General features: G+C 46.8%; 1 protein-coding gene across 1 annotated transcript; it reads right to left on the bottom strand.

Moving 5' to 3' along the window:
- Nucleotides 1-20013: 20013 nt before the first annotated feature.
- Nucleotides 20014-60493, bottom strand: Kl (klotho). The gene is made up of 5 exons (XM_032886628.1): nt 59657-60493; nt 29856-30366; nt 28328-28596; nt 23648-24749; nt 20014-22147 (listed from the first exon to the last, which is right to left on the bottom strand). Exons 1-5 carry the CDS (start codon nt 60479-60481, stop codon nt 21810-21812), a joined length of 3045 nt encoding a protein of 1014 aa, XP_032742519.1. The 5' UTR covers nt 60482-60493; the 3' UTR covers nt 20014-21809.
- Nucleotides 60494-72089: the final 11596 nt, after the last annotated feature.

The raw sequence follows: 72089 nt of genomic DNA, 5'->3' as shown, positions 1-72089 counted from the left end.
TGACAGAGGATTCAAGGGAGGACAGATTTATTCTGGCTCCTGGTTTCAGAGGTTTTTTTTGCCCAAAACTGTGCTAGCTACTTTTATTTCAACATGACACAGGCTATAGTCACACAAGAGAAGGGGAAGAGGGACCTCAATAAAGAAAATACTTCCACAAGATCAGGCTGGAGGCAGACAAACCTGTAGGACATTTTCTTAATTCATGATGCTGGTATGGGTGGGGCCTCCCCAGGCTGGCGGTCCTGGGTTCTATAAGAGAGCAAGGTGAGCGAGCCACAAAGAGCAAGCCAGTCAGCAGCACCCTCCATGGCCTCTGCGCCAGCCTCCTCCCTCCAGGTTCCTGCCCTGTTTGAGTTCCTGTCCTGACTTCCCTCAATGGTCTGTGACTTGGGATCTGTAAACCAAATAAACTTTCTTCCCCAAATTATATCGGTCATGATGTTTCACCGCAGCAATAGAAACCCCCAACAGGACACTCACTGTGAGTACTGAAGTCTGGTAAAGACCATGACAGCGGGAGAATATGGTGGAGACTGTGCACGGGACAGCACTTGAACAAGCAGTGAGTGAAGCCAGAGCCAGGTGACCTACTCAGCCAGCTACATCCCACCTCAGTTCCACAGCCTCTTAACAGGGCACCAGCCAGGGGACGAGCATTCGAAACACAAACCTCTGAGAGACATTTCAGATTCACCTTCCACACCTCCTTTCTCTATCTTCTCTGTCCCTTCTTTCCTTCCAACATCTCATTCTTGCTATACTGTTCTAAAACACCTGCAATCTATCTCATATCATAAACAAATACACTTTAACAAATATATATTAGGCCTATTTTATGTGTATGAGTGTTCCGTCTGCATATATGCCTGTTTACCTACCACCTTCAGGTCTGGTGTCTGCAGAATCCCCTAGAACTGGAGTCATAGATGGTTGTGAAAGAGCATGAGGGCGCTGGGAATTGAATCTCAGTTCCCTGCAAAAGCAACAAGTCCTTTGAACTGCTGATCCATGTCTCCAGTCCCCAGTTTTTAACTTACTTACTTCATTTACTTATTTATTTTGTGGGGGTGGCACTCACGCCACGGTATGTGTGTGGAGGTCAGAGGACAACCTGTGGGAGTCAATTGTCTCCTTTTTAACCCGTGGGTCCTGGGCACTGAACTGAGGTCATCAGATTTGGTGGCAAAAAACAGAAACAAAAACAAAAACAAAACCCTTACACATCTCAGCAGCACACATATGTATAAAACCATGGATATGTAGACATACTCCATGACTTATTAGCACTGTTTAGATAGAGGCAATTGGAGATTTGCTGAACTGTCATCAGCCAGGGTAATGCACTTACCAGGCAGTCCTTGAAAACAGGAGGATGTCTGCGGAGTTATGGTGGAAAACTCTCTTTACACTGCAAGTCGTTCTTGGCCAAGCATCATGGTCTCCTATTTATCTTCTGGGAAGAAGTTCAGTGAGTAACACATAAAAACCCGCTCTTTTGTTCACTAAGAAAAAAGGGAACCCTGCAGACTGGTATCTTATACCCCGTGTATTCTGCAATCAGAGCTGTAGAGCTGTGATATGGCTGCGAATGAAGACCCCGTGTATTCTGTAACCAGAGCTGTAGAGCTGTAATATGGCTGCGAATGAAGTCTGCGCTCCGCTTCCCCCACGAGCCGAGTCCGTCGCTGTTCTTCGTTTTGGCGCCGTGGTCCACCCAACCCTGATTTCACGTGCAGTAGTAGCATCTCCACAGCTAGGCTCTCGCTCAGCGATGCTCCGAACGATTCCTGACTGATTGGCTTGGCTGTGATTAATTTTTTTAATGGCTGAAGGATCTATGTGACGAAAATGGACTAAGTTATTTCCCTATGGGGACTCGCTTCAGAATTTCAGCTCTGAACAATGCTGATATGAATATCACACATATTCTTATGACATTATATTGCTACGTGTTTCTAATTTTTTTCGTTTTTTTAAGGAATGGGGGAGAAGGCTGAGACAGAGTCTCTTGTAGACCAGGCTAGCCCTGAACTCACTTTAACAACTGAGGGTGACCTTGAACTCCTGACCCTCAGCCTCTACTTCCCGACTGCTGGGGTTACGTGTGCTGCTGCTGCTCTTCCGTTGCAGATTTCATCTTTTAATCTCAAGTGCCTGGCGCTGTATCTCTGAACCCCATTCATTCCTCTATCCAGAGAGGTGAATGGCGTCTTCAGTGTGTACAGGGGAGCCACACATATAATTACACTTAAGGTGTCGCACATCACACATCCCCTGAGTCTGCTGCTCTCTGTGGCTGTTTCTGTCTGGAAGTTTGTCATGTTTTCTTTTTATTCTTTTTTTAAAAATATTTATTTAATTCATGTGCGTTGGTGTTTTGCCTGCATGTATGTCTGAGTGTGAGGGCATCAAATCTTGGAGTTACAGATGGTTGTGGGCTGCCATGTGGTTGCTGGGACTTGAACTCAGGACCTCTGGAAGAGCAGTCGGTGCTCTTAACCGCTGAGCCATCTCTCCAGCCCTTCTTTTTATTCTTAAGGTTTACAAAGTTTCCCCCAAAGAGCACCGGTGACTGTACAATGAGTCTCATTCTTTCTGCTTGGAACTTAATGAACTATTCGACTTTGCACATTGAGATTGTCCTTAACGTTGGAGACGTCCTCTTACTCCTTTGGTTCAACAGTCACTTCTTCATAATTCCCCTTTCCCTGGATTCTCTTTCATATATGTTAGCTTATTCAAAATGTAGCCTCGGGAAGGATCAAACCTGTTACCCTCTCTCTGGTAATCTTGGCTTTCTTCTCTCTCTTGAGCTAACTCCTAGGCTGTTAATACCAGTTTCAGAGAAGACCGACTTCAATCCATTCACTAGCATTTTTTTTTCTTGTTTTACTTTTGAGATAGACGGGCTCAGTATGCAGCCCAGAACTCTTTATATAGACTGTATTGGTGAATTAGTTAAACCACTTTGGCTCCCAGCAGTTATACACGTGCACCCACCCAAAAACTCTCTAGGTTCACAAATGAAAAACACACATACGCCAGCTAATTTTGATATGCCTTGATTAGCTCAGTGACTGGGGATTTCTAATCTCCAGCCCCCTCCCCCAACCCCGACGGCTAGCACACATTCTCCCCGCTGACTTCCCTGAGTCAACTTGCTAAGTCAATATTTCATCTCCGCTACCCAAGACCCAATCCGGAGAGTGGCTGTTAGGGGCATGTACAAGGCTGGTTGATTTCCTGCCTGCAGCTCCTACATCGGATCCTTTTCCCTCCGAGTCTCTGTCTCTGTCTCTGTCTCTCTCCTCTCTCCCTGACCCCACCCACACAATCTAAAAGTCCCGCCTCCATCTTTCTGCCCAGCCATTGGCTGTATGGCAATTCTTTACTGTCAATCAAAGCCAAGTGGGAACAAGGGCCCTCAGCTCTGGAAACATGGCTTTTGGGGAGCCAAAATAAGACAAAAACATTACCACCGATCCCAACAGTAGGCCAGGGTGGCCTCCAACCCACAGAGATCTGCCCGCCTCTGTCTCTGAAGAGCTGGAAGTAAAGGCGTGTGCCGCCAAGTCTGGCGGAACTGATGTGCGCCAACACTCAGTGTGAGAGCTGTGACTGGGGAAGAGGAGAGAAAACACACCCCAGCTTTAGCGTCTCCCAACCTCAAGTGCAGCTTTGGCAAGTACCAAAAAGCAGAGGCCTGAGGGGTTGCCAACGTAGTCTGCTGTGTAATCCCTTTGGTCTGTGATATGCTTTAAGGCCAGCCCTAAGAAGACTGTTTGCCCACCGTCTTCTGCAGCTCTCATTTGGACAAGAAGACTCATGGGCACTTGGGGAAGAGGGGGGGGTGCATCTCTATTTCTTCTAGTAGTGAAATTTTCTCCTGGGAAGGGAATTGGGCTTATAACCTGAAGGACCTAACAAAAAGGAAAACAAAGTCCTCTTTAGTATTATTATTTTATTCTTTGATAGTTTTCATAATTGTACATAATAAATTTTATTCATTTTTTTTCCTTTTTCTTTTTTTCGGAGCTGGGGACCGAACCCAGGGCCCTGCACTTGCTAGGCAAGTGCTCTACCACTGAGCTAAAACCCCAACCCCTCAATTTTATTCATTTTTAAAGACACACACATTTGTGCACATACCTGTGACCTTTTCTTATTCCCTTCTGTGCTGAATGAAGCCTTCTTAACAACTTCCCTCTTTTCCATGGTGTGTGTGTGTGTGTGTGTGTGTGTATGTGTGTGTGTGTGTGTGCATTTGTTTGCCTGTCCACGTGTATGTACTTCTGTGTATATGTTCTTCTCTGTGTGTATGAGCTTGTTTGTGTGTGTATATGTATGTGTGTGCCGGTCTGTGTATAAATTTGTTTCTGTCTCTCTCTCTCTCTCTCTCTCTCTCTCTCTGTGTGTGTGTGTGTGTGTGTGTGTGTGTGTGTGTGTCTGTGTGTGTGTGTGTGTCCCTGCCCTCCCACTGAGGGGGGGATGAAAATCAGGGTCACTTGCATAAATACAGGCTATTGACAGGAGCCTGGGCAACACATCAACAGTTAGAACACTGAAGACAGTGATACTCCTTCCCCTGGTCACCATTAACTGTCAACACCCACACGAAGGCGGGCCTCACAATCCCTCCCTCTTCCATGATGAAATATTGAGACGTCCAATCTTGTAAGGGTGACCACAGAAATGAGTTTAAAGTTCTTCCTTTAAGAAACAGGAAATGCGGGTTGGGGATTTAGCTCAGTGGTAGAGCGCTTGCCCAGCAAGCACAAGGCCCTGGGTTCGGTCCCCAGCTCCGAAAAAAAAAAAGAAAAGAAAAAAAAAACAAACAGGAAATGCGATGTTTTTTGTGGTAGGAAATGAACCCGTGTCCCCGGGAAGAGTAGTATCCGGTCTTCAACACTGAGCCATCTCTCCAAGAACTTGAAATGCAAACAGGGCACATGTGCTTTCACAAAATGTTTTACTATTGTTGCCTCTGACCTTTTCTTGTGATTTCTGTGCCTGCTGCTGAAATCGCCACCCAGGCCCTGGCCTGTCTTCCACCCAAGGAAGCATTGGCCTGCCTCAAGGCAAGCTTGTGAGACCTGGGTCAGTCCCCATGCACGATGGCTGCTGCTGACTCACAGCCATTCACGTGACACTGCCGCTGGTGTAAGGAAGGCTCTGTTGTACTGGCCCACCAGGCGTCATCACAAATCACAAGTCCAAAGAGAAAATCGCTGGGAGAACCTCAAGGCAGCTAGAGAGGAACATTCATGTAGCCAATGGATGCTAACACGCACGCATTGCCAGGCACCTCCGTACCTCGAAGCCTCCGTGCCTGGGAGTAAAGAGGCGTGTGCATTGTAAGATTTGCTTTCCCATCTTCTTGTGGTGAAGTGTTTCATGTTTTGTTTGTTTGCTTGTTACCAGGCTGGTACTTTCTTTGCCTTGTAAATCTGCTGCTTACAACCACTCTTAGAAATGGTTGAGGTTTTGTGTAGCTCTCAAAGCCCGAGGCTGTACCTCCTCTCCTTGTAAATCAGTTGGCCGTCTTCCCTAGACCATCCTCCTTTGAGCAATCGCTATTGAATCAAGGAGGTTGCTGGGCCGCAAAGGTAGCCCACAGCAAGAGTGCAGGAGCAGCCCTCCTCAGTGCCCATCTCCTTAGCTTCCTGTACTGAACCTTCCATATGTTCCTAACATGTAAAAGACCCCATTTTCTCATAGGAAAAATGGAAATAGGACACCCCCAAGAAGAGGATGTGACGAACACGTGTTACTACTCAGTTCCCGGCACCCACGTGCAGTCTCCTGGCTCAGAGCACTCACGATGCCCTGCGAAGACAAAAATCCAGCACTGTATAAATTTTTAGGAAGCCTGCTCCGTTAGTTATTTTTCTGTAGCTGTGATAAAACACAGTGACCAAACGTGAGCCTAAGGGAGAGAGGGTTTATTGCAGTTTATGGTTCCAAAGTGTTAGAGTCGAAAACTGTTGCAGAAGGCATGGTAGCAACGACAGGAAGCTAACTGATCAAATTTTATCCATACACAGGAAGCAGGCAGATCAAACAGGAGCTGGGGGGAAGCCATACTCCCGAGAAGCCTGTCCCAGGCTCTAGCAAGACTCCGCACCCTAAAGGTTCTGTAACCTCCCCACAGAGAGCTACCTACTGGGGACCAAGTGTTCAAACATGTGACATGCCGGTGGGAGACACTCTCACTCAAACCACCATACTCATCCACAGCAGTGAACAGAGGCGTCGTGAAAAAGATGATTCCGGTGTCCACGAACAAGAGACGAAGTTTTATAATTGCGCCTTAAACTTTCCACATAAACTTGTACTTTGCCACAATTTTCGAAAAATTAAGATATTTTTTTAAAAAATAGGCACTTTAACTTTTCTTCCTCTTTCTGAAGGGGCTCACCCAGGAGTGGGAAATTATTCCAGAAGGGCACTGAGAATATGAACCTGAGGAGAAGCTGCCTCAGCATTAGCTGAGGGTAAATGTGTGTGTTGCAAGCACACACACACACACACACACACACACTCACACACACACATGCACACACGTGCACACATACACTCACACATACAGACACATACACGTGCACATACACTCACACACACACACACACACACACACACACTCACACATACAGACACATACACACACACATGTGCACACATACACTCACACATACAGACACATACACACACACATGTGCACACATACACTCACACATACAGACACATACACGTGCACATACTCACACACATACACACACACATGCACACATGTGCACACATACACTCACACACATACACACATACAAAGAAGCCTCTGGGCCTGTGTCTGATGGAGCCTGTTCTTACTTGAAAGAAGCCAATAGGGTCACTGTATACAAAAGACACATACACATGGCCTCCGTTGGATGGCTGCTATTGTTCCATGTTTATGCGGCAGCTTAGTATAAAATAGAATGTCCTCCTATGCATGGGAAGCAGAACACAGGCATGTCTTGAAATGTCCTGCTTTGTTTGTGAGATGAGGCTCTTCAAACCTTTGTTATCATTATCTCTCATCCTGAATCTGAGGCTTAAGCCAACACTGGAGTTCTGCAAAATGGAATTTAGAATAGAATAGAAATGGAGATTTCATGTCTAGGTTAGATTAACTTCATTAGGAGATACTAAAAAACTAACGGGGATTCATGAATCAACCCTGTATGATAACAGATGGCTGAAAGAACCTAGCTCTAGTCTCAGGATGGTGCGCCCCAGGAAACACCGATCCCGGACGAGCCCCCAGATGAAAGATCCCCGAAGAGAGACCCTTTCTAAAGTCGCGGGAAATCGCGGACCCCAGACACAGAGAGACCATTTTGGATGTAATAAGCAAAGGCGAGGTTTATTATGGAGATCTATTACGGGGATCTCTGGGTCGACACGTATCCTGCGCAGGAGACAGAGGTGTCCCGAAGCTCAAAAGTCAGGGCTTTATATAGGGAAGGCTAGGGGGTTTGGCGCAGTTACACACAATTGGCTAATTTCTGGCACGGCTATAAGTGATTGGCTCATTCAAACATGGCAGTGAGATTACAGCACAGCAGGAGAGTACATATTGACTGGAGCGTACAGGATTTTAGGAGCTAGGGGCTTATCAGGGTTTGAATGACATCTGGTTAAGGTGTGACTATGAGTAAGCTGGGGGAGGTGCCTTTCTGCCAGATGGTTTGGGTCAGTCCTGATAACTCAGGCTGGTTCCTGCATTCCTTTTCTTTATCTTTATGGTCTGTTAGTCCTGGCGGCAGGGCGGGGCTGCCTGGATTTGCTTTTCACAGTATTTAGCCCTGAGTCTGTGAATTTTGAAACTTACTCTTTTAACTTCATATTTTTAAACCTTGAATCTGTATAATTTTCCTTTCATTGGCCATGTTAAATATCTGTTTCTTTTCCGACAGACTTCAAAAATATAAGCGTGACCTACTGAGAGGCGATTAGAACATCAAAGTGATAAAGTCAAGGTTGGGAAACAGAGACTAAAGGAGCTGGTAGACCAGGCAACCAGTGCCCTACAGATCATCCAAGAACTGGATCTGGTTCGTAGATGGTTACTTCACAGGTGGTTTAAAAGTAATTACGCCTAACACACGGTGTTCCCGGTTTACTTTCTAAGCAACTTGCAGAGGAAAGGATTTTCTTGCTTACATGTCCTGGACACACTCCATTACTAAAAGAAGTCAGGGCAAGAACTCACCAGGAACCTGGAGGCCACTGAAGACTGCTGCTTACTGACTTGGTCCCTCTGGCTTCTTCAACTTATGTTCTTAGGCAACCTACTCAGGGCCTACAGTGGCCAGTGACTTGCCTACTGATTTTCTCAGTTGAGGTTCCCATTCCTCAGAAGGCTCTACTCTGTGTCAGGTTGATAAGGAGCTATCCAGCGCAAGAGTGTTTTATTATTCATCTCATTTTATGGGTGTTTTGCCTGTGTATATGTTTGTGTGCCAAGCAGACATCTGGTGCCCCTGAAAACCAGAGGTCATTCATATCCCCCAGAAAGAGGCAGTTAGGGTAGGGTGGTGGGTGTGGTACAGGCAGTAGTGAACCACTGTGTGGGCACTGGGAATTAAAGGCGGTCCTCTGTAACAACAGTCCCAGCGAACCAGCTCTCCAGCCCCACATAGCTTCAGTCTCCTAAAGAACCATATTTTCCTGAATGTCTACTAAGAAGATAACTAAGGATCATCACACTATATGTAAAATTTACAGCAAAATCTAGCACCACTGGTGACCAAAGCTTTTCAGATATATCTAGGATAGGACATTCTGTTTGATAACTCTATTATCTTGCACACAATAAATGTGTGTTAATTATTGTTGAATGAACTAATTAATGGTGCACGCGTGTGTGTGTTATTACAGTGATTTTTATTATATTTTAATTCTTGGAAAATTATAGCCCATGATGGCCTGTTAAAATAAAATGAATAACCCAAAATGATCATCTTCAAATGACTGAGACAGACAATCCAGATTTTTAACAGCCTGGGGGTGTTCTCCATGAACACCATTACCAGCCAAAATGTGCGTGAGAATTCCTCTAGGCCCGAGGTAATTGGGGGGAGCGGAGAAGAAAGCAGCTATCTGAGCTATAATTAAAAGAGCCACATACATGTAATATACTCCTCTGTCCTACTCACTCATCATTCATGTGTGTAAGATATGTCTATTTAGTAATTAGTAAACCTCCTAAGGAATAACGTGGCAAATAAGATTAAAAAAAAAAAAAAAGTCTTGCTTTGGACAACTTTATCTAATGGGGAAAAAGAAGTCAATCACCAAATTCCCAATAGGGTGTTCTGTGAGGTTTCCGGATGAGCAGGAGGCCCAAAGGGACAGAGGACGTTTTGTGTAGTGAGTAAGGTCTGTTCACTGAAGTCATCAAAGACAGAAACAACCTCTGGCACACAGGAAACCAGTCATCGATGATTGTGAACGCCTAACCAAAGAATCCAAAGGGAGAAAGCGCTTCAAGCATGGAATACCACAGTGAGTGCTATCTGTCTGATTCCACACCTAAGCACATCCAGGGGTTGGAGGAGAAAGAGAGAGGTGCTGGTGTGAGGGGTGAGGTCAGGCTGACTCCATGACAGACTTCAAACTGGCAGTTAAGGAGACCGGACCTAGATCTGTGTCCAAGAACTGGGCAAGTCCAAGCAAGTCCAGGCCTCAGAAGCTGCCCCACCAGCTGGCCTGAGGCAAGGACAATGGGTCAGCAGCAGTTTCCAGACTTCCCCAGCAACAGTTTCCAGACCTCCCCAGCTACTTCCTCAGCAGCAGTTTCCAGACCTCCCCAGCAGCAGTTTCCAGACCTCCTCAGCAAGTTCCCAGCCCCCACACCCCAATAATGAACGTTAATCCCAACAGGTTAACACAGAGGTCGTCTATCTTGGAATCCCCTAATGTGCTTTAAATTGGGTCTGTAAGCTCACTTGGGTGTCTCTCTATTCTGGCAATGGGGAGACCCCAGCATGCTGGACTTCTGCAGAATAAAACACTCTTTGTGTTTACATACTATTTGAGTCCAGGGTGTCATTCTTCAGCAAATCATGGACCCTTACTTTTGGGGACTCTTGTCAATAATTCACTGAAGACCCCTTGATCCAAATAAGCAGAGTGTTTTTCTAATCAGTAAGTCTGGGCACACGGCTGTCTTTTGTTTTGTCCATCTCTGTGTTTCTGTTCTGGGTTTAATCTGGAGAGGGACAAAGCTGACATGTATTTGCCACCCAACCAGGGGCAACAGAGGGCACTCCCGACTCCCTACCAGAAGCTGGAGAACCGGCTGGTTCTCATCTGGATTCTGAACTGCGTGTGGGTCTATGGGCCTCCCATGTGCAGGGAGGAGGACCGGTCTGAGACAGCCATCTGGTTTTGGTTTTGTTTTCCCAGGAATGTCCTTCTGTGTCTGTCTCTCTCTGTGTATTCTGTTTGTGCTTTTTGTCCTCTCATACAAATTTTTCTTTGATTCCTAGGATGGGACAGGCACAAAACAAACAGCCCAGTGGTCCTGGTCCTGTCCCACAACCTAAGTATCTTTTGCAGAAATGAATGGCCCACCTCAAAAGTAGGATGGCCTGAGGAGGGGACTTTCCATCTCCCATCATTTACAGGGTCAAGGTTTAGTTTATGAGGCCCAGGGCCACCCTTCTTTCTCTAAAGGCAGGTCAGCTTGGGCTCCCCCTTTCTGCTCCTGGAGGAGGATCTCTGTCCCCTCCTTATATTCCTGCTCTTCCCACCGCACAGGCAGAAGGAGGAGCAGCCCTTGACTCCCGACTCCACTCTGGCCTTACCCCTCCAGGCTCTGGGACCTGGAAACGCTCAGCAGAGACAGTTCATGACATATGTGTCATTTGACAGTAATAGAACTTCCCGTTTCTAGAAAGACCATCAGCGCACAGGTTGATCGTGCTGACTCACCAGTCCACCTGAAGTGACTCAGCCACTGCTCCAGGAGAGAGAGGGGATTGTGCGAGCCACCCGGAAATTGGGCTGCCCACTCAATCCCAGGCTGACATGGATGCAGCGTTTCCTATGACTCAACCCGACTGGGATTTTAACACTTCGTTAAAGGTAAGTCAAAACGTAAGTCCAGGCTCCAGGTCTACCGACAGATACTGAGGGGTGGGGGGTGTTCAAGAGGCCACCAGACTGCCCACCAATTTATCTAAGGTGAGCCAGGTGATGCAGGGAAAGAATGAGAGCCCCAGGGAACATCTAGAAGACTTTTTGAAGCCTATAGGACCCACACTGCTTTTGACTCAGAAGCCAGAGAGCACCAGTCAGCTGTGAACATGGCTTCTGTTAACCAAGCTGCCCCTGACATCCATTGGAAGCCTCCGTCACTGAATGGCTTTGTGGCCTGCCTCTGGCACCCAAAAGTCAGCCCCTATTTGCCTTTGAGTGGCAAGACTTGGAGAGAGGCTTCAGGGAACTCGGACATGCCCAACTCAAGGATTCAATAACTCACCCACCATCTTTGAATAGCCACTGCATGAGGACTTGGGTGTGTACTGGTGGGCCCACCCCCAAATAACTGTGCTCCTGTATGTATTGCAGCCCCCCGACTTGGAGACATGCCAGGAGGCCGCATGAGACCAGTTACAGGAGCCGAGTCAACTTGGCTACTGAGTGTCTCCTAAGAAGGCCCAGTTTTGTCAACTTGAGGTCACCTATCTGGGCTACATATTCTAAGGGGGAGTGGCCAACGCATGCTGTCAGATACCCCAGAGGCAAACCATCCCAGTTCATCAACCCAAAGGCAAGTATGGGAATTTCTGGGTTTTGTTCACTGAGGTAGCCAAACCATTATATGAGGCCACCAGGGCCCAATAAGAGAAAATAGAAGTACCCCTGAGACAAACATGGCTTTAAGACTCTAGGAAGAGCCTTATTGGAGGTGCTGGCTGTGGCCCTCCCCGACATTCACAAACTTTCCTCCTGTATGTGGATCAGAGAGAGAGGAGAGCAAAGGGGGCGCTCACCCAGTCTTTGGAACCTTGGGAAAGACCTGTGGCTTATTTATCTAAGAAGCTGGGCCAGGTGACCCAAAAATGTCCAGATCATAGGTGCTACTGCTCTGCTGGTCAAGGGTGCTGACAAAATAACCATGGGGCAGGAATCTGTTATCCCTATTCCCCACGCTATTGAGGGGACCCTCAGGAATCCACCCAGCCAATGGCTGTCCAACCCCAGACTGGGGTGCATTTTCAGGCTCTGCTTTTGAATTCCTCTCACATAAGATATAACCCATCTTCTGCCCTAAACCCAGCCTCCCTGCTACCTGACCCATCCTCAGATGGCAGCATGACTGCTCTCTATATAGTCCTGGGGCACCCTCAGAGCATCAGGCCAGACTTGGCTGACACACCCTGGCCAGGTGCAGATCGTATCTACTTCACGGATGGGAGCAGCTACCTCCAGAGTGGCGCCAGGTATGCAAGGTCAGTGGTGATGGACTCTGTTATTTGGGTAACTGCTTTGGGGCACGGAACTTCGGCCCAGAAAGCTGAGCTAAAGGCTCAAACCCAGGCTTAAACTGGCAAAAGGAGCCATAGCCAACGTTTACGCCGACAGCAGATGTGATTATTGACTGCTGAGGGAAAAGCCAACAAAAATAAGGAAGGAAAGAATATTTGCTTTATTGGAGGCATTATGGCTTCCACTCAAAGTGGCCATAATTCTTTGCCCCAGGCATCAGAAATCGACATCAGAAATAGCCCGAGGGAACAGACTAGCTGATAAAGCCGAAAGGGAGACCCAGCTTCCAGTGCGGACATCCTGGTAGCTTTACCACCCACTGCACTCCCCGCTGTCCTAGAATTTACTCCTGAAGACAAACAAGATCAGGCGAGATGCCAAGGAGTTTACAGAAGAGACAGACGGCTGCTGGCCTCTGAAGGCTGCACCATCCCACCTGAGGAGTTTGCTAAGCCACTCACCCATCAGATCCATCAAACTTCACCCCAGGTCACTGAAAACGGAAGGAATGGCTGTGAGGGGCAAGGGACAAAATATTTGATTTAGGACACGTGGTTGATCAGGTAATCTCGGACTGTGCCACCTGCCAGGCTGTGAACCCCTCAGGCCCCATCAAGGGCCCCCTACAGAAACCAGAGTGAGGAACAGCCAGGGGCTAATTGGGAAATAGATTATACAGAAGTAAAACCAGGAACGTATGGATATAGGATGAGAAGAAGTCTACCCGACAAAGAAGGAGAGTGCCAACACAGTGACAAACTTCTACAAGACATCATACCCAGGGTGTGGACACTCAAGCACTCATCTCTGTTAACTCAACCTCTAGCACAGGCTGTGGGGACCAATTGGAAATTACATTGTTCATATGGACTCCAGAGTTCAGGGCAAGTAGAGAGAATGAATCAGACCCTGAAGGAGACCTTGCTCAAATTTACCCTGAAACTGGCGGGGACTGGGCATCTCTCCCACCTTATGCCTTATATAGGGGTAGGAATAACCCTTATATTTTAGGTCCCCTCTTTTTTTTAGATCCTATATGGGAGGATCCCACCTGTGCTGCCTAACCTCCAGTCCGATATCTTAGCTGAATATGACCAATGTAAGTTTTTTCTTTTTTTAAATCCTTGGAAGCCCTCCACAGGATCCAGAAGCAACTCTGGCCCACCATCCACCAGGCATATGAGTGTGTTCCTCGAAACCCCCATTGCTTTGAACCAGGTGACTAAGTCTGGTTGGAGAGACAGGGCCAGCAGACTCTGGAACCTTGTTGGAAGGGACCTCACACCGTGACCCTGGCCATGCCTATGGCTGTTAAGGTGGCCAGGATCGGGATGTGGATACATTACTCCCACGTTAAGCCTGCAGGCAGAGACAATCCAGCAGCCAAGGTCCCGGAAGAGGAGACGTCCAGGCGAACTCGACAGGAACGATAGAAGGTCCTTACCCACATCCTGTTGATCCACTGAAACTGCGACTCCAGTGCTCCGAATCCTGCTCGCTTGTTACTTCTGCTTTACTGCACCAGCCAGTAGTAGCCCCTTGTACACCCAGGGTTGATGCAACCTTGACATCAGGTTCACAATGGCGGGCAGGAAGGCCGACTGGACTGCTGGTTTTTGTTTTGTTTTGTTTTGTTTTGTTTTGTTTTCCGGAGCTGGGGACCGAACCCAGGGCCTTGCACTTGCTAGGCAAGTGCTCTACCACTGAGCTAAATCCCCAACTCCCGGACTGCTGGTTCTTAACTCTCCTCGCCCAGATTTAACACAGAACCTTTCGTTACCAGACAGGGACTCTGCATTGGAGATAAGGTACCGCCAACCTCCACCCCACGCCCCACGCCGGTGCCTCCTCCGCCCCTATTCCCACCTCTGCAGCCGCGCTGTAACCCCTACTGTTGCAGGATACATGCTGCCCCTAGAGAATGCTTGGTGGGCTTTTATCTCGGGGCTTACTCCATGCATTTGTGGCCTGGTTGTAAATACGACTGGGATTTTTTTTTTTTTTTTTGGTTCTTTTTTTTCGGAGCTGGGGACCGAACCCAGGGCCTTGCGCTTCCTAGGTAAGCGCTCTACCACTGAGCTAAATCCCCAGCCCCACGACTGGGGATTTTTATGATCTAGTACAGCTTGTACCCAGAGTGACTGATTACTCCGGAGAGAGTGTCTTCAACCGGCTAGCACCTCTAGAGAATTGGGTTATTAAAAGCGTGTTTTACTAGGTTCTCTCCTTGGCACAGGACTGACTGGGGCTGCTACTACAGGGGCCTCAGAGACATCTCAAGGATTCGAGATGGCCCATTACTGAAGGGGAGTGGTGGTGGTGGGGAGAGAGGAGGACGAGCCAGCCTGACTCCACGACAGGCTTCAAACTGGCAGTTAAAGAGACCAGACCTAGATCTCTGTTTCCAAGAACCGGGCAATTCCAGGCAAGTCCAGGCCTCAGAAGCTGCCCTGCCACGTGGCCTGAGGCAAGGTCAGCAACAGTTTCCAGACTCCCCCATCTTGTTTCCAGCCCACACACTCCAGCAATGGAATGTCTGTAGAGATGGACCCCACAGATTAACATAGAGGATTTTCCCAGAATTCCCTAATGTGCTTTACATCGGGCCTGCAAGCTCACTTGGGGGTGTCTATTCTGGTAATGGGAGACCCCAGCACGCTGGACTTCTGCAGAATAAAACACTCTTTGTGTTTGCATACTATTTGAGTCCGGGTGTCATTCTTCGTCGAATCGTGGACCCTGACACTTGAAGGGAACATTCCCATTCAGACACACAGGCCACAGCGAGACAGTCTAGAAGACACTCGCCATGGGTGTTAGATACTTTTTCTGTGGCTGTGATAAAGCACTCTGACCAAAAGCAACCTAGGGAACAGTTTACTTATTCTGGCTTCTGGTTCCTGGAGTAAGACTCTGTCCTGGTTAGGAGGAGAGGCAGCAAGCTGCAGGCATGGCGGCAGGAGGCCAGGAGCAGGGGTCCAAAAACTCACACCCTAACTGTAGGTGTGAAGCAGTTACTGAGAACCGGAAGTGGGGTGAAGCTTTAAACTGTCAACGCCCGCCTCTAGTAACTTACTTCCTCCAGGGGGCCACACCTCCTACATGTCTCAAAGCACCACCACCCACTAGGGATGAAGCCTCAAACGCCCGCGCTGGTGGCGCTCACTGTCATTCAGATGCCCACGCCCGAGTGATCCTATGATTCAAGTTGGTGCTGGGCGTGATGGCTCACACCTGTAACCCCAGCACTTGTGAGGTTGACCCAGATGATCGCCAGGAGTTTTGGGGCAGCCTGGGCTACAGAGTGAGATTCGGAGAAGCCAGGATGAAATTACCGGTTCTCGTTTTAGCTTCCAGGGTAATCCTACCCCACCAGAGAAGCTGCTCTGCTTTTTGGTCTTGGTTTTTGTTTTTTTAAAGCTCCGAGTGACCAGGATGTATTACCAATGCCGGATCCCACTGGTCTTACTGACTCCACCCCCTCAGAGACAAGAACAATCCCTGGTTAAAAGGGTGCAAAATTGCTAGGAGAGCTAGCGTTCCAAGATCCCTATCTGACTTGGGACTGCCTCTACTGAGAGCTTGATCCTTCTAAACCCCAGCCCCTCTATTTCCACGCACAGGAGTCGGCAGATATTTTTATCCCCAAGAATGTTTTGCGGGGGCTGGGTTTGTGGCTCCATCGAAAGTGTGCTTGCTTAAAAGGCAAGAACCCTCAGTCCCCAGCACCACACTAACCAGGTGTAGTGGTTTGTAGCTGTGATCCCAGCTCGTGGGAAATAGAAAGAGGGAGGTCAGAAGTTCAAGACTCTCCTCTGCTATGTAACGTGGTCCAAAACCAACCCCAGATGTGAGAACCTGGCTTGGGAAACAAAAAATGTGTGGTTAGGGATTTAGCTCAGTAAATAGTGGAGCATTTGCTTAACAAGTGACAGGTACAAGACCCCAGGTTCATTCTCCCTCAGGTTCATTCTCCAGAGCTGGGGGTGGAGGGTGGGGAGGGGTGGGAATCAATCTCTCTCTCTCTCTCTCTCTCTCTCTCTCTCTCTCTCTCTCTCTCTCTCTCTCTCACACACACACACACACACACACACACACACACACACACACACAGGTTCTGTGGGTGCTGCTCCACTCAAGGTTCCCCAGAGCAGACCCCTCACCCGCTTTCCCTGTCCCTGTCCTTCTCTGGATGAATCATGGTGACATCATGTGTCTTCAGACCTGCTGGGTTCCTGCAGGTGTGACCAGATGACTAATCTGCACTGTGCTTGTGAAGGTGGGTTGGTAAGAAATGACAGGCAGGGATAAATTAAAGCCATTTTATTATGGCACCAACAACAGTAAAAGCTGCTTTGTTTTTCATGTTGTCCGTGCGTCCATCTTAACTGTCAATCTTTCTCTAATTTTATATCCATTCTCCTCTCTGGCTTAGCACTTCTGCCCCACCCCCACTCCTGTCTGCTGAAACATCCCATCCAGCCTTGGGGCTGTTTACCAGAGATTGAGGATATCCTGTGATTTAAAGGGGAAAGGAGTTCATGTCTTAAATGTAGCATTAAGGCCGTGAATGCTGTACAATTTGCCATCTAATAGCTTAGATATATATTATTAACCAAAGCTTTGATTCACTTGCAGTTGGTGGCCAAAATAATACAAAATGCCTTAGGCGACATTTGTACTTGAAGCCGTAATTAGACAGCAGAAACCACAGCCCACAGAAATGGAAATTTCCAAACTCATCAGTTCTAGTCATTTATTAAGGGGAATGGTTGGTGTTTCTATTGCAAATAATTTATACAAGATAAATAATGTCATTTACTGTTAAATTGTTTTACCATAAAATAAGCATATTCAAAGATGATAGTAAACTAAGAAACCCTACTAAAGGGTTTGGGGATAAATGAAAAATTGGTAAGTCTGCAACTGTTTGCCAAGTAAATAACAAATATGCAAATTCTAATGTTCTGTCTATGTCGTTGGATTATTTCAAAGGAGCAGATGGTACAAGACACAAATATGGATGTATCTTCTGCCAAAGGGTCCTCAGGATTCTATCCGTAAAACTTTTGTACAATTAAACAAAATAACTCAGCAAAATAATTTAGTATCATAAAGTAAATGTAAGAGTTAGGTTTTCTTTTCAGTTTTACTAAAGGAATCTATGTGAACATGTCTATGAAAAGTCACAAAAAATTAACTGTGTCAGGGTAAATAAACCATCGTGATAGTAACAGACTTTGTTTCTACAATATTGAGCTCTGAATATTGAGTTATCAACAAATCTGAAACATGTTAAGAGTAAGTGGAATTAGTCTAGAAAAATGATGTCATACACTTTCATCGCTGTGGTGAAACAAAGCCCCGCCCCCACCCCCAAAAGACAACTTTAAAAGGGAAGCCATCTCCTCAGCCTGAGACTTTGGTCAGTATTGGGACTATTAAAGATAATGGGGTGGGGGTGGGGGTGGGGTTGCTGTCGAGCCAGCTCGGTGGTTAAGTCCACTGAATGCTCTTCCAGAGGATTCGATTCTCAGCACAACATGGTGGCTTGTAGCCATCTGTAGCTCCAGTTCCAGAGGATCTGACGCCCTCTTCTGGCCTCCATGGGCACTACATGCATGTACTACGCAGACATACATGCAGGCAAAACACACATACAATAAAAATAAATAAAACCTGAAACTAGAAAAAGGACAATAGGGGACTTTTGAACTTGAAATGAATGTCTCTTTGTACCATAGGATAGCCATGAATCTATAGTAGCCATGGGTAGAATGTAATGGTTTCAATGGAAATGTCCCCTTTTGGCTTCCTGTGGATGTTTTGAGAGGTCTGGTCGTGTTAGGAGGTTGAAGTGAGTTATTAGGGGAAGTCTTGAGTCTGGATAGCTTGGCCCTATGCTTGTCCTCTCTGTTGCCTAACTGAGGCTGTTGCTGTCACCCTTCATCTGCTGTAATGTATCTCCTTGAATCTTAAACCAGAGTAAACTCATACCCCCAAGCTGTTTCTGGTGAGGTATTTGATCACAACTACGAGAAAAGGAACAATCTGAATATAGACCCTTTAAACATACTTTCCATCAATACTTTAGCCTAGTTGGGAACTAGATGTGAACCTATTTTATAGGCTATAGAGAACTGTAGAAGGGAGAGTGAATTGGTTTATCATTCCCTCCGTGTTGAGTGTCTCCCTGGGAATTTGCATATTAGACTCTTAATCTCCAAAGATACGTTATGATATTTGCTCTTTAGAGATCATTTGAATCAGGTGGGGTTGAGAGGATGGGCTCTCCATGAAGATGGTGGCTTTATAAGAAGGCAAGGGCTAGTGAGCTTGCTCTATCTTGCCATGTGACAATCCCCACTGGGTTGCATGGCAACAGGCCTGTACCAGATGCCGCCATCTTGGCATTGCACTTCCTTTCAGATCTTTGACCAAATAAACTTCCATTCTTTATGAATTGTTGTCCTGGCTGGTTCTGTGTGTCAACCTGACACGAACTGGAGTTATTACAGAGAAAGGAGCTTCAGTTGAGGAAATGCCTCCATGAGACCCAGCTGTAAGGCATTTTCTCAACTAGTAATCAAGGCGGGAGGGCCCAGCCCACTGTGGGTGGTGCCATCCCTATGCTGGTAGTCTTGGGCTCTATAACAAAGCCAACTGAGCAAGCCAGGGGAAGCAAGCCAGTGAGTAACATCCCTCCATGGCCTCTGCATCAGCTCCTGCTTCCTGACCTGCTTGGGTTTCAGTCCTGACTTCCTTTGGTGACAAACAGCAATGTGGAAGTGTAAGCTGAATAAACCCTTTCCTCCTCTACTTGCTTCTTGGTGGTGATGTTTGTGCAGGAATAGAAACCCTGACTGAGACAGTTGTGTAGTTTGATGTGTTCAGTCATTACAGTAGTAAACAAAGGCAACCCCACTAGCCAGAAGCCCCTCCCCTCAGTCCCCTTCTGCCTGCCCCAGTCTCCAAGTCTGACACAAGTAGCCCCAACTCCTCCATCTAGCCGATGGCTGGTGGTCTCTGAAGTTCCCATGATGCCCATTGTGCTGGTAGGCTTTGCTGTGTCTGTTTCTCCTCTTCTAGGCTCTTTGCCACTCTCGTACAGTTCTCTTGGGCTTTTTGTCTGTGTTGGTTTCTCAGGTCTCACCTTCTGTGGCCATCTGAATGTCCCCATGGTTCTGGTCACCTAGACCTGTTTACTTTGTTACTTTAAAAAAAAATGTCTACAGCCCAGGCTGACCTTAACCTCCAGTCATCCTCCTGCCTTGGCTTTCCAAGTAACTAGATTATCAGCACAAGTACAGTGTCTCCTGACAAAGAATGTCGTTTGAAAGAAATTCACTACCAATCCACACACACATAATTACGGTAGAAGACACACAGAGATTGGTTATAATCTTCCTCAAGAAACAATTACTTCTCTTTATATTTTAGGGGTAAAGAAGAGTAAATGATGCAGCAGGAAAATGATTTCTAGATGATATTTATTATTGAACTAATTAGTGGGAAATTGGGCCAACAAGTAAGACAGTTTTGAGCTATTCTGACAACATTCCCCATAACGATTAAAACTTTGCTCTTGAAGAGTAACGACAGAATTATTTCAACATGAGTGAATAAGGAAGGTGTATGCCTACGTATAACACGATCTGACTACACAAAACATGACACACAGGAGCCGTCAAAGGCATCTCTGTGTTATATTATAATTTTTCTTCACATATTGTTTTCATTTCTAAATTTTTTACAATTAGTATATATTACTCTGCAATCAAGAAAAATAGACAAAATAAACTATTGATTCTATAGCATTTGATTTCAATGTTAAGTCCAGATGTATAAAGACTGCCACAGCAGAAGCTGATCATTCATGAGGAAAACCATACCACATCACAAGATGAAGACTAACAGGGTGATGAACTATGTGCACTGTGACCCTGTGTCAGCAAGGGTAGCTAGGCCTGCTAGGACTGATTAATCCTGCCTGATCTGGTATCAGCTTATCTATAAGACCACTCAGGTATAGCACAGAGACTTCTGCGGTGAGAGTCACTAAGACTTACAGTATCGGGTGTGGAAGGAGAAGACTTAATTAGCCCTTTCTACAGAAGTCAGGAGCATGGTTGGTGTAAATGCTCCAAGAGGGGCTACTTCAAAGCCCCTTCACACGTACAGAAGCACACAGTAGGTCTCAGCGACCACAGGGACAGGTTCCCAGTGTGCTCGCACTGGATCACTGTCGGGTCTACTAAGGAATTTGAACATCACTGCAACCAAGCATTGACAGCATATTCTGAAGAATGCAACAGAGACATTCTTTACAGTTTCGGTGAGAGCTCATCTTTCTTCCCGTGGGGGAGGTCATTTCATTCATCCCAATCTCTGTTCAAAGATAAAAGGACGTTCAACCAAATCACTCATGTTGCTCACTTTAAAAAAAAAAAAAAAAATCCCTTCTTTCCTCGAACTGCTGCAGAGCAACACAAAGTTTCCGCTTCCGAAGAGGCCAGCAGCTCAGGACTCATCTTTATTTTTTTGCAAACGTTTATCAAAAAAAAAAAAAAAAAAAAAAAAAAAAAAAAAATCTTCAACCTGCGTGCAGGCTCTGAAAGGAAAGTCAGTAAGACTCTAGGATCTGGGGTTTAGGCACAGCACAAAAACATTCACAAAAATATAAATTTCCATAATGAGCTTTCTAAATACATTCATAAATCAACATTAGCAGCATTTGGCAGAAATAGCGCTTTTTTAACGGGCTGTTTTGGCCTCGGGGCTCTTGGCCATCTCGGCTAGGTATTTTTCTACTTCCCCTTGTAAAACTGGATCAGGTAAAGTCCAGGTGTTAAGTTGTCAACTGAGTGACTGTTACTTCCAAAGAAGATGTGAATTTCAAAATGGTCACTGATAGAAAAGTTCCTGGAGTGGCTCTTCAAAGTCCTGTCTGTTTGGCACTGTTACCACAAGCGTATTCCGTGTCTTCCATACGGGGGTGCTGTAGAAACTTCGGTGACCCTACTGTGTACTCCCACAGTGTAGAAACTGCGGTGGGCATAGGTGCGTAATTGCCGCCAAAGAGAGCAGATACCATTCACCCTGCAATATTTTATAGTCGCCAGTGCCTGTTTAAAACCGCCACCATCCTTGACAGGAAAAGGTTTTCCAGAGTCCAAAAGTGTGGAACGTGGCGTCACAACACAAGCAGCTGACGGTTGACGGTGCGTGCGTACTGATCCCAAAGCGAATGGCAGGGCGGGCGTTCACACTTATTTATAACGTCTCCGGCCTTTCTTGGAGTAGTAATAAATAAGAGCGAGAGAAGTAACGAAAGCAAAAACTAGAAACGAGATGAAGGCCAGCAGGGACTTCCGGGTTTGAAAAAAGCCGCATCCGGTGCACACGGTGTACTCTTCCGGACAAAACCTTCCCAGCGTTCCGGAACCCAGGAAGCCGTTGTTGTCAATAATTTTCCTGTAATGTTTCATAGACGGTTTGGGCTCGAACTGATTCGCAGCGTATCGATAAAAGCCGGACTTGGGAGCTGAGCGGTCACTAAGCGAATACGCAAAGTAGCCACAAAGGTTGATGCCGTCCAACACGTAGGCTAGAGAAAGACAAAGGGCAGGAGACAGTTGACTGTGATGTTTTATACACAGCTCAGCCCTCTTACACAGCCTTGGCAGATAATGAGAAGACGGATGCCATTCAGCAACACTCGAGACTCATCCGATTTCAGCGGGAAAGGTTTCACACAAGAACAAGCAGGCCAACAGCAAGGCAATGCGGAAATGCACAACGCAAGCAGGCAAAATGGCAGCGGGGGCAGCTGCACCGTGCACGAGAGGCATGAGATATGCATCGATAGATGAAAAGAAAACGAAGCTGTGTATAAAGGCACAGCATGTACATGCCGAGATTTTGTTCTAACATGAAGAGATGAAGGGTGCTGTGTGCGGGAAAGTAGATCCAACTGAGATCATCATGTTAAGCGAAATAACTGAGACTCAGACAAGGATTGTACATTTTCTCTTGTGGCTTATATGTTACATATACATTTCACGCAATACCACACATCACACACCACACATGCACACATACATACACACACACACCCCACACCACACATGCACACATACCACACACACACAAACACACCACACATACCACACACATACACACATGCACACTCACAAGGACGGTAATTATAGGGTTATGAGTGCTAAGGAAGGGAACTAAATTGAGGAGATTCAAGAACAAGAGAGGGTAAAGGAATGAAAGGAACAGTTTCCTTACACATGTATACACATACAGATATATACATAATACATATATACATATACACACATACAAATACATATATATACATATACACCTATACATATATACACATACGCACATACACATATATATACATACACATACACGTACACACATACACATACACATATGAGGCAAGAGAGGTTCTGGTACTCTGGATACACTGGATGATATCCTTATATCTATGCCCTCTTCTATGATTTTCCCACCGCCTTAGGTATAGAAGTTGCACTGTAGATGTATAAATTGAGGTTTAGCATCCTGTGATCATTTGTCTTAGACATGGTAAGAAAGCTGTACACATGAAGTCCTACTCTTTAAACAAGACCCACAGTCACACCATCAGATGACATGCCAACAGCAGTGGGAGAAACCTCACACAGCCCCACTTCTAAATGAAGAGTTACAGCCAATCAGTGGCTGCTGAGACAGAACCAGTCTTCTCCTGGGGTTAAGCTCCTAATCAGTTATCCAATTAAGTGGTATATACATGTACATACCAACAACATTAAATGGACTTGGTAGGGTGTGTGTGTGTGTGTGTGTGTGTGTGTGTGTGTGTGTGTGTGCGCGCGCGCGCGCGCGCGTGTGCGGGCACGCGTGCGCGTTTGAGCTACAGACTCTGGTCTCCTCCCCCACCCCTCCCCCTCCCCATCAAGAACCATACATGCTCTGATGATGACAGCATTTCTAGGACTGAAGGAGCGCGCGCGCGCGCGCGCGCGCGCGCGCGCGTGTGTGGTGTGTGTGTGTGTGTGTGTGTGTGTGTGTGAGATGGGTGTCTCACCTTTCAGAGCCTCATTCACGTAATTCTTAATATAATACATCCTCAGTGAGTCTTGCTCGGCATGGGGATCGTCATCAATGCCATTGGCTGTCACGAACATCGGGAGGTCTCCATACTTGAACCTTAGCCAGTTGAGCGCTTTGCGCAGCCCCCAAGGCACCACCGCCACCTGATTGAGGGAGTTGAGCCACGTGATGTCAGTCATCTCCTGCACCTCCAGGTAATCGTTGTATTTTATCGGATCCTCCTTTTCCCAGTCTACAAGGATGGTGGTGTAATGGCTCAATGCCAGGAAGTCAAAGGAACCCCGGATTAGCTTTTTCTCATCTTCCGTGAAATAGGGCAGAAGAAAGTTGTTTTTTTGGTTCAGCCATTCCCTCATCACATGCGGATAATCTCCGGAGCCGAAAATGGGCTCTGCCAGCCAGCCTACATCAAATTCCAAAACTCTCTCCGCCACTTCTTTGTCCTTCTGAGAAAATGGGCAGGCCGGTTCTATCCAGTCAACCTGCAAGGCGATGGATATTTTGCCTTTCTGAGCCGCCCTAAATTTGTCATCGTACAGGTGCCATGCCAAGGCATGAGCCTTAAGCAGGTGGTGCCCCGCACGGTAGGTCATGTTCCGTGTGTTTGGCTCATTTATGGTGATCCAGAACTTGACCCAGTGGCCTAGCTCTTCAAAGCACAGGTTTGCGTAGTCTGAAAATGCCAGGGCAGTGTGCGGGTTCTCCCAGGCCCCATGTTTTGCAAGGGCATGTGGCAGGCCTTGGTGTGGGGTTGCTGGTTGCCACAGGGCCACCACTGGAGTGATGTTGGCGTGCACCAGCTCGCTGACCATACAGCGGTAGAAGTGCAGAACCGTGCGGTTCACTTGGGTCTGGTTACCCAGAGGCAAGATCAGGGCCCAGTCTAGCGAGAACCGAAAGTGGGTGACCCGCATTTCTCGAAGTAAGGTTATCTGAGGCCGGATGGCAGAGAAATCAACACAGTAAGGTTTTCTCTTCTTGGCTACAACCCCGTCTACTTTAATAAGCCTCTTACTGTGATGCACATCCCACAGATAGACATTCGGGTCAGTAAACTGAGAGAGAGTGGGGTCCACCTACAAAGAACCAAGCAACTGTTAGCTATCTGGGCAGACCCGAAAAATGCACGCATAACTTCAAAAACCCTAGCAAGCAAGAGGTACACAATTAGGCTCTCTTCCACTTGAACGCTTAAACTGCTGTTCACAAGAAAGAAAACATTGCCCTTCAAGAACAAAACAAAACAAAAACAAAAAACAATACATATTACCCATAGTTTTTGTTTATTCGAATTCAGATTAAAATATTTTTAAACCTGAAATTTGTCACCTCAGATAACAGACACGGGTGATTTCTATTCACAGAGTATATAGAATACAAGCAGAGAATATTTTTTTTTTTTTGGTTCTTTTTTTCGGAGTTGGGGACCGAACCCAGGGCCTTGCGCTTCCTAGGCAAGCGCTCTACCACTGAGCTAAATCCCCAACCCCCAGAGAATATTTTTATTGTTTAATTTCAATTAAAAAAATGTAGCCTAGGCTAGATCAGCCTCCTGCCTCAGCCTCTTGAATGTGGGCTACAGGTATGTGTCCCTGCAACTAGCATAGGTGTTTTGCTTTTAATGTAAGAACCCACTAATTATACAACACTACTTTTTATTTATTTTTAAAGGTGTATTCATTTTATTTTATGTGTATGAGTGGTTTTTGCATGCATGTGCACCAGTTGTGTGCAGTTGCTGTAGAGGCCAGAAGAGGGCGTCAGAGCCTCTGGAACTGGAATTACAAACAGTTCTGAGTCACCAAGGGGGTGCTGGGAATCAAATCAGGATCCTCTGCAAAGGCATCCAGTGCTTTTAACCAGTGAGCCATCTCTCCAGTCCTAAGACTGCGTTTAAGCAAACAAAAACAGATTTGTTTAAAAAATGAATAAATGAAGAAACTTTTCCAATGAGTAGTTTAAAATCAGAAAAATAAGTTGACACGTGCTACTAAATTGAGCTTGTTAAAATTACGATCTGTATCCAGGTTTGTTCTGGGTGTCAAATATGTGTGTGGTATGTGTGTGTGTAACTGTTGCCTTTCGTTGGCTTGAGAGATGGTGAAAAAGCTTAGATAACACAGCTGGGCAGGGGTGGCACACGCCTTTAATCTCAGCACTCTGGAGGCAGAGTTCAAGGTCAGCCTGGTCTACAGAGTGAGTTCTAGGACAGCCAGGGCTGTGCAGAGAAACTTCCAAAACAAACAAACAAACAAACAAACAAACAAGAAACCCATCATCACCACCAACCCAATCCAAAACAACCCCAAACCAAAACTTTGATAACCTAATGTCAGGATTTAAAAGTGTGAAAAGAGATAAGACCATCGTTGATCCACAAGGGGACTTTTAAAGTGTGGTTTTAGGGTCTAAATTACTTTTCTGTAACAATGTTAACAACTCTTCTCAGCCATGAAGAAGCCTCCAGAAATGAAAACTCTAGGAAATGTAGGTCAAGTGTTCAGGGAGCCTCAGATAATCTTGTGGCTCACACAGAAAGGGTCAACCCACCTCACAGCGTCAAAGCTGGGTTTTGCTCTGAAATAGTCCTGTGAGAACAGGCGCCTTCGTCTGCCCTGCCCATGAAGGAAGGGGGTCTGGCGAACCCGGTTCTTGAATCTCTGGCCCAGGTTTTGTCAGGTGTGGGTGTGTTGTTCTCCAAGAGGCAGCAATCCAAAATAAATACAAAAAGGGTCTGAGGGGAACTGCCCTCTGGAGACCATGACTCATCCTGACGCTGAGGGAATGGGTCAGAAGGCCCCGCCAAACGCCTACAAATGTTTCACAGCCTCAGCTCCACAAGAGAAAATACCCACCTGCCGCGTGGTCTTTTAAGGTCCACGTCTTCAGAACTCTTTCGGACTATTTTTATTCAACTCTGAACGGACTAAATTCGTAACCTCTTTACCAGAGCCACCCCAGAATAACGGTTTCTACTGAGTCTAACTAAAAACAAAATATGAAAGACCCTGTAAGATTCGGGGTAGTGGGGTCAGTTCTCTAAACTAGGAAAGCCGTAGAAATGAGTGGGCAGGCAAAAGTCCACCTAATTTAGAGACTTACTGCCTTAGGTTCGACTAAAAAGTTTTTTACTTTGAGGAAGGATGAGTGCCAAACACATATTTAATTTGTTATTGATAAAAGTTTCTCCTCACAGGACTGGACAACAGTGTCGCTCCATGTTGTTTGTAATCTGCTTGACTTTGGTCAACCAACAGCATCAGGAGTTCTGAGCAAACTCAGGAGCTGGGACACTGAGTCTGAGCAAAGTGACACACACCCCCTCCCCCATGTGAATGTGCCCAGCTACAAACTTCTAACAGATGGCGTGTAGCTAGGGACACACACACACACACACACACACACACACACACACTGCTTTGGTTTTTGTCTTTCAAGACAGAGTTTCTCTGTGCAGCACTGGCTATCTTGAAACTCACTCTGTAGACCAGGCTGGCCTCAAACTCAGAGATCCACCTGCCTCTGCCTCCTGAGTGCTGCGGTTAAGGCGTGCACCACCGTCACCCGGCTTAGGGGGATATTTTTAATTATTTGGGTAAAATGTAAGCCATAACACTTGATTACGGAGCACTAACCAGGAGGGAGAAAGAGAAACTTTAGGGTTTAAAAAAAGAAAATTCTTGGTGCAGTGAACAGTGGTTAATGTAGAAACTCACAGCTCAGGAACATCTAAGGACAGGAAGGATGTCAGAGCAGAGGTTGGGGAGGGTCAGAGATAGCATCTTTCAGCCATGACTTTTGTCTTCGTCACAAGGGTAACCCAGCAACGCACACAAGGTTTTGTACACAATAGGCAGCCATCAAGTGCTTACTTAAATTATTCAGTCAAACCCCAAGAAACAAAGTCACTTTAAAATCAGGGAAACTGGGGCTGGAGAGATGGCTCAGCGGTTAAGAGCACTGACTGCTCTTCCAGAGGTCCTGAGTTCAAATCCCAGCAACCACATGGTGGCTCACAACCATCTGTAATGGAATCTGATATCTTCTGGTGTGTCAGACAGTTACAGTGTACTCATGAATAAAATAAACAAATCTTAAAAAAAAAATTAAAATCAGGGAAACTAAAAAACGGTTTTGAGGACTTCCTACACAGTTGATGCTCAATAAGTACTAATTGATCATTTTGGAGCACCACAGTGCTATCAATAAATCGTTGAAGCTGTGGTCTGCTTTCTCAAGGTGTTTTCTACGAGCCCGGAGCGGGGCATTTCCGGTGAGGAGGGATCTGTTAAACGCTCCAGCCACGTTCTCAGCGGCTTCCCTGAGACTCTCTGGACTTCTGTGTTGAATCTTATTTATGAGAAACTTAACTTCCTGAGCAGGGATTTCAACCATAACCCTAAAGGGGTGTATTGTCTTAACAGAGCTTACATATTCATGTTTTGATTCTGTTTGCCCTTGGATCTAATAGAAAGCGCAAGGTGTAGAGTGAAAGACGTTTGAAGACTGAAGCATGCTGGACTATGTAGTTCATAAGCTCTCTAGGGAACCCTGTTTGGCTCAAAGTTCCTGATGCTGCGCCGCCCTGGCAAGAACCTGGCGAGGAAGCAGGAGACCTGCTGATACTGCTGACGGGCTTTGTCAACTGACTTACTTGAATGTAGTTGTCAACAACTCCCCAAGCAAAGTCACAGGGAAAGGTCCCTTCAAGGGGCTGGTTCTCAGGTAAAGGAGGGAAGCCATTGTTCTCTATCAGCTTTTGGTAGAACAAGGCCGAAGACTTGGGCAACAACTCCTTGTCCTGACTCAGAAAGTCGACATAGAAGAGTCCTCGTCGGATGCTGTAGCCCCTGTGCCACTCGAAACCATCCATGAGGGACCATGCGGTGTACCCAATGACGTCGACCCCATCCAGCCTGATGGCTGCAGAAGGAAGAGAGGACAAGAGCGGTGTCATCCCCCACTGGGCTTTGTGTGATTCAAGAGCAGAGAGGGGTTTTCCACTTAAAGAAACAAGGCAAGGGGCTGGAGAGATGGCCCAGTGGTTAAAAGCACTGGCTGATCTTCCAGAGGACCCAGGTTTGGTTCCCAGCATCCACGTGGTGGCTCGCAACTGTAACCAGTGCACGGGATCCAACGCCCTCTTCTGGCCTCTGTGGGCATCGCATACACACATGCAGGCAAAAACTCACATACGTAAAATAAAAATGAAATCTCAAAAAAAAAAAAAAAGATACAGAAACAAGTCAGATGTAATGCTTCTTGTTTGGTAAAACTTTTTTTTTTCTGGTTTACAAAAGGCCCTAGCAGTTTCTCAGTACCAGGGGTGCTAGGGTGACTTGTTCCTAACCTGGGGACCTAACATCGTGACCGTGTCTTCTTTTTTTTCTTGTGCTGTGGATGGGGCCAAGGGCCTTGGGTTGCCAGTAAATACTGTATACCTGACCCACTTCCGTAGTCTTTAAAGCTCAATTTATCTAGGTCATATGAATATTCCTTTTGCTTTAAAAAAAAGTGTTTTATTGAAAGAGGGAGCTAGTTGTGGTTACAAATGATCAACATGCATTGTATAAATGTATGGCAATTTCGAAGAATAAAAAAAATTAAAGGAAAAGCATGTTATTCCGCTGAAACAAATGAGCTAGGAATATATAAAGAGGGCTCGATAATCTGAGGTTTTTAATACTGTATTATATGATATAATAATGTATCTGAGAGACTGTGAATCCACTGATTCTAAATATTCATCTTGTTTTCAGCAGATTATCAAAATTCCTTTTATGAAACTTCGAAAATTAAGTTTCTGAAGGGTTCAAAAAAAAAGCAGGGTTACATAATAGATTCTCCGCACCGCTTAAATTGTGACAAAAATCATATACCCACATTTTGCAGGTAGTCTTAAAAGGTGTATGTGGTATGTTGTGTGTGTGTGTGTGTGTGTGTGTCCCCGTGTATGAGATGTGTGGCACATGTTATATATGATGTGTGTGATATATGATGTGTGTGTTTAATATGTGATTTTGTGTATGTGTATATGGTATGGTGTGTATATGATACATATATATGCATAATGTGTGTGTACAGTATGATATATGTGGTATGTGTGTGGGTGGGTGTGTATGTGGGAGTATGCATGTGTGAATTTTGGCAAAAAAAAATGGGAATTTTACTTGAGAGCTTACCTTTTAAGGTTTCCATTATGAACTTCTTGAGATAATACATGTATTTGGCATCATCTCTTCTGGTGGTACCCGAGACAAACCAGCCATTTTCCACAATAAATATCTGAGGGTGGTTATACTCCAGATCTATCCAAGACAGAAGCTGCCTCAGGCTGGGAGACTCCAGCTGGCGGAACTTCATGCTGGGGTCTAGTAGTTGAAAGCTCAAGGTTGGTCCGAAGGAGAGAGCAAAGAAGTCAGCTGTTCCCCTGATGAATCTCTTCTCGGATTCAGTAAAATCGGGCAGCAGGGATGAGAGGTTGTTCTTCATACTCTCTGGGTAGTTGCCATCGATAAATATGGGCTTGGCAAACCAGCCTAGCACGAAGTCAAGAGACTTCTGACACTCTCTGATGTGATGGTCAGTCATCCTTCGAGGGGTGATCCAATGGGAACCTAAGGCGATGGACACCCGGCCTCCCTGAGTGGGGCGGAAGGAGGTGTTGTAGAGGTGCCAGACTTTGGCGTGAGCCTACGGAGGAAAAAAAAATGGTGACTTTCTCCCTGATTGTGAGAAAGCATGTGACATTTACCGGATTCCCAGCCCCACTGATGCCTGGTTTCCATCTGACCTACACAGTGACTAGCCTATAACGCCACAATCAGCTAAGCCAATGAGTTATTTCAAGGAAGGCCACCTTGCAGAGAGCTGCCACCATGACCTGAGAGATTGCCAGTGTGTCTTAGCAGCCAGTGGAAAAATGTAAAATCATTGTATTCAGTGGATAGTTACGGTTCACCTTGGGAAAATTAATAAAATAAGAATTTGTTAGAATAGCTTACTGTTATCTTTGGATTATGTGCTTTTTTTTTTTTAAATTTGTGGGCTTGAGGAAAAAAAAAGAACCAATCTCCCATCTGTGGCCGTACCAGGAATTTCCAAATAGGATTATGTGATTTATCCTAAGAGACTGGGAGTTTCCAAATAGACTCCAGTTGTTGGGGTCAAACTGGTTATTTCTCATTTGTCTGTCACCCCCCAAAATTCTAACACATGCTCTCACTTTTGTTTTCCCTGTGAATCAGTCCAAGAAACTGAAAGATAAACCTTAGCATCTTGGCCCGCCATTCAGAGCACCGAGACAGTGCTGGCTCCTTGAAAGTGTGAGGGTCAAGCCAGGAACAAGAGACAACCAAATACAGCTGTGAAGACATGGGCCGGTAAGACTGGGCCAGGAGTCCCTTGTAAAACGGCTTAACACAGCCAACTCTGTGCTTCCAGAAATCCCAGCTGACCCTGATGGCTCATCTGCTTCCTTTTCACTTAACAAACATGGGAGCTAATCTGGGTTTTATTTCCTCTTTACCTTCGAACTCCTTGATGAATTCTTCATATTTGTCCTACAGATACAAGGGCTATCTGTTAGCTTTTTATTCCCCCAACACGCATTTGGAAAACTCTATTCCCATTTGCTGCTTGATTCTGTGTAGTTTCCAAAACCGCTGATCCAATTTTCCTCTCTCCGCATGAGCCAGAGGACCTTCCGCTCACCACGCCAAACACCCTCTTTATTTTCCTCCAATATTCTTCTGGTTTGTCTCAGCTCAGTCATCCAAGAACGGTCTCCTCACCCATCCCCCAAGTTCAGCAAACCATTCAACGAAGTAAATTTGCTTGTTTCTCATGTTTTAGAGATGATACGCCTCCTTTCACCGAGTGCAATATTTCACAATCTGTAGCAGCTGTCTACCAGCTAAAAAAAAAAGTAAAACTAAACCAGGGCTGCCTGGGCTGTAGAGAGGGATGGGGAGGGAGGGAGAAAAGCCACACTGAAGACACAGCTCAGTAGTCCAACGCTCTCTTGCTCGTGAAAGGACCTAGGTTTAATCTGGGAGACAAACAAGAAACAAAATGAACCACCCTTTTCTGCAATGAAACAGATTGGTCTAAAAGTTATCATCTAGAGCAAGGACACAAAGCGCCCTCACATAGCTGGGGAACTCCATTTGTAAGCCTCCTCATTAGTATCTAATGACCAGAAGCAGACCAGTGGTTGTCAGTGGAGGGGGAGGGCCGCTGAGGAGTTACAGGAAGTTTTATATGGTAGTTTTATATGGCGGGTTCTGTACCTCTCTAGCAGGACTTGTCACACAGATGGGCATTGTCCTAGCTTGCCTCTCTGTTGTAGTGGCAAAACACCAACCAAAAGCAACCCCGGGAAGGAAAGGGTTCATTTGGCTCTCAGTTTACAGCCCATTACTGAGGGAGGCAAGAACTGAAGCAAAAAGACCACAGAGAAGACTCGGTGATCTTTTTGATACAGCCCAGGTCTACCTTCCCAGAGACCATGCTGCCCATCATGCACTGGGCCTTCATGTATCAGTGAAGCAATGCCACACAGACAAGGCCACGAGTCATCTGATGAAGGCAACCCCCTAACTGAGGTTCCCTCTTCCCAGGGGTATTCAGTTGACAAACAAGATTAGGCATCACACATGGACTTGCCAAAACTCAGAGGATTGTGCAGTAAAACACAAAAGACTCATTGAGAAGCAGACTGTGAGTATATTACTAGTCATAAAGATACTCAGAGTTGTAGTTATGTAGGACTGATATGACAAGAAACACTGGTTTTTCTCTGTGCCTTAGGGTTTCATTGCTGTGAAGAGACACCATGACCAAGGTAACTTTTTAAAAAGGACAACATTTAATTGGGGCTGGCTTACAGGTTCAGAGGTTCAGTCCATTACCATCATGGCAGGAAGCATGATAGTGTCCAGGAAGACGTGGTGCTGGAGAAGGAACTGAGAGCTCTACATCTTGATCCAAAGGCAGCCAGGAGAAGACTGGCTTTTCTGCACTGGATGGATCTTAAGCCTAGGACCTCAAAGCCCACCCCAACAGTGACACATTTCCTCCAACACAACCACACCTAACAAAGACACACTTCCTAATAATGTCACTCCTTGTGGATCAAGAATTCAAATACATGAGTCTATGGGGGCCAGACCTTTTCAATCCACTATACTCTGAAACATAAATTTAACTGTGCAAATCAGTTACTTTGTTAATTACAGGTGTAGGCCTAGATTTTTCAAAACCTACTTTAATAAGGGTTCTCAAAGGTTTCAACACTTCCTCTTGCCCATCATCCGAAGGTAGGGGAGAAAAGATGGGTAATAGGACAGTGGGGATGTGGACCTGTTTAGAAGCAGTTCTATGGGGGCGATCCCAATCTCCATTGTCAGGATACCAGTATCCAGTTCAGTAGTGTCACCAAACTTGGATCAGCATTGGCAGTGCAGTCCAGCAGAAACAGCCAGGCCTCTGCCAAATGAGCATGAGTCAGCCAGGAATGAGCAGAAGCAGCTGGAATGCCAGGAGTTCTCTGCCAAGCTTCTCTCCCCGAAGTGAAGACCCTCAAAGACTCGAAGCATTGCGTGGCTAGCTATGTAGAGCATCCCATCACTGTCTGTGGGGTCCTACCTATTACACTCTTCTCCAAGCATCGTGAATCCTCTCACGGGTCTGCTTCAGCAAAACACACATGAGTCTGTGTCACACAACATGACCAGAAATTTCCACTTCGTACAGTAGTCAACACTCACTCATTTGAGCAACAAATATTACATTCTGCTATTTTGCTGAGAGATGGGAAAGATAGTGCCTTCTTCTCCTGGAGCTTTTATCCCGGGGAGGAAGAGATGGATAAAGAGAGGGGTTAGCAGATGGTAGGGTTGGGTGGGGGCTGCAGTTAGATAGGAAGTAACTGTTGGCAGAGGCATTGTTTGAGGAGAGATCCAATCCATAAAGAACAAGGGAGAGTCGTTAAGTACAGCAGGGCTCGGAGGATGACAGCAGGCCATGCAGACAGAGTTGACCGATTATATGAGCTGTTCTAACTCTGCACCCTTCCAACCCTGCCACCACAGAAAAAACTTGGGTATCAACTCTGTTTCTCTGTTCTCTGTTCTACTTAAAACAGGGATAGCAACAATATTTTATATTCCCATCCTTAGGAGAGTTAAACGAGTTGATACTGGTTGAATATGCCTTGCTCCACCCCCACCCCTGCCCCAAACCCTAACTCCAAAATGCTCTAAAATTCAACATTTATTGAGACCCAATACAACCACCACAAGTGGGAAAGGCCCTTGGTCTTAATGTCAGGGTTCCTAATGAAATGAAGATACCCTGTAAAAACCAGCCAATACTGGTTTCTGCCTGAAGAAATATCCTGCACACAGTACGTACATGAATTCTGTGTTGACTTGGGACCCATCCCAAGACATCTCATTATACATATATGTAGGCTTATGTCACAGGTGAGGCAGGCACAAGATAGAAGGAGGCCTGTCATTGGATGAGAAGGAAGGATGGGCGGGAGAGAAGTTTGGAGGAAGAGGAGGAGACTGGAACGGAAAGGAGGAGACAGAAGAGAGGGAGAGAGAGAAGCCGTGGCAGGACAAGATGGCAGGTGATGTTAAGATTCCGCTCTGTGTATTTACAGGTTGTTATCAATGTTCCTAAGGGATGGATGGTACTGGGCTTTGTATGTTTAAGTGGGCAATCATATCTTATCAATTGGATCTAATATTATTGTGTTGTGTGTTCTTTTACGTGACGGTTTGAGTGTAGGAAAGTGTGCGGCTGGAGACAGTGGGCCGCCGAGGAATTAGGATGTTTCCGCCAAGATATCTAGCAGATATCTTGGGGCACCTCGGTGTGGGACCTTGTGGGGTAAAAGATAAACTATACCTTTTTTATTTTTATATTTTTACAACAACACATACAAAAATGTCACAAACTGCAGGATCTGAACGACTTCTCACTCAGCCACTTGACTGTCAGCTAGTAAGCACCACATGTTTACTCTTCAACCATATTCATAATGTCATTTGGCTTATGCGTTTGAAAGATAACTGGATGTGAGGTATGGGGTGGGAATCAACAGGGATCCCAGAGAGCAGTTAGGCAGCTACTGCAGTAATGATGTTGCCAGGAGAAAGAAGATGGCGGTTTGGACCATTGGTCCGGGTGAAGTGTGAGGTTGGACGAGGAGATGCTGGCAAGAGGCCAGGCACTGATGCGGACTGGTATGGCCTGTCGTGTACTTGATGCTTCACGTGGAGTGTAAGAGGGGAAAGGAATCACAGACAACACAAACGTCCCCCAATCAAGGAGGTCGCATTCTCTTCAAGTCATGGAGCCACTGTCTCAAGCGTTAGGAAACTGGGTGCTTGAGCAAACTAAACCAGCCCTGGGAATGTTAGCACTCACACATACACATCCCAGGGGCTACACCCAGGAGGTCACTTTATTGTGACTATTCCTTAGATTACAAAAAAAAATTAAAATGGAGTAATTCTTAGAAGATTAATTTAATCCTGTGAAAGTTAAATTAAAATCTTAATTAAATTAACCGAGACCAACAGTGAAAGAATTGAAGTGCAGCCCATAAATAGAAAATAATTCAGGTACCTGTGTGTGTCACTCCATACCCAAGAGTCACGACGTAAGGTCTCAGAGGTGGACTTCTTAAAAAGACAAAGGATTGGAACATTTAAAGCGAAATGGGGCTTTTCTGTCTTTTGTTTTCTTTCTTTTCTGGCTTCCTTCCCCTCGACTGTAAGAACAATGCAGCTTGAGGACTTTGTCAAGGTCACCTCTGTGCTGAGCTGTTACACAAGCCAGCCGGCTGGCCTAATGCCATGTTTACAGACCAAATTATCCTCTTGTTTGTATCAGCACAATTCTGCAGATTATAAACCGCGGCTCCTTAACAGAATTTCAATAAGTTCTCTCACAAAGCACTCATCTAATGATTTCCCCAAAATAACCCTTCTGCATTTTCCATCCACAAAACAACCAGCCTTCTCCACAGAGTTCCTGAAGAGGCAAACAGAGTCTAACCTGACGCTCAGGTAGACAGACAAAATAGACTCATGGTACCCAGGATGCCTTCAACGGAACGTGTGTGTGTGTGTGTGTGTGTGTGTGTGTGTGTGTGTGTGTGTGTGTGTGTAACTGTGTGTCTGTGTATGTCTGTGTCTGTGTTTCTGTGTGTCTGTGTGTTTCTGTGTATCTGTATGTGTGTCTGTCTGTGTGTGTATCTGTGTGTGTATGTATGTGTGTCTGTGTCTATGTGTAGTTTGTGTATCTGTGTATGTCTGTATCTGTGTGTGTGTCTCTGTATGTATATGTGTGTGTGTCTCTGTATGTATATGTGTGTGTGTGTCTCTGTATGTATATGTGTGTGTGTCTCTGTGTGTGTCTGTGTGTCTATGTATGTGTATATGTGTCTCTGTGTATACTTGTGTCTGTATAGTATGTATGTCTTTCTGTGTGTCTGTATGTGTGTTTGTGTGTGTTATCTGTGTGTGTCTGTGTGTATGTGTGTCTGTATGTGTGTGTCTGTGTGTATGTGTCTGTCTGTCTGTCTACCTCTGGTATCATTCCTAAGGAGCTTTCTGCATTGTTTTTTGAGACAGTGTCTGTCATTGGCCTGGAACCCACCAATTATGCTAAGGTGGCTGGGCCAGCGAGCCCCAGGAACCAGCCTGTGTCTGCCTCTTTGGTGCTGAGATTACAAAAGCGTGACCTTTTGGGTTCTATAGACCAAACTCAAGCAAGTCCCTTACTGACTACATCACCCAGTCCTCTTCTTAGGACTTGGTTTGGTCTTTTCTTTTCATTGCTATGATAAAGACACCAGGACTGAAAGCAACCCCGGGGAGGAAAGAATTTATTTGGCTTACATATCCCTTTCACAGTCGTTCACTGAGGGAAGCCAAGACATCTGCTTAACTACAGATAATCATGTAGACTGTTAGTTAGCTCATGGGACCATACACATACAGAAAACCATTATACACAGGGCATGCTGTGATAAAGACCATGACAAAAGTAACTTTTGGAGAAGAGGGTTCGTTTCAGCTTATACCTCAGGTCACACACCTTCCATCATCAAGGGAAGTCTGGGCGATAAACTCAAGCAGGAACTGAAGCAGAGACCGTGGAGGAATGTGCTTACTGGCTTGCTCCCCCTGGCTTCTTCTGTCTACCTCCTTGATACAACCCACGGGGACACTGCTGGACCATGGGCTGGACTCGCCCACATAAAACCTTAGCCAAGACGGTACTGCACAAAATTACCTTCAGGCCAGTCTTATGGGGAATATGTTATCTGAATCTCCCTCTTCTCAGATGATGCTCACATGCCCAGGTAGCAAAAAACAGACAAACAAAACAACAAAACAATGAACAAAATAAAAACAGCCAACAACCAGGACAGCATTTTAAAGATTTGTACCAAGGGCATGACTAATACCTATCGTCTCCCCTAGAGAGATTGGAGACATTGTTAATTCTCTCCTATTTGTCTGATTGTTCTGTCTGTTCTGTAATAAGTACATATTGTTCACTGTATGAGAAAAAATATTTTAAAACAGCCCGGACTTCCAGGGTTATAGAATTTCCTCTGCAAATTATCCACCACTCTGTGTCTCTGCGACGGTGCTCATCTTCTCTGATGGTGGCGCCGGAAGCCTTGGATCAGTCAACTTAATTAAATCCTTACCATTCAGCAATTATCGAATCACTAATCTCCCCTTCCTACACCTTATGGTCACCCCTAACTCTCACAAGTGTGAAAAACAACTTCATACATTTTAACCTTACAATGTCTGGAGAGTAGCATAGTTTAAAACGCTTAATCTGTCCTCAGAATTCCTACATCATTAACACTGGATGTGTAGTGCGGCAGTTCTGTGGGTCACGACTCCAAAGGGAGAGTCATACCTCAGATGTCATGAATATCAGATATTGACATTATAATATTTATGTCACAACAGTAGCAAAATGACTATTATGAAGTAGCAACCAAGATAATTTTATGGCTGGGCGGGGTGTCTCAACAACATGACAAACTGTATTGAAAAATCTTAGCCTTAGGAAGAATGAGGACTGGTGGTTCTGGTTTATTGTCTACAAAGTGATCTCTTTTGACCAGGTTTGGTATTTTACCAAATAACTTGGACCTCTCCCCCCACCCCGAAATATAAATAAGAAGAAAAAAAAAAAAAAAGATCTTAAGTCAACCAACTGGAATCTCTTCTGAAGGCCATGCCACCTTCTAGGAAGACAGGTTAGGAGCAAAACCAAAATCTTTTCAATATCTTCTGCATTGATATCATGATTAGATATTATAGATTGAAGGCACAGATCTGAAAATGTACCTGGAATGCTCTGAAAATAATGCTACCTACATACCTAGCATAAAAGATGAATAGTTTACTGCTTTGGGAAGATAAGTTTATAAAAGAGACCATGGGAGCTGAATACAAGTAGGTATTTGTTTGCTTATATACTTAAAATGTCAGTTTTGTTTGGGTTTTTGGACACAGGTTCTCCCGGGGTAGCCCTGGCTGTCCTGGAACTCCTGCTTCTGCCTCCCAAGCTCTGGGATCAAAGGTGTGCACCCACAGACCTGGCATAAAAGGTTTTTAGTATGAAGTGATGGGGGTTTGACTGGAGTACCAAGAGATGAGCTGAGGTTCTGACAGGATGACTAGAGTCTTAATGCTCAAACCATCTGCAGCAGAATAGATTAAAATGTGAACAGCTAGAAGCTGGAATGACTTCTTTTCTCCAAAATGTAGACACTGCACAGTCCTCACTAAGGTGGCAGCTGTTGGAAGGACCTTTGAGAGGCAGCTTGACACAGAGGATGGGAAGAACGTCGCTCCTACACTTTCCAGCGAGTACCACTCGGGAGGCAGGGTAGGACCCAGCAAGCATCTCACGTGGCTTCACCCACCTGATGCAGGATGCGATTGTCTCAGACAAACTCGGCTCTGCTCCACGAGTCTCATCCTCCTGTGCTGCACTTATCCTGGTATTTTCACAGGAATCACGAAATGTCTGTGGGTGTGTCTGGGTGTGAACGGTGCATGTGCTATGCAAGTGTATTCATTTGTAGAAGACAGACAGTGTTTTTATGCTACTGACCACAGGCAGGTAACATCCTGAAGCATCGGGTCCTTGAAACTCTTGCTCAGTTCTAATTCTTTCTCAAAAAGCCCATCTTCTCCTCCAGCTGATCCCAGCCCTGGCTCACCTGATTTGCATATACTTACATATTTACCGGTAGGTCTGATTCAGTTAAAGGCATGTTCTAGCAACTCACTGTAATGAAAGCCAGGACGGGTTTTTAAATCAAGCTGTGCCTTTGGATCTTTGTCGCTTGGAATCATCTTGTCTTGGCTTTGCCAAGTGGGCTACATAAAAGGTCTTTTTCACTTGCTTTAAAATTCTTCAAAGGAAGCCAGGTATAGCGGCGCATGCCTTTAATCCCAGCACTTGGGAGGCAGAGGAAGGCAGATCTCTGAATTCGAGGCCAACCTGGTCTCCAGGGAGTTCCAGGACAAGCAGAACTAGATAGTAAAGCTATCTCAAAATAAATAAATAAATAAATAAAATAATAATTTAAAGATTTCTTCAAAAAGGGAAAATTAACTTCATAGGTCACAGTGTGCAGAACTTGACATTTGTTAAATCATTCTACTTAATACTAAGTCACATTGCTGCAAAAATCCTTCTAGGGCCTAAAGAGACGGCCGGGTGGTCTTAGAGAAGACTTGGTTTCTGTTCCCAGCACCCACATGCAGCTCCTGATCATCTGTAACTCCCGTTCCAGGGGATCCGACAGTCTCTCTGGCCTCCTCAGGCACTGCATGCATATGATGCACAGACAAACACGCAGGCAAGATCCGCATACATTAAAAAAATAAATAAATAACTTAAATCATTTTCAAATCACTAACGTTAAATTGTTAATAAAATATCCCAGCTCGTGGCCAGAATGGCGAGCCCACTGTCATTACTGGAGTCGTGGAGGAGTGCCCGCATCTCAGGCTGTACCTCAATGTTTCTAATGCCAGTCAACCATGAACTGGAGGGAACCATACCAGAAGACCATAAAGGACCAGAGCGGGAGGCACACGGCCGGATGCAGGACTGAGACAGGACTGTAAGTGCTGAGATAAAGGTCATCTGAAGGTCATCACAAGATCTTTGACGTCAATATCTATCATCAGTACCATCGGCAACACCCTCATCGAGCAGTTCCCCTTCGTTTTTTCAGCAAGGCTGAGACAAACGTTTTTCTCCCATAACTTTCTAAATTCTCTCCTTTCTAAATGCTCTCCTTTCTCACCAGCTTCTCCAGCTGGGATCCGCTGAGCCTTCTGGTGATCAGACCAGAGGCTCACTTGCTTTTTAAGTAACTCCCTTCCACTCACAGGAGAGAACACTTCAACTCAAAGGGGTGAAGACGGCACATGGATGTGTTTCTACATCAACCGGCAGGGTAAGCCTACAGAAAAACAGCGTGCTGCATGGATTCGTGGTTAGGGAAAAGTAATGTCTGCCCTCTCCCCATTTACCAATTTGTGGTGGGAAGTTATTTAGGAGACAGGCTGCGGAGTTGCTCCCAGGGTGGCCTTGGTGACTCTGACCCCGGAAAGAGAAGGGATGAGAAGAGCAGAGCGTGAGCACTCAGTTTATACAATGGCAGCTGCCCTACCTCTGGGACCTTCTCCGTTCTCTAAGCAAGAGGAGGGGCAGGCACCAACGAACACTACGAATGTGGATTACGGAGAGCATTAGAGCACATCAGGTGCATGGCGCAACCCGTTCCCACACATACCCTGGGGGTTACCCTGGGGGTCGCGCTCTCCCTAGTTCCGGTTCCGGTGGAGCCATCGGAACGAGCGCTAATTTATCTCAGTGGCTCCACGCTGCCCCCAAGTACTCTCTGACCTGGGTGCTTTGTGAGTCGTTCCAATGTGGCACCCTGCCCTCACTCACAGCTCCAGCCCACCTCTATAGCTACTCTCTGAGCCCAGCAGCAATCTCTCCCCATCTAGTTCCCAAGGCGGGTAGCCTATCTCGCAGTTCTCTTACTGTGGACTCTGCGCACATTCCCAGCATCCACCCTGTGGTCCCGGCGGTGGCTACCCTCTCGTAACTCTCTGCCGCTGCTCTGTTTACATTCTCAACATCCTCTCCCTAATAGTTATGGTATAAACTCCCAATCAAGACTCAACAAACTGCAACCCAACAATCAGATTTATATGTTAAATTCTCAATCCACAATACATCCCCACAATAAACCCAAAACCAATTGATAAGGATATAAACCACCCACCTAGATAAGATAAATTTGCCTACAGAAATCCATCCCAGCTACCTCAGCAATTCAAGACCACCTGGATCAGGGTCATCCTTCTCCGTCTCCATCTTGATTCTCCTTCCTTCTCCTTCTCTCCTTACAAAAGCTTTGTCCCCACCTTATGTTTTTACTGTCCAATCATGGCCTTGACCTAACATGGTGCCAGCCCTCACCTTCGTATAGACATCAACCTACACGAACATAAAGACCTGGTGTGCCAAAGAAATGTGTGATTTCCTGGTGTCACCCACCAGTCTTATTGTCCTTTCACTGCTATGGTGTGGTTTAACCTTTTTATTTATATCTCTGTAGGGGGCGCTCCACGTGTACCCCTACCAGTAGCACTTCGATCACTCTCATTGTCCGCCTTCCTCAGAGATTTTCAACTCCCCGCCTATGGCAAATAGCACCTCTGGAGAATCAGAGAATCCGACTGACCAGGCATGCCTGCTCTGAGGCCTCAGCCCCCGTGGCAGCCAACACCTCTGCCGCACATTCAAACCTAAGAAATGTTCCTCGCGACCAGCCTTTGTGATTAGAAATAACCCCCGAAGGCTATTTGTATCATTAAAAGAAAGAGTTCTTGGTGTCCCTGGGCTTTGCCCAGATTCATTTACAAACATTCATTCCATGAATTTAATAATAGGTCATGAGCTTCCCGGCTTCACAGTGTTGAACAGTCATTACATACAAAGAATTGGCGTCTCCTCGGAGGGCTTGACAAGAAACCTTGGGTTGTATTCTCGGGAGCCACTCTCATCCCAGAGGGATTTGTTTTCTGTTTTAAAAGTGGCTCCAGTTGAGTCATCTACCCAGAAGCTGAGAAAGCAAAGTCCAGTGAGACTCTTCTGAAGCATGTCATCGGCAGCGCCTGTAAGTCACGTGATGTCCCAGAAACCGTGATCTCCTCCACTTCCTGTGAGGCTGAACTGCTGGGAGAAACCGTTTTAAATGGGGAGGTCTGGACATATCTGATGGAGAAAGCCGCACGTGAGCACAGAATTAGGTTTGTGACGCTGTATTCTGACAGGAGAAGAGGTATTCTAAACAGAAACACGCTTGCTCCTTTCTTGAGCGACCGGACTATTGAAACAACAGACCTCACAGAAATAAGTCCCCCTCCTCAGAATCCAACCGTGGGAGAAGGAGAGTAAAGCCCATGGTGCCAGTTAGAGTTAGAGGGGAGCGTGCCTTTTGGGGAGAGATCTCATGGCTCTGACAGCTGAGTTAGCATATGCATAATCAGATTTTTTTTTTAATCTTTTCTATCCTCCTGTCCTGTCTCTGTTGGGGTCAAAATGTAAATAAATCCACTTTCCACTATCAACTTAATGGAATCCTTTTTTTTTTTTTTTTTTTTTTTTAAGGTGTTTGGCTTTCTGAAACTAAATGCCCCTCTGTACTGAGGTCTCTGGTTCTGTGGCTAAAGGGTGAGGCAGAAAGACTGCTTTAGGGAGAGAGAAGAAAGTAAGATCCGCCCTCAGCACAACAGCAGGGCGCATAGAGGGGCCAAAAAGCTGAGTGGGGGACAGGACGCCAAACTGGTTCCGAACCTCATACGTGGTCCTTAGAGCAGGGGACTGCAGTGGTCCCGAGTTAAAAACCAAAGACAGCAAGTCCATCAGGCATCAGCATCCATTCCAAATCTGTCATTTCCAAGAGTGGCCTCACAGAACTGGCACTGGACCAATGCAGCGGCCATCAGACACCCTGAAGGATCACTAGGCACTTAAAGGAAGACAATCTTCTTTTCTACAGGTTTCTTTTAGTGTTGTGTATACGAGTGTTTGCCTGTATGTTTATATGTTGTTTTTGTGTGTGTGTGTGTGTGTGTGTGTGTGTGTGTGTGTGTGTGTGTGTGTGTGTGTGTACACCATGTACATGCAGTGTCTGAGTAGGCCAGAAGGGGACATAAGATCCCCAGGAACTGGAGTTACAGCAGCCTGTGAGCTGCCATGTGGGTGTAAGAACCAAATCCCCATCCTCTGCAAGAGCAGCCAGTGCTCTTGGACCCCTGAGCCATCTCTCCAGCCCCAGTCTTCTTAATTTTAAAGATCTCATAGTTAGAGGCCTGTGAAAAAGATGTCATGTAATAGTTAAAAAGAACACATTGTTACCAAAGGAAAAAACAATTGGAGGCCAACACAAATGAATAGAATACATCTGGCAAATTAACCTCAAATAATTTGATGGTATCATGTTGCCCCTCCAGAAACACAACGGTTATATGTTTGTGTGTTGTAACTTTATAGCTCATAAACCTCTGCATGAATAAAAAGAAGAAAAGTGATACACACACACACACACACACACACACACATAGTACAGTTTCTATTTAAAGAGTGGCATCTTGAAAGCTTTCAACAGTTAAACCAAAATTCAATGGCTGATTCCTAATGACAAGACTGATAGATACTTGAAACCCTAACTAACGAGAGGGTTCTCCTCACTAAGGAGGCTCACACGGTCCCACAGGATGCAGGCACAGTGGTATTTCTCTCTTACTGTTTGTAGTCAGACATGAAAACTCACAAGATACGATTCTGAAAACACGGAAATGTTCCAAGACTGGACTCAAAATGAGCTCTACACATAACATGCTATACATGTTATGACTGGCCAACTTAATTTTTAGAGAGGTGATAAAATGCCTGTTTCCTTTTTATTTTTATGACAGTAATATATGCTCATGCTTTAAAAAGTCAAATATTGGGGCTCAAGAGATGGCGCAGCAGTTAAGAGCACTGGCTGATCTTGCAGAGGACCCAGGTTCAACTCCCAGCACCCACAGGGCAGCTCACAACTGCCTGTAACTCCAGTTCCAGGGGATCAAATGCCCTCTACTGGCCTGCATGCACATGGTACCTATACAGACTACAGACATATAGGTACACATAGGTATAAAATAAAAATTAATCGTTTTTTTTTAAAGAGTCAAATATAATTTTGAGAAACTAGAGAGAATTATACCCTCTGTCCCACGCACTCCACCTCAGCCCTCCTCCCTAGAGGAAATAAAAATCACTACGCGGCCATGACTTTCTTTTTTTTTTTACTTACACCACTCTCACTCTCCTTTTGTAGAGAGTATCCCTGGCTTCCTGTTATGGAAGCTAACAGTTTAGCCGTCTCGCACTGGCAAATTAGCCTTGCAAGCATCTTGGTTTCACTAGCATCTGGTGAAGGAATGTTCCACCATTGTAAATATCAGTCACAGATGACTGGTGTGGTAATGAAGTCTGTTTTCCTTAGTTTTGAAGCGTTTGAAGTTCCTAGTCACATAGCTTTCCTTTTGCTTGCTTTTCCTTGCGCCCATGGTTCACTGATCTTGCCATCCCCAGCATCTGTCTAGCACAGACTCCCACTGGCTCATATCACATGGAGACATACTTCTGGAATATCCCCCTCTCTGCTCTGGCTTCTCTGTGCCTACAGCATGGCCACCTCACAAGCCTGCGCGTCGTCCTCACCTTCTCAGCTTACACATGGTCTGTGCACACTGTGTCTTCTTCCTTTTGTCTTCATGACTTTACATGGGAGGTATTCTCTAGAAGCTTCCTGAGAAAGGGCTCATAGAAAATTTAAAAAAAAAAAAAGTAGGCTATCTGGGAATTTCCATGTTACCCTCACGAGTATTAAGTATTAAGTTCTGGGTTGGAAATAATTTTTATTGTAGTGGCACTTCTCAGTGTTCTTCATGGCGGCCATGAAAATATGTCACTTGATAAGGTGCACAGCTGAATGGTGACATCAGCTGTTACCTCTTTAGGGCACCACCATAGCTGAGCTGTGACCACACATCTCTCATTGGCTGCTCTGGTATGGAAGACAGAAAATGCCAGAGATTGTAACACAGACATTGCAGTAAGACACAGACTCCTGCCAGGAGCACTGTTGGCTCAGAAGTTTCCACTGACGTAGCAGATCTTTCTTAGATCCACAGGCACATCTGAGAACCTTCCCAGTGAGTCCCCTTCCTGCCCTTTACAGACATCACATGTGCACGACGATCTAATGAGCTGCTCCCATTCATTCATCACTGGTTCCCAGGTGAATTCTCTGCACATTTATTTAACCCTGCCTTGACATCTGCTTATCAGAAGAAGCAGGACTAACACAGTGTGTTTGCAGAGCCAACTTGCTGCCTTGGAGGAAAGAATGCCAGCATAGCAATATGTAGAGGGAGATAGTCCCTTAGCTCAGACCCAGCTGGTGAATTTTTTACCTGGGGTAACCTGGGCAAATGACCTACCAAGGGACATATATTGTAAATGTGGATTCTCTGGCATTCTAATGCCCGCAAGGAAAGACAGCTGAGCTCACTTCTTCCTTCTGTATTGTATTGTGGTCTGTCAGCGAGAAGAAACTAACCGCCCTTGATGGGAAGCTAAGTTCAGTGTGAAAGCCACAAGTACCCACTGGCATCTCGTTTAGCCCGGAAAGAGTTGATACATTGTAGCAACGCACATAGGACCTCAGAAAGTTCCAGAGATCCAAACATCCAGGGATGTTTCAATGTTCAGCCAAGACAGGTCTGACGTATCAAGGTAAGAGTCCTGATTGAGACAACCTGGGACTCTAATCCACTCCGTCAGTGTATGTCTCTGCAGACCCCTTGGCGTGCTTGGCACCCACCGCCCTGGTCCACTGTTTCCTAGCAAGAGCCAGGACTTCTTTATTTGAGGAGGCCTCTCTCCTAAAACAGCAACAGTTACCACAGTCTTTTAAGTGTCAGTTCCCGTCTAAAACATCTGAAGACAACTAAGAGGCTCAAGAAAAATCACCCTGCAGCAAAGTTGCTTAGAGCATTGGCAGGCTTGGTCAGCACCGGATGAATGTCACTGGGATTCAACTTAGTCTTTGGCCAAGGGACTGGAACACAAGACAGGAGAGCAAAGAATTCAGGGACTACAGGGAACTTGCCCCAGAAATAAACTTCACAGTCCTGGCCCCCTCTAAGCCAGGACGATGTAGAAGGGACATAGAAGTAGGTTTGGACAGGACAAGACCCTGGAATACAGAGAACCGAGGAACCATTGCTAAGTATCCAGAAGTCATATGTGCTGTTGGCTTTGAGTGAGAGAGGTGTCCTCCACAGATTCGTGGTTGAACACTTGGTCCCCAGTTGGAGGCACTTTCGAGAGAGATCGTGGGACCCTGAGGAGGTGGAGCCTTGGTGGAGGAAGTACATCACTAGGGGTGACCTGAGAGTAGGAGTCTAAGTCCACTTCGGGTTTGCTCTCTTGGCTTTGTTTGTAGCTGAAGATGTGATCTCTCAGCTTCCTGCTCAAGCTACCTGCTGCCATGCCTCCCCCACTACTGTGGCTCTCCCTCTGGCGCTGTAAGTTTCTTCCATAAATTGTTTTTGGTAACAGTCTTATCACAGCAATAGAAAGTCACCAATACTCCGGGGATTTAGAAAGAGGCTTCACAGAGAGCAATATGGCAGAAAGTCATCATCTTTTGCTGATCCCCCAAGTCTAGGTCAATTTTCTGGTCTATAAATCACTGAATAAGAAGAAGGCGGAGCAGTAGATTGAGCAGATGCAGAGTCCCACAGTCAAATATCAGGCAGCGTCCCGTGAGTCTTGTGGAAGAGTGTGGGATAAAGGTGATCAAGTTGGAACGGTCAAGGACACCACAAAAGGATCGGCAAAGTCAACTAATCTGGGATCAGAGGGGCTTACGGAGCCTGGGCCACTAACCAGGGAGCATGAAGGAGGTGGACGCAGAACCCCCCATTTGTATCAAATATGCAGCTTGGTCTTCATGTGGGTCCCCCAACAAATAGACAAGGGACCGACCGCTCCATCTCTGTCTCCCACCCTTAGATCTCCTTCTCCACTAACTGGACTGACTGGTTGGGTCTCAGTGGGAGAGGAAGTGCGTAGACCTGCTGGGACCAGATGCCCCGGGGTAGGGTGGTACCCAAGGGTGTGCCCCTTATCTGAGGAAAATGGGAAGGGGCAATGGGGAGTATTTGTAATGGTGGAACTAGGAAGGGAGGAGGGGAGGGCGTGATGTGGATGTAAAGTGAATGAAAATACAATACAATTTTTTAAAAGGTTGCTGGGTCTCTGGGAGGACAGATTTCGCCACACCGCATCAGGTGTTCTGCAGCGACCTTCCTATGACAATGCACAGTAGGGATCGGTGTGCATGTGAGGACACACACATCGGTATGAGATGGCAGAGGCTTAGAATAATAAAGAGTCTTTTCCTCTTGCTGCCGTGAACGGCCAGCCATTCTCCTGTACGCTCTTCTGTTCTACAGTAGAACTCGGCCATTCGGCTGCAGTAAGCTGGGCTCCCCACTGGAGCTGGAATGAACTGGAAGTGCTTCAACTGCTCAGTATCTTAAAGCCTGTCACCAGTCATGACCACAGCCATGGCCATCATTTTTAATCTGGTGTGTTATTTGAAACTCAGTCATGCCCTGTCACCTGTAGGCTAGATTAAAGTTCTCTACCTTATATGGCTAATATCCCTCCATCCAAATCCCCAAACTCCTCAAGATGATTCATCCATTCGCAAACAGCTCCCTGTCCACACGTGCTTCCTTAACTAGACAATCGGTGACTCCCACAGGGAAGCCATGGGGCTGAGGCCCATGGGCCTTGGGACTCCTGTGTCTGGGCTCCCCTCTCCCTCTCCTCTTCCTTTCTGCTCACTGGCTGATATCCCCATCCCTTGCAGACTGCTATCAGCTTCCTCCTCTTACCTTTCTGGGACCTGTGAGCACCAGCCTTGTTCTGTTGTCATGTTTCCTTTTGACCTCTTCATTGTGTTTTTGCCAGACACGAATACTTGAAACCATCGCCTCCCTCCGCCCCCAACCCTGCCACGCACACTTTTCAGGACTCTGCTAAAGGGTGATTAGGTTTAGAGCCACTCTGTAGAAAGAGGGAGCTGATGCCACACAAAAAGATTGGTAAGTGGCTACAATGAAGCTGTGCTTGGGGACACAACAGAGCAGTTGCACAAACGAACACACAGTGGCTGGGAAACAAGCTCCAGACCTCTGCAAGCCCAAGCCAGAAAAAAGTCCCAGCATGGAAAACAGGTGGGCACCACCCCTAGCTCAGGAGCTATTGGCTGCTGATGGCTCATAGCAGAGGAATCGTTGGTTTCCTTTATGTGCGTGGCCCCTAATAGGCTGGCCACATTCAAGTGGATGCTCACACTAGAGTATCTGGACAACACACATTGCACCTGATGGGGGCTCTCGTGCTCTCTTTCTCTCTGTCTCTGTCTCTGTCTCTCTGTCTCTCTGTCTCTCTCTGTGTCTGTCTCTGTCTTTCTGTCTCTGTCTCTCTGTCTCTGTCTGTCTCTGTCTCTGTCTGTCTCTGTCTCTCTGTCTGTCTGTGTCTCTCTCTCTCTCTCTCTCTGTATGTGTGTGTTTAAACAATTTTTAGAAAGAGGACACAATGTTGGTTCGATATGGAAAGGGTGGCTGGGAAGGGTTGGCAGAACCGTGAACATGATAGAACATTGTATGAAATTCTCAAAGAACTAACTAAAAATAAAATTAATAAACCACGGCAATAGAATAGAAACTACAATACCTCATAAGTACAGAGGTTGGCTTTAAAGAGAGAAAAACTCCAGGGAAAGAGTTCCTGTGGGTACGAAGTCACAAGCCTTTGTTCCTGACACACTTACGCTGCCCCATGACCCAGAGCAAGTCACACATCTGAGCCCACGGTCCCCAAAGAGACTTGCCAGCCCTTGGTCACTGGAAAGCATGCTCCAGTGTGGGCTTCAGGGAAAGCCCCAGGGCACGCAGCACTCTCTGTGCCCACCCCTCCTGCTGTGGAAAGCAAACCTTTCCAACAACTTGTTGAAATTCAATTACAAAGTATCCTAGTTTGCTTCTTTGTTGTTATGATAAAACACAAAAAAAAGCAACTTTGCGGGAAAGAAAAGGTTTATTTGGCTTACAAGTTACAGCCTATTATGAAAAGAAGTCAAGTCAGGAACCTCAATGCAGGAACTGAAGCAGAGACCAGAGAGGAATATAGCTTACTGGCTTACACCCCACCCCACCCACCCCTTGTTGCTATGTATTGTAATGCCAAGTGCAGGCCCCCAAGACCTGGTTGCCCCAGACGTTAGAGAATCCAGTTCCCATGTAGACGAAACACGGCGAATTATATAATGGGATTATTGACTGGGAAATAGACATAATAGCATTGAGGACTGAGATCCGCCCAGCTCTTATGCTGATTGAGGCTTATTGTAAATATAAAGCTTGTGTGTATCTCTTATCCGAGAACTACATGGTCAAAGGCAGGGAAGAAACCCTGGTTTGCAATTAAATATTTCTACAACAGCCCCTAGCTCACTCACTCAGACAACTTTCTTCTTTTTGCCTAGGTCCATATGCATAGGGATGGTACCGCCCACTATGGGCTCGGCCCTTGTATATCAATTAGCAATTCCCCGCCCCCAAAAAAGCCTCCCAGACAAGTCCACAGGCCAATCTGATGGAGACAACTCTTCAGTTGAGAATCCCTCTTCCCAAGTATATAGGTTTGTTTCAAGTTGATCCGAATCACCCAGCACAGATGGGGAATACAGCATTTGAAGGGACAGATGGAAAGACCTACTGTGCTCTGGATCTGCATGTCAGGGGGAGTTCCTGGGAAAAGAAACAACACCCCAGTCATACACAGTGAAGGGTCCAGTGTTATTCACACACATCTCTACAGCAGCGATGTAGAAATGTGTATCAGAGCCAGCTCTTTTCCTCTCATAGTAGACCAGGCATGCTGTTCAAATCATATATCAAGATTTCAGCAGCCAGTTAAGAAGATTCCACTATGCATGTAACACTATTCCTTATGTTGATCCAGAAATGTTTCTCCATTTCTGTTATTTCTAAGTTCCTTCCTTGGGAAGCTCCCTCCTTGGTGACATTTAATAAGATTGTAAATTTAAAAAGTAAACCCCCATAGGAGACAACAGACGCTATCTGGCTTAACAGCAGTTGCATAGAGAATTGAGAGCCTGGTGATTTTAACCGACTAGGGATGTGGGATGACAGCCACAACTACTGAGGCTGCCTTGTATGGCAAGAACATGAAGCCTTCTGCTTTGTGCATTTGGACCATAGCCTTGCTCTGCACAGCAAATGTGGTGAGAAGCCTTGAAGACCCCAGCCTCATTCTTCCAGTTTCTTACCCATGGCTTCCAAGTATTAAGTCTTGAATGTACTGTCACCTTTGGCTTACTCACCCAGACTTGGCAGGGGCTGCGTCACAAACCTCAGCTGTGTGCTGCCTACCTGGTGTGTCTGGCGAGCCCAGTCCAACACAGGACTTACCAGCACGCACACACACACACACACACACACACACACACACACACACACACACACAAAGCATTATGGGAACCCAGCTGTGCCCTCCCCAAGACTGTGGCTGTTCTCACTACTACAAGTAGTTCCCACCCAATAGATACTACCTGGTCCCAAAAGCCCAAAGCAGCCCCCACAGAAGGCCTGGTAACTCTTGATCTCCCTGTTTAGTTTCCCTAAGCACCCCCTACCCTCCCATCCTTCAAAACTGGCTTGTCTCTCCTTGCTGTCTCTACGATAGCCGCGTATTTCTTCTAAGGCCTTTGAGTGCTCTAGTGTGACCACTTGATGGTTATTATTTCTCCTCTATTAATCTGTGAGGGAGAACAAGAGTCTGACTTCGTCACTCTCTTTGTGGCAACCAACATAAAGCAAACTCTGTCAACTTCAAAGCTACCACACTGCACCCAGCTCCTCCCAGAGTGAGGGGCTAAGTGGAAGAAAAAGGAGCCCACTGTCTCCTCTGTCAGGTAATACAGGCTGAGACACATGACCCTTTTCAGCAAGAGGTGCAAAGTACCCCATTTACCTGTACCCCCAAGATCCCATGTTAGATACAATGGAAGCCCAGGGAATCTCCCAAGCATATCAAACAGTAAGAAGGCCATGCTGCATGTGGTATTTGACTTGAGGAAGAGCTTGCATTAAGAACAGAATAAAAGACCCTTCTGTTCTACCCCTGCCTCCTGGTGTATAGAGAAATACACAGCATTGTGGGAGAACTTGGAACAGTGACTAGGGAAAAGTTAAAGGGAGAGGGTCTGTGGTCATGATCCAGAGTGAAGTGGAACCAAGGGTCCCAGTGACCTACAATGACATAGCCCACTGAGGTGGTAAAGGCAGCACCTTACAGAAGGAGCTACAACCCTACAGAAGGAGCTATAACCCTAAAGAAGGAGCTACAACCACCCAACAGACAGAGCTACAACCACCCTACAGAAGGAGCTACAACAACCCTACAGAAGGAGCTACAACCACCCTACAGACGGAACTACAACCACCCAACAGATGGAGCTACAACCACACTACAGAAGGAGCTACAACCACCCTACAGAAGGAGCTACAACCACCCCTACAGACGGAGCTACAACCCACAGAAGGAGCTACAACCACCCTACAGATGGAGCTACAACCCTACAGAAGGAGCTACAACCCTACAGAAGGAACTACAACCACCCTACAGAAGGAACTACAACCACCCTACAGAAGGAACTACAACCCTACAGGTGGAGCTACAACCACCCTACAGAAGGAGCTACAACCACCCTACAGACAGAGCTACAACCCTACAGAACTACAGAAGGAACTACAACCACCCTACAGAAGGAGCTACAACAACCCTACAGAAGGAGCTACAACCACCCAACAGACAGAACTACAACCACCCAACAGATGGAGCTACAACCACACTACAGAAGGAGCTACAACCACCCTACAGAAGGAGCTACAACCACCCTACAGACGGAGCTACAACCCTACAGAAGGAGCTACAACCACCCTACAGATGGAGCTACAACCCTATAGAAGGAGCTACAACCCTACAGAAGGAACTACAACCACCCTACAGAAGGAACTACAACCCTACAGGTGGAGCTACAACCACCCTACAGACAGAGCTACAACCCTACAGAACTACAGAAGGAACTACAACCACCCTACAGAAGGAGTTACAACCACCCTACAGAAGGATCTACAACCACCCTACAGACAGAGCTACAACCCTACAGACGGAGCTATAAATCCACAGAGGTGCAGCAGTCTGAGTTCTCTCCTGGAGCCTGTGTTGACCCCAGCCCTGTCTTCTACATCCATCACCTCAGTCCAGAAAGCACTGTAGGGTAAAGGTGGAGCCAAACAACACCAGACATCATTTCTGTCTACTTTCCTGTCTCTTCTTCTCCATCCAAGGGCACATGATCAAGAGGCGCATTCAACGTTTACATTTGTGGTCTTGGAATTCAGCCCTATACCTTCCTGCTGCATTGTGAACTCTCATGAAGAGTCCCTAAGTGTCAGGGTCCCAGCAGACTTTTTAGCCCACAGGGGAAAGGCGAAGCACACACTGGCCTCTTCAGATGTTTAGACAGCTGCTGCCTCCGTCCACTTTCTGCTGCCACCACAATATCATGGTCTAGGTAATTTCTAAGGAAAAGTTAATCTCACATTTCAAAAGGCCAAGAAATCCAAGATCAAGGGGCTACACATAGCCTTCCCATTGCATCATGGGAAAGAGGGCATTGCACCGCCAGAGACTGTACTCATGAAAGACAGCTAACAGAAGCCAAGCATCAGAGCCAATCTTCAGACACCTCGTCCGTTCCACCAGTAACAGCACTAATGGTTCACAAGCTAACAGCACCCTTCCCCCAAGGCTTCACCTACTACAACGGCAGTTAATTCTCAACCTGAGTTTCAGAAGGAGACAAACATCCACCCCACAGCATCTGTCCCATGCAAGCATGATTTATTTTATTCTTTGAGATTTGGGAAGGTAGAGAGACAACCAGGTGTCAGTTTAAAACAAAAGATGAAACCCAGGGGCATCTTGAGAGGAACAGGGATGCAGAAGTTAGAGGATGAGGGTTTAATCCTAGGAGAAAATTTGATGTGGATTTCCTAGACCCTTCCTGTGATGGTGTGTATATGCTTGGTCCAGAGAGTGGCACTGTTTGGAGCTGTGGCCTTGTTGGAGTAGGTGTGGCCTTGCTGGGGTGGGTGTGGCCTTGATGGAGTGGGTGTGGTTTGATGGGTGGGTGTGGCCTTACTGGAGTGGGTGTGGCCTTGTTGGAGTAGGCGTGCCACTGTGAGTCTGGGCTTTAAGACCCTCATCCTGGCTACCTGGAAATTAGTATTCTGCTAGCAGCCTTCAGATGAAGATGTAGAACTCTCAGCTCCTCCATGCCTGCCTGGATGCTGCCATGTTTCTGCCTTAATGATAATGGACTGAACATCTGAACCTGTAAGTCAGTCCCAATTAAATGCTGTCCTTATTAGAGTTGCCTTGATCATGGTGTCTGTTCACAGCAGTAAAACCCTAAGACACTTCCCTACTCTACCATTCAATTCATCCACTAAAAAGGCATTTGTTGACATTGAAATACATTTTATAGAGTCACTATATTTAAGGTCTCTGTTCCTCACTGCTTTCAGCTTAGAAAGTGTGGGCTACAGTCAAGCTGCCTTGTGGACGACAATCTCACATCAGTCTACACAGACTCTCGCCACACTACATAGGAATGTTTCTGCTGCCCCTTACACTGCATTGTGCCAGTCACACACTTCAGTGCATCTTCTGAAGATTAAACCAGGACCATCAAGACGCTTGTGAAAATGGAGCCTTTCAAAGAGCCAAAACTTTGGTAAAATTCTGGTCAAATAATCTCCAAAAAGACTTCATTTTTAAAGCTGTTTTGGGTTCCAAGTTAAGCCAAGGGAGATGGCTCAACAGTTAAGAGACCTTGCTGTTCTTACAGAGGACCCAGGTTCGATGACTAGCACCCACACGGTAGTAGGTCACACGTGCCCTCGACTCCAGTTCCAGGGCACAAGGCGTACATGTGGTCACATACATGTGTACATGTAGGCAAAACACTCATACATACAACAAAATAAATCTAGGGAAAAGATTAGAAATATTACATATAGATTGTTACTTCAAAGAGTCCCAGGTGTGAGAAGTATCTATTCTGACTGTCTGTCTGTCCTCTCTGACCCATAAATTGTGGCCACAGTGTTAAGTCTTTAAAAGGTGAGTAAGAAAATATCCCAAGACACAGCAATAACTAATTTCACTCCAATAGTACCCACACGTCACAGGCACACATAAAAAGCACACTGTGGGCGGCTGCTTCTCTGTATGTTACAACTCATAGGCGTCTCTGCAGATGATGCTGACCTCAGGGCACGCAGTGATACGGGGCACTGTGGCTCCCACTCTGCCTCGCCCCCTCCCAGCAGATATGTCCTCTGTTCTCTTCACCTAAAACCTTCAAAAATAGTATTCAGGGAAATAAAACACCTTCCCCACAAATTAATTACAACAAACCGTGGCGCGAAACAATGGGAATTTTAAAAACCACGAATCAACTCGTGGTTTGAGTGGGCAGAAGCCATGGCTGGCTATAATTCATCTAACCCAGCTGTGTGGGTGCTCACCGTGCTCAGGAAAGGGACATCGACGTTATTGAAGTTCTTGGCAGTTTGCGTTTCTCCTTTTCCTTTACCTTGAAGCAACTGACATTTTAAAGATTTGCTTTTACTACTTTTTAATTATGTCTGTGTGGAAGTAGGAGGCTTATTGCTGGGGTCTAAGGAGGCTGGAGTTGTAAGGGATCGTGAGTCACACCAGTGTGGGTGCAGAGAACCAAACTCAGATTGATCCTCTACAAGAGCAGTGTGTGCTCTCAGCCATTAAGCCATCTTCCCAGCCCTGCAATTGACATTTTAAGACAATTGCTATGATTTAAAAATTATTTCACTAATTCTTTTTCTTGGACTTGACTTTACCCTCCAGAGAACATTGTGTTCAATGCACAGAGCAGCCAGTCAAGAGCCTCGAGAGGCAGTTCAACTGTTTCTCATTAAATACACACCAAAATCCAGCCATGTTCTATAAACTAGATTAACCTTCAACCCAACTGATACTTCCAAAGGCATTTTAATACGCAGGAAACTCCTGACGTGTGGCTTGAATGCATGCACATTAATTGCTTGGGGGATAAAAATGCAACTGGAGACAAAGTTATCTCCAGTATTCACTCTGACTAACACATACTTCACCACTCACCTCATTCTGAAAACGTCGCCATGATGTGGTAGAGTCACTTTTGGCAGCCTCTAACTGGAACTGGTTGTGATACAGCCAGACAGCAACCACCCTTAATGGTTTACCTGGAGTGCCAGACTGTATGCGGCACTCAGGACAGTTCCTGATTAAGCCTTGGGATCCTCCATCCCACCAGAAGATGGCTAGGTAGACAGACACATGGACTCAGGGAATAGCTTCCCTAAGAGTAAAGTTACTGAGGCAAAGTCAAGCCACCGAGTGGCTAGAAGACAATGCCAGCACCCACCAAGGGCAAATTAGCTTTTTTTTTAAGTTCTTTTTTTCATGTATGTGTGTGAGCCTACTGAGTTTGTGTGCATTGTGGGCCTGCAGGAGCCACCCACAAAGGACATGAGAGGGTTTCAGATCACCTGGAACTGGAGTTACAGGCCATCGGGAGCTGACCTGTGGGTGCTGGGAACTGAACCCTAGTCCTTGCGAGAGCGGCAAGCTCTCTTGCCTACACAGTCATTTTTCCAGCCCTAGGTTTAAGAAAGAGTAAGGATTTCTTGCTCTTGGAGTGGAGAGAGACAGAGAGAGACAGAGAGACAGAGAGAGACAGAAAGACAGAGAGAGAGAGACAGAGAAACAGAGACAGAGAGACAGACAGAGACAGAGACAGAGAGACAGACAGAGACAGAGAGAAACAATGGGACAGAGAGACAGAGAGGCAGACAGAGACAGAGAGATAGAGAGACAGAGAGACAGACAGAGAGACAGAAAGAGAGGGGGTAGAGAGAGAGGGGGGTAGAGAGAGACACAGAGATGGGGATTGAGAGGGGGACAGAAAGGGGGTAGAGAGAAATGGATAAAAGCATGAAGACTGTGATAAGAGCCATTGGAGTATGGTGGAATTCCATGGATGGAAGGAATGATGTTCAAGTGTGAGAGCAGAGGCGTTCTGAAACTGGTGCTTAGAGAATAGGTGGGGTTCTAGCAAGCAGGAATCTGTGCTGTTCCCACAGAATGATGCTCCTTCTGAATACTCCCAACAGGCCACACAGCAGGGAGCACAGATTCAACTAGGGCATTGCTGAGGCAAAACACAAGGGTAGCCTGGGCCCCATCATAGAGATAGCTCAGTGGTACAGTGCTTCCCTAGGCCCTGGGTCCAATGCCCAATGAGACACAAGAAAAAAAGAATGGGAAGGAGGGAGGGAGGGAGGGAGAGAGAAGGGGGAAGGGACAAGGGAAGAGTTGGAACTGGGGTTTGACCAACTGGAAGAGCAACGTACCATAACGCAGATAGGAGAATGAGAGTTTGGTCTTGAACAAAACTATCGACCTCCCTTGCTAGCTAAGTGAACAAAGCTGTCAGAGTTCTGTGCTCAGAGAAGTCCCAGCTGGAGACTAAATGTGGCTGCTCTGGATTGCACAGGGGATGTGGAGGGTGGGGTCTTAAGATTCATATGGAGGGCTTGCCAGTGGGAGGCCCCAAGACAGAGCTCTAGATACTCCCCCCTTTCCAGGTACAGTGAAGAAGGCACGCAGGAGGCAAAAGGAATGTCCAGGGGAGAGTGGGCGTGCTGCCTCATATGTCTACTTGACACAAGCTAGCGTCATCTAAGAGGGGGAAGCCCCCACTCAGAAAACGCCTCTTAAGATCGGGTTGTAGGCAAGTCTGTGGGGGCATTTTCTTAATTAGTGGTTGGTATAGGAGGGCCCAGCCCAGTGTGGGTAGTGCTCTCCCTGGGCAGATGACCCTGGGTGTTATCACAAAGTAGGCTGAGCAAGCCATGAGGAGCAAGGCCCGTAAGCAGCCTCTCCATAGCCTCTGCGTGAGTTCCTAAATCTAGGTTCCTGCCCCGACTTCCCTGGATGATCAACTACAAGATGTAGCATGAAATAAAACCTTTCCTCCCCAAGCTGCTATTGATTGCGCTGTTCCATCACCGTGACAGAAACCCTGAGACAGAGGCAATCTGACAAGTGAGCTGTAGAGACTCAAGACGTGGGAGCAGCGGCTCAGAAATGGGATGTGGTAGAGCAGCCCAGATGTATGGGATGTGGTGGAGCAGCCCAGATGTATGGGATGTGGTAGAGCAGCCCAGATGTGAGCTTTGATACCAAGACCCGCAAGAAACCCCTCTGAAGGGACAGAGGTGGGGTCAAATGTTCCTTTGACCTGGTTCCGGGCCTCTCAGGAATCTGTGTGCGGAGGAAAATCACCTCAGAGGCATCCTCAGGTTGGATCCCCCAGCTACAGACTATGGGATGGGGAGCTGTCAAAACTTCATCTCGAGAGTCATGGAAACTGAGACATCTGACTCCAGCCAGTGGAAGAAGAAAAATCCAGAGGAGGACCCAAAGGAACAAAACAGCCAGCTCCATGCTCTGCAAGGAAGGTAAAGGTACCTTCCTTCGTCCCAACCCCACCCCACCCCACTTCACACCACAGCCCCAAGCTCAGACTCCCCCAAGTCATCAGAGAGAGTGACTGTGGAATTCCCACGAGGTGGAAAGTCCATCCCCTGCCCCAGTGTGCAATGCCCATCTGCAGATTAGTCTAAGCACAGGGACGGTCTTGGTTCACAGCCTCCTTCCTCAGCATTCTGGAATGCAAATTAATACTCAAAGCACTCAGTGGCCCCCAACTGTTCGCAAAACCACCAGCATGGAAACCAAAAGTGTCTATGACCAAAATCTGCACATCTTGACTTTTTTTCAGGTAAAGTAAAAACTCCTCCCCTCCCCTCCCACCCCCATCAAGCACCAAGAAACAGCACCCAGAGCAAAATAAGAGGGTCTTACGTACACAGTGGCGTTCATTTGCAACGCCTCGTTTCTAAATAATATAACGGGGTGGCTAAATTCTAAACCCAGAGGAATTTAAAAGGCAAAATTAATGTTTTACAGTAACTTGGGTTTTCAAGTGCGGCATCAGCAAAAATGAGCCACGTGCCTGCCAGTGGCTCGTGTCTCACGGCTACAAAGTCCGCTGCACTTCTACAAGGGGCGGTTAGAAATGCAACTGCAAAGTCGAAGGCATGACTGACAGGAAGCAGCAGAGAGTTCATGCAACCCTTCATGTTATAAGTAATCACTGAGCACCAGATTTACAGCCTCCCCCTCCCCCTACACACACACACACACACACACACACACACACACACACACTTTCACATACATAGTTTATTCTATGTGCTCCAGATTCTACAATTTGCATCATTTCAATTTCAAGGAGTTATCTTTGTCCCTAATCTGTTTCTGGCAGGAGCTGACAATTTGCTTTTTCTTCAAAAGGTGGTTCAGTTCACCAACCCTCCCCCCTGCCCCTACCCCCACATTTTTCAACACCAGTCCTTCCTCTGGGCTGATTTGGCCCAGAGCTTGTTGGGGTTTTTGTTTTGTTTGTTTTTGTTTGTTTTGTTTTGAAAAGATGGGCAGATTGACCACACTTAGGGATCACTATTCTAAAAGTGTGTATAAAAACACACACCTACATGAAACCAAGGCCACAAGCAAACCCAGGTTTTGTGAAGCTGACACAATGTCGTTTAGGCGACGCCACACTACCAGCGGTTCAGAGCACAGAGTCGACGATAGGCCGGCGCGGCCCTGCTTCAACTGTCTACAGTTAATTAAGTGTTTAGAACAGGCTGCCTGGCTCTGTAGCTTAGCCTGTTAAAGTGCCCGACTGATTAGAACGTGTTTAGAAGTAGCCTTCCTCTTCAAGACGTTCAGAACCATTGGCTGTATTTGGTCACTCACTTCCTCGGTGAGGAATCCCTTCGACTAGAGATGGCACTGTGGAAACACGGGTGTTGGAGGAAGCCGTCCCCGATAGATGTCCCTGTGTTTTTACGTCCATCTTGCACTGTGTAAGGGGGTCTTCAGACCCGTGGCAATTACTGGTGAGAGAAGCAAGAATATTCCTACCCTGCCCTGCCTCAGAAGGGACCTCTGAACACAGCGTAAGCCCAAACACTTCAAGGATTAGCTAGCCTTGTGTCACTAGCAAGACAGGTTTTACTGAATTAACACGGAGCTCTTGCAGGGGCAAGGCCGGTCTGCAGCTTGTGAACAAAGGTGTGGCTTTCATTCACCCTCTTTATTCTGACCCTGCAGCTAATTCTAATCTTCCCGGCCCTTACCTCTAGGAACTTTGACTTCACAACACCTGAGGGGAAACCGAGGGCTCCTTTCTTCAGTGGACCAAGAATTCTGGGTCCTTTTCTAGGGGCCCTAAAGCGCGCACCACGAGCCGCAGCCTTTCCCTTCAGTTTCTAACTCCACTTCTGGAAGAGAGCCCCAGAGCTGCTGGGGGTGGGGGGTCTCCGCCAGCCGCGTGTAAGACCTGTGTGACCTCATAATGGGTTCAAGGGAGGATTTCTGGAAGTAGCTCTGGCACTTCTGAGGCCCTCTGTCCCCCAAGGTGGCCCCCTGCCTGGCCCCTCGAACTCACCAAAAGTAGGTTGTGGGCAACCAGGTACCCGAGCCTGGAGCTGCCCCGCACGCCTGGGGCCAGGCGGCCGGTGGCGTACCCGTGCCAGGCCACCACGTAGGGGTTGTCAATGGTGATCCAGTACTTGACCTGACCACCGAAGTGGCGGAAGCAGAGCTCGGCGTAATCCCTGAAATGGTCCGCCAGGGCGCGATTGGCCCAGCCGCCATAGGTGTCCTGTAGGCGCTGCGGCAGGTCCCAATGGTACAGAGTGACCACCGGCTGCACGCCCAGCTCCCTCAGCCGCTCCAGCAGCCGCCGGTAGTAGCGCAGCCCCTCGCGGTTGGGGGTGCCCGCGGTGCCATTGGGGAGCACCCGCGCCCACGATATGGAGAAGCGGTAGTGGGTGACCCCCAGTTCGCGTAGCCCCTCTGTGTCGCGGTAGACGTTGTTGTAACTGTCGCTGGCCACATCTCCAGTGGAGGGCAGGGGAGGCGACGGGGCACCCGACGGCGCCATGACGATCGGGGAGTCGTCCGGGATGGCCCGAGGGTGATGGGTGAAAGTGTCCCAGATGGACGCGCCTTTGCCGTGCTGTCGCCAGCCGCCCTCGGTCTGGTAGGCGGCGCTGCCTACCGCCCAGAGGAAACCGTCGGGGAAGGTGTCATGGAGGAGGCCAGCGGCCTCTGGGGCAGGAGGGCGCGCAAAGCGAGCCCAGGTCTGCGCGCCCTGACCCGGCTCAGCGCTTAGGCAGCGGGCGCGCAGGGCGAGCAACAGCAGATGCAGCGACAGCAAACGGAGCAGCAAGAGCCGCGGCAGGCGGCGAGGAGGGGCGCGGGCTGGCATGCTGCGGGAGCCGGGAGGGCACCGCGCCGCGCCCCTATATGCCCGAGCCCCGCCGCCCTCCCCCCGCGGTGCCCACCCCCGCTCCCGTCGCCCCACGAGCAATGATTATCCAGAGAAGGCGCCGCCCCCCACTCCGGCCTGGCACGGGGGCGGGACAGGGGCTCAGACAGCCACGGTGCCCAGGGAGCACCGCTGGCGTCCTGAGGACGTCGGAGAACGAGCACCTGCTGCAGCCAGCTCAGGGAGCAGCGTATCCCACACCGCACAATACCATGCCCTCCGTCCTGGGATGTCCCCGCGTCGCCCGCTCCCGCGTCTACTCCCTTTGCCTTCCAAGAACTGGTGTTCATGGAGGAAAGAAAGTGCAGCCCAACTTTGCGCGACGTTTGGCGCCTCGGGGATGAAACACCTGCTTTCCCCTTTCTCCCATTCTGAGCTTTCCACTCAGGGGAATCTTTCAGACGACATCCCTAGAGAGCTCTGCCTGGGTCTGAACGCAGCGGGAAGGCGGGGTAGGGAAGTCACTTAGAAACTTTGCCAGGTTTGAGAGTACTCAGTTTTCTTCTGGTGAGAGAGCCCCACATCCCATCAGAGAAGTCCGCCCTGCCTCAGACCACAACCTGAGAAGCCGTCAAGAACACACAGTGGGTCTAAGATTTGTGGGTCGTGTGGGGGTTCTGTTTCTCCTTTCCCTGCATCCTCTCTTCCCCTTCTCTCCCTTCCCCCTGTTATTCTTTAATCCTTTAAATCCGTTCCTTAATTAGACCCCTCTAAATTCTCTGGTGAACCTGTAGCTGTGAGTTTTCTGAGAGAAAGAAAAACTCTAAAGCACTCAGATTTCAACTTCCACAGCACCACATCCCATTTCCCACCCTTTGCCGTCCTTCCTATAAATATTCACGTTTTGACTTCGAGCCCTTCGAGCCTTCGAGCAAGTGGGGTCTCTGTGCAGGGATGCTGGGTGGGAGACCTCTGCCCCCACACCACTCTGGAGGGAAAGTTAGCCCAATAACTCCCAGTGCTAGGATGAAAAAGACGAGCATATTTTCCTCAGTTCTCTCAAAGCCCTTTGAAGAGAAGCTTCAAGTCACAGAATCCATTGTATATGTACATATATACATATATACATACATATACATACATATATACATACATCTATTATATACATACATATGCATCACAGAATCCATTATACATACATACATACATACATACATATATACATACATATATACATACATACATATGCATACATGGGCTTTGTCCCATTCGTTGGGAAGCATCCCAAAGCTCAAAGGACAAATGTACACTGAGATGAGTTCCTAAGGGAAGTCCAGAAAAATGAAGGATACCACCATCCTACTCCTTATGGTACAACTCGGCCTCTGTCACCGCCCACAGAGGGATGAGTAAGACCCTTGCAGAACAGTCATTCTGGGAGCGATGCCCTCCGATTTCCACAGGAATTGGAGTCAACACAGTGGCAAGTGTTACCGTTGGAGACGCCACGATGTAGCACAGCCAGTGGACTCCGGTACTGATGGATATTCTCAACTCCAGCAAGCACACATTATCAGCGTTAGTGAGACGAAGTCACCAGGTGGGGACAGAGACACCTCTGCTCTGTTCAGCGTGTCATTTAGATACCTCAGTAAATGAGAAAAATAGCAATGAGCAATGAAAAAAAATTACTTCCTGCAACCTCACAGTCACCATCTTACAGGAAAATGAAACAGCACACATGTCCGCATGCAGCCCCAAGGGCCCCTTCTAGAGCTGAAGCTTCAAGTGACGTAAAGAAAGAGCTGGGAGGGCTGTGGAGATGGCTCAGGGGTTACAAGCAGTGACTATTCTACCAGAGGACCCAGGTTCGATTCCCAGCACCCACGTGGCCGCTCACAGCTGTTTATAACTTCAAGATCTGACACCATCACAGACACCCATACATGTAAAAAGGAAACGCAGCAAAACCAATGAACATAAAATAAAAATAGTTTTTTTTTTTTTAAAGGAAACAGTTGAGGCTGAGGATCTACTTAGTCTGACTGTTTAGTGTGCTAAATAGATTCTATCTATTGTTTAAAAAAAAAAGTTGACCAGCAATACAAAAAAGAAAAGGGGATTTTCCACAGAGCAGTGATCAAAGGGTGATTTAATGCTTCCTATTTGATATCTATCTGTGAAAGGGACATGTGGTGTATGACTATATTAGATGGACCCCAAGTCTACCAAACTTAGTAACAGGGCTTGTAGATCACAGTTAATTCAACCCAACGAAAGTGATTCCCTGGCAATTAAACTTGATTTCCAGAACTTTCTTTTAAGTATTTATTTTCAGATTTATTCTTACTTTATATGTGTGTTTGCCTGCAGGTATGGCACCCAGGTGTTCAGTCCCTATAGAGGCCAGAGGATGCCATCGAACCCGTTGGAGCTACAGTTACAGCTGGGCTGTGAACCATGTGGGTGCTGAGAACTGAACCTGAGTCCTCTGAGAGAGCAACACGGGCTTTAACTGCTGCTCCATCTTCCAGCCTGTGATTTCCTGACCTTTGTCTCTATCAAGGTTCCGCTGTGGTAATTAAACTCTGGACTCCCGAAGTGTGAGTGAAGACTCCTGTGTTCCTTCTCACATTTGGGGAGATCAGTGTGGGGCGGGAGGGGTGGTGGTGAAGTAAAACACAGGGTAAAGCGATTAATCAGAGAAGTACAAGAACCCCAGGATCAAGTGTCTGTCCTGTCTCCCCCATACTCCCTTCCCATCCATCTCTGAGTCCCATCCCCTTCCCCCTAGAATACAAGAATGCAGCCATGGAGACAAGCTCCCACTTTATTTCTGTTGAGTGTGTGTGTGTTGTGTTTTTGTTTTGTTTTGCAAACATGTAGACTTCAAATGCCTTGAAATTTTAAATACTGTGAGGAAACTGTTGCCTCTTCTTTGAATATGAAGAAAATGTTATAATCTCAGCATAAAAAAAAGACACTGTAAATTTTTGTACTGCTTAGTTTTGTGTGTCAACTTGACACAAGCTGGAGTTATCACAGAAAAAGGAACCTCCTTTGAGGAAATGCCTCCATGAAACCCGGCTGTAAGGCATTTTCTCAATTAGTGATCAAGGAGGGGAGGGGCAGCCCATTGTTGGTGGTGCCATCCCTGGACTGGTGGTCCTGGGTTCTATAAGAGAGCAAGCTGAGCAAGGCAGGGGAAGCAAGCCAGTGAGTAACATCCCTCCATGGCCTCTGCATCAGTTCCTGCTTCCTGACCTGCTTGAGTTCCAGTCCTGACTTCCTTTGGTGATGAACAGCAATGTGGAAGTGTAAGCTGAATAAACCCTTTCCTCCCAACTTGCTTCTTGGTCACGATGTTTGTGCAGGAATAGAAACCCTGACTAAGACAAACTGTTACTGGGAGTGGGGTTTTCTTGTGACAACCTGACGATGTTTTGGAGAGGACTGTGGAAGGACTTTGGAACTTTGAGCTAGAAGATCCACTGAGATGTTAAGAGCTCTGTGGGATGTTCTGTAGGAGCTTGGAAGATAATGTTGAGAACAGTGCAGAAGATGGAGGCCTGGCTTGTGAAATTTCAGAGGGAAGATTAAAGACTTTTGTCAGGGTCATTGCTGTTTTGATTGTGACAATCCTGTGGTTTTGGTTAGCTGGAGCAGAAGAATCAGCTGATTAACAAGATACCAGAACTACTAAAGCGAACCTTTGCATTACTGGGACTATTGATGCTGGTCAGCTGGAGCTAAGAAATTAGTGGTGATTAAGAAGAGACCAGCATCATTGAGGTGAAATCTTCTGGGCAGTGTTTTCTGAGAGCACAAAGAGGCTGTGTTCCAGAGAGAGCCAAGGTTTTACCTCATGCTGTGGCTGGACTTGGTAGTGTATAAGGGTCACCCAGGTGGTACCGGTTTTGAAGGCATGAAGGGGTCATGAAGAGCAGCTGAGTCTTGGCACTGTGAGAGGCCATGGAAGGCCATTGGTGAAGGTACAGCCTCAGTTGCAATTGATGGTCCAGGACTGAAAGGCAAAGGAGTTGGGGCTTGGCACCATGAAGAGAGCCTGTGAGAGGCTATTGGTGAAGCCTAGTTGCAGTGGAAGACAGCAGTGTTTTGGAGATGCCAGTACCATGAGATGACCACCAAGAGCAGCAGCAGCAGTGGAGTGCAGGCATCTGGAGCCCAGAAGACAAGGAGTGTGGTACAGAGGGCAGAGCTGGAGAAGCGACCCAAGCCCTCGCAGGAGCCTAGAAGATCATGAATGGATCCCAGATATTGATTGTGACTGTGCCCTGACATTTTTCCCTCTTGAAATATTTTACTGGAGTCCACAGTTAAGAGACTTTGAATTTTAAAAAGACTTTGAATTTTAAAAGATATTGGATATTTTAAATAGATTGCACTTTTAATACGTAAAGACTGTGGGACTCTCAAAGTTATTTACATCTTGGGATGAATAAGAAAGTAAGGGTTGAGGCTGAATAGTGATGTGTTTGTGTGTCCACTTGACACAAGCTGGAGTTATCACAGAAAAGGAGCCTCCCTAGAGGAAATGCCTCTATGAGACCCAGCTGTAAGGCATTTTCTCAATTAGTGATCAAGGTGGGAGGACCCAGCCCACTGTGGGTGGTGCCGTCCCTGGGCTGGTGGTCCTGGGTTCTATAAGAGAGCAAGCTGAACAAGCCAGTGAGTAACATCCCTCCATGGCCTCTGCATCAGCTCCTGCTTCCTGACCTGCTTGAGTTCCTGTGCTGACTTCCTTTGGTGATGAACAGCAATGTGGAAGTGTAAGCTGAATAAACCCTTTCCTCCCCAACCTGCTTCTTGGTCATGATGTTTGTGCAGGAATAGAAACCCTGACTAAGACAATTTTGTTTATTGATTGTGCTCACGGTGATGAGCAAAATCTTTTTCAACAGACAGAGGTCAGCAGGGATTGGAAGACGACCCAGTGGTTAAATCGCTTACTTCAGAAGTGCAAGGATCTGACTTTGGAGCCCTGAACGCTACACAAATGCCTCATGGCCATGCGGCCTGCCTGTAATTCTAGCCCCTGAAACTGGAGGTGGGAAACCCAGACTAGCAAGACTGTATCTCGGCGCTTTGGGCTTTACTAAGAAGCCGTGCCTCTGTGGATAAGGTGCAGGAGCAGGGGCGAATGATTGCCCAAGAGTGGCTTCGTGCACACATGCATATCGCACGGCACACACATGAAACTAGAAATCAAAATTCCGTCAACAGTCTGATCCTTTTCTCCAACGTCCGTTAGGCGGGAGGTTTGAGACAAAGGCAGGATGACCTGGGCTAAAAGGTCCCCACCCGGGGGCTGGGGATTTAGCTCAGTGGTAGAGCGCTTGCCTAGCCAGGGCAAGGCCCTGGGTTGGTCCCCACCTCCGGAAAAAAAAAAAAAAAAACAAAGGTCCCCACCCTTCTCTTCTGACCAGGAGCCCACATTCGCAAAAGCCTGAACAAAACACTGGATAAAGCCAGCTCCTCCTTCCGGATTTCAAAGTGACCACTGGACATAAGAACCCTCCTCCCCCGCCACAGAGCCCTAAAAGACACCAAATAAGGCTCCACCCCAGTGCCTCACCATCCCTCCCCTTAAAGAAGCCCCTACTTCAGCCCTCCTCCTGTGCTCTTGGTGAACCTGCCCGAGAGCTACCCCCAATAAACCGGCCTTTAAACTTTAATTTGGCTCACTTGACTTCATTTCTTTGGCAGAGGACCCATTCATCCCCTACTTCTCTTTATCCTCAGACCTGCTCTCCCCAGTGCACCTCCCTGTAGGACAGTCAAGGGAGTAGAAGGGATTTTCTTGACTCTAGCGTACATACCCAAGCACAATGCCATCCTCACAAGCTCACAGACCACTCGTCACCAACCTTCGCCCTCTGTGGGAACGCATTTCTACCCACGGCAGCAAGTTCATGGCGCCACAGTGGTAAGTAATCCAACTGGGAAGTGCTCAGAGACACCAAGGCATGCACATCGATGCCCTCAAAGGCACCGTGCCGCCCCGCCCGAGAATCAGGATCAAGTTTTAAATAAACCATTTAATTCTTAGGTATCAATAAATGACACCAAGAGAGAAGAGGAACTGTCGTGATTGAGCTCGTTGCCTCAACTTATTTTAATCTAGCGGCAACATTAAGTGGCTGGTTGATTAATTTGGCAGTGGCAAATGGCATTAGCTGAGAAAGAAGATACCAGAATCTAAAGGATCACTCAGAAAGAAGCTATCGGTAATATGGATAAGGAACTAAGAGAGCCTCGTGCCTAGCATGGTGAAAATGCTGTGTGAAAAGGGAACTGTAGGCATAAATTTTGGGCAACCTACTTTTTTTTTTTTTTATTTCCAGAGCTGGGGACCGAACCCAAGGCCTTGCGCTTGCTAGGCAAGTGCTCTACCACTGAACTAAATCCCCAACCAACCTACATTTTTTTTTTTTTTTTGGTTTTTTTTTTTCGGGCTGGGGACCGTACCCCGGGCCTTGCGCTTCCTAGGTAAGCGCTCTACCACTGAGCTAAATCCCCAGCCCCCGTAACCTACTTTTAATAACATTCAACCTCTCCTCTAGCCCACCACCCAGCAGAAGTGGTAGAAGAGAAACGTTATTAGGATGTGGGGGAAATGGACCTGCTCAGCAATCGTTCTTTGAGGGTGAGCTCGATCTCCTTTGTCTGAGTTTCAGTCCCGTGGCAGACAGCCAATACGACTCAGCAGCGCATTCCGGTCCTTTCTGCAGGCAGACCCCAGGCACGAACGAGCGACTGTGGTTCAAAACTGAAAACCCCACCCGGCTTGCCTGAGGCGAGACCTCAGAAGCCACAAGCTGCTGCAGGAACTCCCATGAGCAGTTCTTTGGCGGGTTTCTCTCCAGTGCCACCACAAGTGGAGATCGACAACGCTCTGTAAGGTGAACCAATACATGTGTGTCATTAGCGAAGATTAGCAAAGTGGGACAGACCAATGCTCAGGGCGTGTCTCCCACTGTGGGGTCCTATTCATACGCCCTCCTCCGGGCTCCTTTCACGCGTTTGCTGTATCAAATCATCCTTCCACCTGTGTCTGCTTCAGGAAAAGTCTTTCGCGTGCGTGCCTCAGCGAGACGTCCTTTTACCTGGGTGCCCCAGCAATGCAGCATTTGACATAACAAACTTTCCAAAGAAACTACAAGTTTCCACTTCAGGGCACCTGGAGCACAGGAGGGGTGCTGTGATCGACATATAAAGTCAATAAATAAATTAATGAAAAAACAAAATAAAAAAAAGGAAATCGCTTTTTTTTTTATTAAGAAGAAAACAAAACTGGATTCCAGACTTGCGTACCGACAAAGTATCTCTAACAGACTAGAGAAGCAATATTCTAAGTGGAGAAAAGTAGCAGGAGGACAGTAGTATGCTTTTATGTTTTTGGTTGTAGAAAGCCTTCCTGAGCACCACGAACAACCTGGAAAAGCTAATCAAGATTTAAGTGAGTGGTAGTCAGAGGTGCTTAGAGAACTGGATGCAGGAGACAGACAGGCGGCAACTATCTGGAAAAGGTTAATACGCACAACCATAACTAGTTCTGCTAAGTAATGAATGCATTCATTAACTGTAAAAAAAAAAATCAAAAGATGATTGACAGGCAAGCTGCGAAGGGAAAAAAAGAAAACAGACCAACATAAACAGTCAAACAGATCTACCAATATAATAGAAATCACTAAAGAGAGATGTCATGCTTTATCCCAGGATGAAACCTTAGAAAACACAAAGTCGAAACCCAGAAAGAACTGACATTTCGTATTAGATTCAGGGGGACATGCACATACGTTATGTGCTGGAATTCAAACTCCAACTTTGGAGGAGAGCAATTTGTCAAAATTTCAAAATCTTCACGTTCGTGCTTTATGACCCAGAAGCGTTGCGGCAAGGACGGACCCCCCCCCCAGCAGTTGTAGCAGCCAGGGCACACGGATGTGTGTGCACAGGTGTCCTGCCTGTAACAAAATACCAGCGAACCCCCACTGACCATCAGTAAATGCAAATTACATCAATTATGCACAAACTCGGATTTTTAATAATCCCCTTGGTTGAAAATGCTTATCTCTGGGGCATGGAATTGGTGAAAATTTTCCTTCTCTATTGTTTTTACTTTATAAATTATGCCGATTTTTTTTTTTTACCCTGAAGGAGAAAAAGAAAACGAGAACAGGAAAGGGCTCACACTGGGATGTGCTGTTCCGTAAGTGCCAGGGGGTGCGGACAGCAGGAGCAATCAATGCTATCCCGAAGTGCAGCCAGCGCTTCATTTCCTTTATTCTTGCCAACTTCATCTTCAGAGAGATGATGTTCAAACGGACAAAGCAGGATCTCAGACAGAGTCTGTTCCTTCTCATGTTTTTTATCTCTATGCCTAGGGCATTCTGCGTGCGTGTATGTGCACCAACAGTGTGCCTGGTGCCTTCAGATCCCCTGGAGACAGTCATGAGCTGCCACGTGGGTGCTGGGAACTGAACCCAGGTCCTCAGGAAGATCACTCAGTGCTCTAACCGCTGAACCATCTTTCCAGCCTCTACCTTACTTTTTAAAAGATTAAAAAAAAAAAAAACTTTTGGGGTGGGGCTTGGTGTGTTTGTTTGTTTGTTTGTTTGTTTGTTTGTTTGTTTGTTTAAGACAGGGTTATTCTACGTAGCCCTGACTGCCCTCTGCCTCTGGGGCACTGGGATTGAAGAGATGCAACTCCACCACCTGGCTTTAAAAATCATTTTAAGTGTGTGTGGGGTTGGGGATTTGGCTCAGTGGTAGAGCGCTTGCCTAGGAAGCGCTAGGTCCTGGGTTCGGTCCCCAGCCCCGAAAAAAAAAGTGTGTGTGTGTGTGTGTGTGTGTGTGTGTGTGTGTGTGAGAGAGAGAGAGAGAGAGAGAGAGAGAGAGAGAGAGAGAGAGAGAGAGAGAGAGATCTCAGTGAACATCTCCAGAGCTCATCTGGTCCCTCTTGGTAAAACTCTCACTCCCCAACCGGGCAGCTCAAGAGTGGGAGGGGCTTCCTTCCTCTGGAAGCACTCCCATCATTCTTTGAGCCTTCAAACATCTATTTGTAGGTCCCATTCCAGCTGAGGACAGACAGGGTATGCTCTCTTAGTTGCAGCTGACAATGACTGTACTAACCATGTATCCAGGATAGATGTCCCAATTTGTTAAGAAACAGAAATGCTTGCCCAGAAAGAACTGAGGACTCACATGATCTAAACCTCCACCTATGTGGGAGTCTTCGTTGACTCCCATACCTGAATGTGTCCTTTGACAGAAAAGACAGTTGTCACAAACTAAATGTCATTCTGTTCATAGAACACAGTTTCAGATTCTCAACCCAGAGTTATCTGGATCTCGAAGAAATGCTTCCGTCAGATTAACCTGTGGGCGTGTCTGAGAAGCTTTTTTTTTTTTTTTTGCTAATTGATGCAGGAAGGTCCAGCCCACTGTGGGCGGAACCATCCTTACTGCAGGGTCTTGGGCTCTGTAAGAAAATTAGCTGAATGCAAACCAGGGAACAAGCCAGTAAGCGATAAGAAACTTCAAGCTTCTTTCTTGATGTTCCTCTTTGATGATCTGTTACCTGTAAACTAAAATCAACACTTTCTTACCCCAACGTGGTTTATCACAGTGACAGAAATCAAACTAGAACCCTGAGATCCTTTAGTGGAGGGTCTTTTTCTGTCCCAAGAGCCACACAGACCCTCTATCTTAGGGTGGAAGTTCCCTGTGATTTGTAAGAAGCAGGTGACAATCTCTCATTCCGCAAAGTGTCCAGCGACATCAGGGACAGTTAAAAATGAGGAACAGTTCTCCGTGTAAGTGCAGTCACTCAGCTTATGGTCGCCATTCTAATAAAAACCATTGTTCCAATTCTGCCTTCTTTAGTGTCTCAGAAATGAAATGCCAACACGGGCTCCGCTCCCCATCCTACCACAGAGGAAAGCGCTCCCCTACCCCTGGGATGCGGTCAGACAATATGAACCGTAAGTGCGGAGGGTACAATATCAAGTCATAGGCTGCAAAGTGTTTAACGGCCGAGTAACCTGAAGATCAGGCAAAGAGAAGAAAATGTGGGATGTTATTCCCACGCAGTATAGAGTGAACTGATAGAACTCCTCGGAGAGCGCTCACAGCGATGAGCCAGGGCTGCTGACTTGGGGCACTCTGTCCCAGTCTACGGTGGGCAAGCCCACAGCCAAAGTCCTAAGGGAACATTGCTATGCCGGAAGATGGAAGATGGTGACAGCCTGGCGTGGGCTGGAAATCATTTACAACAAGCAGGCTAACACCAGGAATGCATTTAACGCTCTACAGTGTAGAGAGAGCAGGCACACTGATGTCTACGCCCTCGTACCCGGAACCTGCGAGCGTGGCATAGAGGACCTTGCTGGCGGGTGGTCCTTCCCACCTTCTGAATCATCTGCCAATATGGTCCACATGGGCAGAGGGAGCAGAGAGGCGGGGTGGGATGTTTCGGAAGCCCTGGGAGGATGTGTGGTGAATGGTCACACCAGGACTGGCTATCAGAGGGCAGGTCAACCTCACTTCCAGTGATTCAAGGCTTATAAAGTTTTAGGGGGCCGAGGGTAGGAGCATCCAGGATGGGCAAAGGTCATTGGCTGAGGGCTTAGGGCTTTGGGGAAGCATTTCAGGAATCTCAGGGGCTAGCTGAACAGTCTCTTATCAGGAGAAAGGAATTAATCAAGAAATCTAACACTGCATGACATTCCTCAGGTAGAGACATATGTGTGGGCTTAGAATTCCCCAGGCAAGGTCAGAGAAGGAGAAACCCTGCTAATGAAGTAGGGTTCCATTACCTGTGGAGCCCAGAGGCCATCTGGTCAGTGATAGACTTCAACCTCAATTTGCAGAGTTTTGCTGCGCTGGTGTGGCTTGAAGTTCAATATCTTGAGATGGAGAGATTATTCTGAATTCTCTGATTGGGCTTGATGTAAAGGGTGGTCGTAAGAGAGACAGGGACAGAAAGGCTAGTTAGAGAAGGGTGGCAACACAGAGGTCATCGGTCACAATGGAGATAGAACCATGGTGGTGTGTGGACCCGAGTCAAGCCATTAGGACTGAGAACAACATGACCCAGTGGTCAGTGAGGGAGCAGAGAGAATCTGAGGTAGAGCCCTGCTCCGACTTCTGTCAGCAAACACTCCAGAAACAAATACAACATTAGGTTTCTTGAGATATTTCTCATTTTTACTAAATTCTGATACATATGTGTAACAAGGCATTGGGGTCATTTTTTTTTTCTTTTTTTCAGAGCTGGGGACCGAACCCAGGAACTTGCGCTTGCTAGGCAAGCGCTCTACCGCTGAGCTAAATCCCCAACCCCCATTGGGGTCGTTTTTTAAAAACTCTCTCATGCTTTTGAAGAGAGCAGAATTCTGAAGAAAGAAAGGACGTAGAGTCCTCCACCCTTTGGGGAGCTCTGCGGTGTGGTTGGCTGTGGACGGTGAGTCATGGTGGTGGGCTCTGGCTGAGGCTACTCCAAAGTCCTGATGGGTTCTATGGGGCACCCGGAAGCCTTACAGCCTAAGCACCAACCCTTGGCTTCGGAGAGAACACTGAGTCT

The sequence above is a fragment of the Rattus rattus genome, chromosome 16, assembly GCF_011064425.1.
Source record: "Rattus rattus isolate New Zealand chromosome 16, Rrattus_CSIRO_v1, whole genome shotgun sequence".
NCBI classification, from domain to species: Eukaryota; Metazoa; Chordata; class Mammalia; order Rodentia; family Muridae; genus Rattus; species Rattus rattus.
Note: the sequence above shows the minus strand (reverse complement) of the source record. Positions and strands in the feature narration are given on the sequence as shown.

What these genes read in the sequence shown, in the direction of transcription:
- Kl (XM_032886628.1), bottom strand. Translation starts at nt 60,481, where the DNA reads ATGCCAGCCCGCGCCCCTCCTCGCCGCCTGCCGCGGCTCTTGCTGCTC. An exon ending in TTGCCCACAACCTACTTTTG is followed by an intron (nt 30,367 to 59,656) that starts GTGAGTTCGAGG and finishes TTTCCTCCGTAG; the next exon opens with GCTCACGCCAAAGTCTGGCA. An exon ending in TTGTTGACAACTACATTCAA is followed by an intron (nt 24,750 to 28,327) that starts GTAAGTCAGTTG and finishes GGTTCTTTGTAG; the next exon opens with GTGGACCCCACTCTCTCTCA.